The 72,089-nt window shown below is 33.8% G+C and overlaps 3 protein-coding genes and 1 pseudogene across 5 annotated transcripts; 3 read left to right on the top strand and 1 right to left on the bottom strand.

Annotated features, from left to right (window-relative positions):
- Nucleotides 1-32,959: 32,959 nt before the first annotated feature.
- On the top strand, nucleotides 32,960-40,489 carry LOC143596695 (phosphoenolpyruvate carboxylase 1-like; annotated as a pseudogene). The gene is made up of 10 exons (XR_013146756.1): nucleotides 32,960-33,197; nucleotides 34,109-34,500; nucleotides 34,570-34,654; nucleotides 34,727-34,949; nucleotides 35,807-35,910; nucleotides 36,017-36,104; nucleotides 36,184-36,338; nucleotides 36,859-37,857; nucleotides 38,246-38,632; nucleotides 40,019-40,489. The product of XR_013146756.1 is annotated as a phosphoenolpyruvate carboxylase 1-like (transcript).
- A 4,577-nt stretch (nucleotides 40,490-45,066) lies between these two features.
- On the top strand, nucleotides 45,067-48,188 carry LOC143596692 (14-3-3-like protein D). 2 transcript variants are annotated; one of them, XM_077075399.1, is made up of 7 exons: nucleotides 45,067-45,136; nucleotides 46,816-47,122; nucleotides 47,244-47,331; nucleotides 47,411-47,517; nucleotides 47,598-47,746; nucleotides 47,850-47,893; nucleotides 47,987-48,188. In XM_077075399.1, exons 1-7 carry the CDS (start codon nucleotides 45,073-45,075, stop codon nucleotides 47,987-47,989), a joined length of 762 nt encoding a protein of 253 aa, XP_076931514.1. In that variant the 5' UTR covers nucleotides 45,067-45,072; the 3' UTR covers nucleotides 47,990-48,188. The 2 variants fall into 2 exon arrangements, with proteins under 2 accessions (XP_076931514.1, XP_076931511.1); XM_077075396.1 differs by having other exon boundaries at nucleotides 45,073-45,136; nucleotides 47,853-47,893.
- A 3,897-nt stretch (nucleotides 48,189-52,085) lies between these two features.
- Nucleotides 52,086-57,675, top strand: LOC143596693 (ubiquitin-conjugating enzyme E2 35-like). The gene is made up of 8 exons (XM_077075400.1): nucleotides 52,086-52,177; nucleotides 52,295-52,322; nucleotides 53,716-53,802; nucleotides 54,952-55,010; nucleotides 57,045-57,086; nucleotides 57,178-57,251; nucleotides 57,332-57,429; nucleotides 57,511-57,675. Exons 1-8 carry the CDS (start codon nucleotides 52,142-52,144, stop codon nucleotides 57,546-57,548), a joined length of 462 nt encoding a protein of 153 aa, XP_076931515.1. The 5' UTR covers nucleotides 52,086-52,141; the 3' UTR covers nucleotides 57,549-57,675.
- Nucleotides 57,676-67,757: 10,082 nt separating this feature from the next.
- LOC143596694 (TPR repeat-containing thioredoxin TTL1-like) lies at nucleotides 67,758-71,545 on the bottom strand. The gene is made up of 7 exons (XM_077075401.1): nucleotides 70,722-71,545; nucleotides 70,001-70,196; nucleotides 69,713-69,903; nucleotides 69,290-69,623; nucleotides 69,007-69,211; nucleotides 68,807-68,913; nucleotides 67,758-68,171 (listed from the first exon to the last, which is right to left on the bottom strand). The coding sequence occupies exons 1-7, from the start codon at nucleotides 71,543-71,545 to the stop codon at nucleotides 68,019-68,021; spliced, it is 2,010 nt and encodes a 669-aa protein (XP_076931516.1). The 3' UTR covers nucleotides 67,758-68,018.
- Between the last annotated feature and the right edge of the window lie 544 nt (nucleotides 71,546-72,089).

The following is a 72,089-nucleotide window of genomic DNA, read 5'->3' on the forward strand; positions in this document are numbered from 1 at the left end:
CTATTGATTTCCGCTGTACCTGGAAGCTGAACCAACTTCCCCGGGCCTGAATCTTGTATATCGCAAGGAAGCGATCTACAGTAGGCTCCACCTCAAGAGCTCCACAACAGAACTCGAAATGACGAAGTCTCATAATCTCGAACGGGTGCAATTGGGAGATATGAATCCCGGTGGCATCCAAGAAGTCACCAAAAAACTTGGTAATGGGCAACCGGAAATTGCCTGTGGTGAAAGACTCACCATACAGAGCAATTTTCCCGGTCGGCCGTAGACCCCGGTGATGGAAGCCCCGGCTCCCATTCTGGTGCTACCCATAAAAGTTAACAATATCTTGAAAGTCCGGTGCCTTCCAGTTGATGCATATGCTCTCAACGAGGCCCTTCGAAGAATCCTTTTTGCCGTCTTTCTTGCTCTCCTGACCTCTCTTCGTGCATTTCTTACTACCAGCCATGGTTGATCAAAATGGTAAGAATGAAGAAAATGGAGAAGATTAAGAGAAATTTCTGAGTGGTTTCGGAAAGTGAAACGCCTACCTATATATACACACATCGCAATTAATGCGATGAAAGTGGGATCCAGCTCACATACCAAAACCATCCAATGACAAAGTGACACGTTAGGCGGAAACTAAACAAAATAATTTTGAATCAGTCGCCCAAACACTGGCGCATCAACCTCGAGCACCACTCCTGACAAGACTCAGACAGGAGACATCACGTCGCAGACAAACAGTACCCCAGCTCACACACAACAGGAATACTACATGACTAATAGTAGCAACCCGCGAAAAAAGATAAGTCCACAATTCCATCCGCGACATCGACTCACAGAAGCAACAATGGATTCGTGGGTAGCTACCCACGAATCCCTTATCCGACCCGCGGATCGTCAACGACATCCGCATCCAACGGATCCATCAACCAACCCGCGGATTGACAAAGACATCCGTACAAGGAAGGTGGACTGGTAAAACCATCCATAATCCAAGACACTTCATAGAGCTCCGCCATAACCCGCGGATGGTCACACAAGCATCCGCGGAAGGAATCCACGAAACAACCTAAGGGACTCATCACACTTATGATCCCCATGTGATATGGAAGAGCAGTTGTAACAAACTATTTCTAGAAGATTCCCTTAAAACCGCCTGACAGCGACATCGGCCAATAGAAAAAAGACACCTGGACATGTAATGGCCATCCCATGACGTGCAGGGATAATGGCTACACCATAAACGAGTCCAGGTTGTCACATCCAATAAGCGTTCGACACGTGTCCATTCAAGTAGAGAATGAATAACTTGATAGTGACAACTCCACCAATCACCTTCCCTCCACCTTCGGCTATAAATAGGAAGATCATCTCTTCAAGGTATTCATTCACACTCTCACGCCTTAAGCAATTACATATAGTGCTTTACTTTACTCCGATCAAAGTACGATACTTATTCTCATGCCGGAGGGTGATTACGAGAAGAACCCCCACTCTGTACTTCCCGTAACGAGACTCAACGGTGTTCTGTTTTGCAAACATCAGCTTGGATCTGTTCTCATCGTTTCAGTATATTCACATTTGGGGAAATACCCGATCGAACTGTCCAGTCCAGTCTAGTGTTTCTTCGCTATGAATTTTAGTCTTGATCGTTTATGTCATATGTGTTCGTGATTCTAATCTCATTGATCACTTTACTATTGTGATAGTTCTAGTTCTTGTGATGTTTCCTTGCCTCAATGGTTCTGGCGTTGTGCCTTTGAAACAACTGTCTGTCTTGTAAATCGTATCCCCAAAAGAGCATCAATTCAAACGCTTCCCGAATATTCTTTCCTTCGTATCTTTGGCTGCCAATGTTTTCCCCATCTTCGACCATAAAATCCTCACAAGATAGATTTTTGTTCCACGAACCATGCATTTTCCGTTGGTGCAATCCTTCACATCATGACTATCAATGATTTAATCCTGAAATATATCGTATCTATATTACTCGAGATATCTAATTCATTGAGGATAGCTTTGCATTTCCCAATCAACCTTCTATTGATCCAACTCCAAAATCCAACCACACTCTTCGTTTTCCAATTTCACAATGCCTTTTGTTGATCATCCTCGCCCGAATCTACTTCCACTTCCTCACAGCATCCTCTCGAACCACCTTCTTTTCAACGATCTCAAACTACACCACCCCCACCCCCACCTCCACCCCATCCTCTCCTTCCAACTTACATACATACCCAAAACCTTAATCATCCTCGCCTTTTGAAGATTCCCAAACCGATGCAATTGTTGTTGACCCGAGGGAAAGCCCATTGTTTCTATTCATGATATTCCCACCATTTCCTAACCATTATTATTAGTATCTTGTAACTGAAGCATATGAGACATTTTGTTGTGTTGAAATAATTAACCCATCTTATCCCAAAGAGTTTTCAAAGTACATTTATGATTCATAAAAGGTTAGGATCACAAGAATACCACATCATTGTCCTCTTTTGGATCACGTGTGCCTGTTGATGTGATCTACAAAGGTCCTAAAATGGTTCTTCATAGTTTATAACAATACCATCAATAGTTTGAAACAAAATTCTTGGTAGACGTTAGTAATGGAGTTAACAATGGTCGGGTTAAGGGGGCAATATTGGAGACGGTTCCAGAAATAGAGAGAATGAAAATTAGAAAACCAAAAAAATATATATGAACAAAGATAAGAGAACAAGCTAGAACACGTCTACCATGGACAGAAAGTTTTGCCAAAAACTAAAGTCGGAATGCCAAAGATGGGCAACGAAGAGATGGTCACTAGATGTATGATCGAGATGGAAGGATGAGATTCTTTTTGTTTGGGTAGCGAAAACATTGCGTTGTATTTTTTATTTTATGAACTTTTAATGTTCAAGAGAAGAGCTAAAAGAGATTATAGAGAAAAACTTATGAACATGAAATTTTTTATTTTATTTAAAATCATTCACAAATCACAAGTCACAACCTCTTGTTTTCAAACGTAAACTCGAGAATACACCCTTAAAAGGATCCACCAAAGAGACATGGGCTACTAAACCATAAGTCCATCACCTCACCAATTGGGCTTTGCTCTCTCTTTCTCCTTAATAATATTGCTTTGTTTTTGTTCGACTAATTTACTAAAATGCATGGATGATGGATGGAATGTATGAATATCTTCATACAAGTATACAACTTAAATCAAAATAAAGAACACAAATTTTAATCAAAGTTATCCAATATTCCGATAACAACATAAGATAAAATCAATCAATCAAGAGGTAGAGGTCGAGGTTGAGGTTGAGGTTAATTTAAAAAAAGGGACAGATGTGTACGCGTGAATATTTTGAAGTTTGAAAAAAATGCAAAATATGAAACATGATCAAAAGATACCTAAGAATACATGGACGTTTCAATCTTTTAAAGGAGGTTAAAAATTCACCATTCATCAACATTACAAACGAAGAGCCATTGGGTTTATGCTGAGTAGTCTGACTATTTTCTGACTAATGAGACTAGTTTTAGATATGTAAGCCCAAGTTTTGACATAGCGTGCAAAAGCTGTAGTGATGCACCGACGTTTAAGGGTGTCACATAGGAGGACAAACATCCGATTGCATATGCTCTATTGCTCTATGTCATTTGTGGTAGTGTGCGGCCATATTTAAGACGTCTAAAGTTTGTTATTATTCTTCTAACACTAATAACTAAAACAAAGAAAATCACAGTTAGAAAAGTAACATGTAATTGAAAAATAAAGAAGATATTCTTCTAATAGGTTTTATAACTTGTTTTGTGACTACGTGTTATTTATTTAAACAACAACTTTATCAATAATGCAACAAAAGAAAACAAAAATGATTCTGATTTCCAAGTCACAATCCATTAAAAAAACCTCTAAATCATGCAAAATCATCAATAATAAAGGGGATCCATTTTCTTCACGTAATAAGCCTTCTTGAACAATACGCAAGCTATTTACTCAAACAAACATGTCACATTTTTTAAATTCCTTTTTGGATTATCTTCTTGGATCATATGCACGTGTGATGTAAATATAACAAAAGCTTAACTTGTAAATTTATAAAAATACGTTGTATCTGTACAGGGCCGTCTCCAAGAATTTCTGAAAATCCGAGGGCTTGAGTCGAGTGGATAACGATCCCCTAAAATATATTTTCTTAAAGAATATATATATATATATATAAAGTATATATACAATAATAATAATAATAATAATAATAACTTCGTCCCCTAGGCATCCCTCCTTCGGGTAGGCCCTGTATTTGTATGTACCACAAAACTTCTAAATTTTCGTTATAAATTTAACAAAATAACATTCTATTCATAATACACACATTTAATGAAAGTTTTGTAACGAGCTAAAATGTGTTCTCTATATATGCTTTAAACTCCTTACATAATATGAGACACTTAAGAAACCATTAAAATCGTCACTTTTTCTTGGTTTCTTGATCAAGTCTCAAATTGAAACCTCACCTAATATCAAGTATACACGTTCAAATGCTTAAATTACTCAAAACATTACTCGGGTATCAACTTGTAACAACCCAAAATTAATAATGCAATTAATCATATGATTTTCAAACGTTTACAAACTGTGGGCCACGAATTGTGACATCTTCTAACAAAGTTTAGCTTATCCAAATATTTAGTGAAAAGCTTCATCAAATGATGATTAAAACCAAATGATGTTATATATGATGATTTCGACTTTGAACAAAATTATAAGTTATACCTTCCCAAGTACGAGACTTGCACATCCAATCATCCATCCAATGGCTACTTTCCTAAAAGTATATATAATAAATTGAGTTAGCTTTAATTTACTAAGTACACCATTTAAAGATGTTTTTTAGTATAAAGATGACCATCAAAATGTGGCCACTTCCCTAAGCCCATTTTGGGCACATCACCACGAGTTCATAATGTTTTCTAACCTAGAATTTAGGTATTAGAAGGGTTGGAAACTTATACTAAGAAATTATGTTCGATAAAATCAACAAAAAGAATGAATTAGATAGTGATGAGCTAATATTTGATCCTAATTTTGTGTATACCCCAAATCTCATAGTCTTCTGTGAAGATTGCAATATTCACCCGGATCGTTATTATGCTTCAAATCTATATAAAGGATTCATTTGATTTGTTTTGTTTTAGACACAAATTACGATTACTTTTTCACATAAATGAGCATACTCGTTCTTTGGGATAAAACTTGTCATATCCGATTACTGCTTTTATATGCACACAAATTTTGATATGACAATGAACAAAATACATGATTCAAAAATTATCAGAGATTTAAGGTGTTGAGTAATATAGTTGGTACTAAGACCATTTGTTAAATGGTCTCACGCCTAGAACGTTTATGGAAGCCAACTCAGCCTTTTAACACACTAGCACACACGTCATGCTAGTTAAAAGTGGCGTCAAAGATAGGGAGCACCATCTTCATAGAAAAAGTGGGTCCACCCCACTAACAACTCATCACATCTTTTTGGATTTTTTTATATCTGATTATTAATCTATAATGTGTCAGTTAAAAAGCAAGCAAGTTAATTTCCACTTGTATGACGGTGATGTGACATTTTAACTAGCCACTGCTAGTGAAACGTTTATGGATAGCTTAATATTATAGTGGTTTTCTTTGTATACAAAGTGACAACTTCAATGTACACACATGACACATACTTCCACTATAGCTTATGTAATTTTGTATTTCATAAAAGACATCAAAAACCAACACATGCACCTCTTACAAAACAAATTGGATCGTACTTTTGGAAAGAGAACCAATTACATGTTTCCAAATCAACAATTCCGGAAAAATGTTTGATGAGTCACCTGTTTGGATGTGTTTAATATTTCCATCGTGTACCAACAACTTTATTATAAGTGCACCTAATAATTGAGTCTCCGTTAAGGAAATGGTATCCTTGTTTCATTTATGGTAGTTTTGGGTGTGATTAAAAACAACACAAGAACCAAGTTGAAAGAGATAGAAGACTGGCCTAATAAACTTTCCCATTTATATGTTAAATTTCTTGATAATAAATAGATCATGGCTTGGTTAACCTTGGGTATTCATTAAAGTTAAAGTTAGTAGAGACGCGGTTGGAGGTATTTGAGCTTCTTGTTTTTGGAACTCTAGTATACGTGGAAGAAACAGTCAGGCCTTTTTATGAGATTTCGGATGTCCAAAGTTGAACGAAGTTATTTATAAAGTGTTAATAATTGTGATAGCAATGAACAAAGTTATTGTAGCAATAAACAAAAGCAAAACAAAGTTAAATTGAATTTCGGGCCTACATGAGATCAGGCCCTAAGCTGGCCGCCTAGGCTCGCCACGCGTCACAGTTGGCTATTCAAACAGTGTTTATAAATTGAAGCTATTGTTTCTTTCCTTTTTCTAAGGTTCTTAGACTCATAGCTATTGGTTAGGAGGTTTCCGCTTTGGCTTTGACATATTCGGTCTTTAAAAAAAAAAGTTAAACCGAAACTATCAGGTCAAGTCTACTTCATAGTCTATTTAATATTACTCTTTCAATAACAATTAATTTCATATGTACTTATTTCATTAAACAAAATTTACAGTATAATATCATTATATTATGCATTTTTTGTTTTTTTTTTTAACTATCTTTGCCAAAATACTTATGAAGATGAATGGTATGACTTTTGTAGATATAAAAATATGTATATATCTTTTTAAGGTTTTTGTTGAATGATTTTAGAGAGAGACAAATATTTGATCAGAGAGAAATTATAATTTATTTATTTATTTATTTATTTATTGTCATACAAAAAATCACAATGAGATTAGATCTAGGTACTTAGGTAGGAATGGTCCATGGGTAATAACGGCCCAAATAAATCCAAGGTTGCATGCTTCATCACAGGCAGCACGCCGTGTCACAAATCTATAGTGTGATTGGTGAAGGCTCTAATGTTGTCTAAAACGAATAATAAGATTATTTTATTTGAGGAACCCACCCAGCCGTATTTTTTGCTTCTAATATGAAAATAAAGAAATATTACTTTTGTGGTATGGGAAAAAAAAGATTTGTAAAAATGATTTAGAAAAAAACCCGAAAAACCAAACCAAATCAACACAAAATAGGACGTTTTGGTTTTATATTTTTGTCGTAAGTTCGATTTTGGTTTAAGGATGCGGCGGGAATCGGTGGGTTTGGTTCGTTATGACGTCGGTTCATTTCATTGCGAGACGGTTTCTTTTTGCACATGAAAACATAACAACAAAAAAAGGTTAGTTGTAATTTAAACTAATCGTAATATAAAACTGTGTAAAATGTTTCTAATTATATTTTAGGTTTTCTAGAAATAAAAAAAAACATAATAATCATTTATATTTGAGAAATGATCAATCGATAATCCGTCGATGAAGGTGGGTCCCTTTAGTTATACTCCATTAGAAATCAGGGAGCAGGTAATGCAACTTCTAACGAGACTATCAATAATTATCGGCAGCCCGACAGGTCATGATAAATGCAATGGTGACAGTTTCATCAAAGAATTAAAGACTAAATTGACACCGTAATGGAATTGTATTACCAACAAAGACCTTTTTTAGGGTTATGGTATCTGTCGTTAACCAACGACGGTTACCAACACTTTTTTTTCCTTTAGCTATTGCAGATTTTTATGGAATTATGTTATTGATTTGTTGGTAACATGTAGATACTCATTTTTCTTGTATTGTTCACACGTCGGAAGCTTATTTTTTCACATCTCTATCGAATTTATTTTGTGCCACGTATTAGGTTTCATTTATGAGTGCAAAGGAACTAAGTTGCTGGCGAGCTATTTGAGCATGAATCAATAAAGATACTCGAAATGAGACAAGCTTTTCGGGTTTGAGCTGAGCCCAAGCCTAAAATAAAGTTCGTTTAGTTATCGAGTTCGACCTCAAGTCTTGCACGGGAAGCTAGTTTCCATAAGAGCCTTGTGTATTTTTAAGTTTAGGCTCGTTTAAGGTACTATACGAGCTTAGGCTAGTTTAAGCTGTTTATCAAATTATGTGAAAATAATTAGAGTCGTATATAAATTAATTAACAAATAATAAACGAGCCAAAACCGAGCTTGAAAAAACAACTCACGATCCGAGATTGGGGTTGAGAAAAAGAGCTTGAAACTAGCCAAACTCGAGCTAGATCTCTCGTAAGTTAAGATGAGTCGAGTTCCGTTAGAATTTTAATGTCAAATAGTAAAGGGTAGAAGAAAATTGTCCATTATAAATAAAATATAAATTAAACATATAGACCTTTATTTTGCAATTTGCACTGTAAATTTATATTTCATACAGTACTATGTCACATAAAAAGCATGTTAAACATACTATTGTCGAATATGACTAATTTAATAATGCCCTAAGTCTCAATTATTTTCAAAATTTTAAAGTTTGTTTACTGGAAAAGATTATTATAGTCCTAATCTAATAACTCTTTATATTAATAAAATATATAAGTTTTCACTTTTCTTTTTATGAAAAGGTAAGATGATTTTATTTTATTAATAAGATAAGTTAATTATTGATGGGAACATGTAACCGACCTTGACGTTAAGTGATAAGGCATTTGAGTTTCGATAATTGAGTTGAAGTTTGCATCCAATTTATTATAGCGTATCACGTTTGCCCTCACCTTTCTTATTACCTAGTCAACTATGACAGGTGAACCAAAACCAGTCAATTTCACATTATAATAATCAAATATATTGGCTCTCACCTTTATTTATTTTCTTTTCAAAAAAAGGAGTCTTAACCTTTAAAACACTGCCAACAAAGGTTCCAAACAAGTGGATCTGCTTGCGATCTATTCGAGTGCCTTAAATAAAACGTGTTAGTTACAGAGTTTGAGTTTAAGCCATGTATGCAAAGCTCATTTAGGCTTGTTGAGCCTTGACGAGCATTGTGTGTTATTAAGTTTTATCTCTTTTGGACTTTTATGTATTAAGATTGCACTTCACAACCGAACTTGAGCCGAGATTAGGCTCGTTTAAAGTTTTTCTTAAAATAAACAAAAATAAAAAAATGCATATAAATTAATTAATAAATAATAACGAGTTTATATTGCAACTTATATACTAGAGACATTTATATTGCAAAGAAAAATAAATAAATAAACGAGTCGAGACCAAACTTAAGAAAACAACTCACGAGCCGAGCTCAAGCTTTAGAAAATGAGCGTGAAACAAGACGAGCTAGAGCTTAGTTAAACTCGGGTTCATCTCGGCTCGCTTACAACGAGTCATTGATTTTAGTAAATTTTATCAACAACTAATATCTTTACAGAATTGTTTACTTATAAAAAAGAATTTTAGGAAGGGCTAACATTTTTCCAGCTGTCATTGTTATTTCAAAACATATCGAATAGGAATAACTCATTAACATAATAACATAACTTTAGCATTTTCCATGTCTAAAGTTAAAGAAATATGCTCCTCAACAAGTACAAATAAAGAAGGTTAAAAAAAATCCACTATAAAAGAATGTCTCTTTTTTATCTAAATTTATTTTATGTGTATTCTTTTTATATTGAGAGAGATGTGAAATAGATACGTGAATACAGTGACTAATGTTTTAGAACAAGACCGACAACTTTGATTATTTATTGGTTTAACAGGTCAACCAAGTTTACAAAATGAATGGCTAGCAAAAGAAGAATCGAATGCATAAGGTTGTCCAAAGTTTTCCACACGCTGCTATGGTTTCATTACATTTTTTTTTTTCTGTTCGTTCTAAATAAGGGATTTGCTTTTTTCTAATATCTAGTTTGTTTTCTTTGATTCGGTTCGGTTTTCAAAACACATATTGACTCGATTGAAAAATATAATAATAATAATAATAAATTACCCCAAGTTTTATGGAGAATAGAAAATGATACTATTGAGACCAAGAAAATTGCAAATTGACTTGACATATGATAATCAAATGAGCATCAAAGTATCAAACTACCACAACTGGAAAAGAATATCCCTTTGGAATCTACCTATATGATATTCGGAAGTTGTCACCCATCGTCTTTCAATAATACATATTTCTTATTATCTAAAGTTTTAATGTTTACAATATAACCCTTTAAACTATGTTAGTTTTACAAAACACTCCCTTTGGATTTCAATTACATGTCATTATAAACAAGACATTTGAAACAGGATTGCAGGCTAAAATTTATGGGGCCTGAGGCGAGTAAAAATCATGGGTCCTAGTAATAAATTCAGTAACTCATATATAATTTAAAGAATTATGATAACAATAAATAAAACAATAGTATTGTAAAAATAGTGATGTAATTTAAATACTTAAATAAACAGGAAAGTGAATCTCCCAATCAACTCTTTGTAATCTATATTTATTCTCTAATGTATCGTTTTCAATAGAAATAATTGTCAGTCAGCTAAGTTTATTGAAGCATTGTAAATCGTAATGGGCTAATGATAACGGGTATACTTGGGTGATTGAAAAGTGAGTTTAAATGGAACTATACTAAATCAAATGTTAATTAGTTATTGGGTGTAAAAAACAAATTTGGTTTTTAAATTTAGTTAAACTCTTTTATGTATACCATGTGGGTTGGTTTGTTGTCCACCTTGCCCCTAGAGGTGCACAAATCGGTTTTTTTTTAAAAACCGGTTCGGTTATTAACCGGACCGGTTTTTTTCGTCCAGGAAAAAAACCGGTTCGGTTAATAACCGGACCGGTTAATAACCGGTTTTTTTGTAAGAAAACCATAACCGGTCAAACCGGTTTGGACCGGTTTAGGAACCGGTTAGAACCGGTTAATAAACCGGTTTTTTTATTAACCGGTTTTTTAATAACCGGTCTAACCGGTTAACCGGTTTTTTTTTTTTTTTTTTTTTTTTTAAATAACCATTATTTTTTCACAGTATAAACAAACCGGTAACTACAAGCATTAAATCGTTATCGCATATTCGTAACTCAAAAATACATAACTTTCATTTATAGCCTTTACATTAAAAATACAAACATTAAATCGTTATCGCATATTCGTAACTTAAAAATACAAACATTAAAGAATGCTTAGACACGATTACATTAACAACTTGCTGTTTCTTACTCATTATTTTCATCGCTACCCGATCCCGAGCTATTCCTTAGGTAATCGTCGTACGCGGCTTCTTCATCGGTCATTGGTTGAGTGTGTCCTTGATTGACCTCGTCTTCATACAAGCCCGCCTCATAGTCCATTTCCCCCTCGAGTGAGCGTTGATGTTGTGCCCTATCTAAAGAGTCCAAGTAATCCTTGTAGCAAATAGACATCTCTACAGCTGGTGGAGTGAGTCGAGTCCTCCTAATCGATATAACCCTGCCAGAAACAGAAAAAGCAGACTCCGAAGCTACCGTGGAAGCTTGGACCGTTAGTAAATCTTTGGCCATGGCGGCGAGGATCGGAAACTCATCCTCCTTACCTCTCCACCAAGCCAGCAAATCAAGACTTCTAAATTCATCTGGAGTCATGTGTTTCACAAAGTTGGTACCACCATACCTTCCAAGTTCACTGCTTGGGGTGTTTACCTTTTGACGTTTACCGGCGTCTTCCCAAATCATGTAGTACATCCCCATTTCAAGGTCGGTTTGGGATTGGGATTGGGCAACAGCTCTTAACGAGTCATGAATTTGGGAAGACGACCCGTATTTTGTAAGGTAAACATCATACATGTTTGCCAAGGTGGTGTTGAAAGCATTCTTTAAAGTTTGGTTATAATAGGGGTTTTGATCGTCGTTTAACTCTAGCTCGTCACAAATTTTTTCTATTAAAGCTTCAACACCACCAACATTTATGCATGGGTTTAACGCAGCAGCACATGTCAAAACAGCGGGTAGTTGTTGAAAATATTTTCTAAATTTTTCTTTCATTTTTACACCCATATCAAAATAAGGTGCACCCCTGCAATGAAGTTCACCCAACTTTGTGCACATGACAGCAATTTTTGGTAAAGCAATGGGGCTTGTTGGATAGTAAACCCCGGATAAACTAGTTGTGCAAGATTTAAAAATTTGAAGGACCTCCGTAACGATCTCAATCAACAACCAGTTTCTAGGATCGTACGGTGCACATTTACCCCTATTTGACATTATTTGATGAAACGCAATTAGTGATTCTTTTTGTTGGATGGCTTTCTCAAACATATCACAAGTCGAGTTCCATCTTGTTGGACAATCCCAATTGGGCCCCAACCATTGACAATTAGCTTCATCACAAAATTTTTTGTATCTTGAAAATGTTTTATTGTTGCTAAAAACATCTCGTAACATTCTTTTAAAATTGTTTCTTTGCGTTTCGATCACGTTTAACCCATCTTGCACGGCCAAGTTGATAATATGTGCAATGCATCGGCTATGAAAAAACGCTCCATCACAAATAGGTTTATACTTTAATTTTAAATGGCCAACCGCGGCCGTATTGTTGGACGCGTTATCAAACGAAATTGAAAAGATTTTATCTTCAATCTTGTATTGTCGAATGACTTTATCCAAGAGTTTAAAAATATTTCTACCCGTGTGCGGGTAATCAAACAATTGAAACGCAACGGTTCGTTTCATCATTTGCCACGACCCGGGGTCAACCCAATGAGCCGTCACACAAATGTATGAGTCGGGCGAACCATTAGGTACCGACCACACATCCGTTGTTAAGTTTACACCAGTTTGTAAGTTCGAAAAGTATGAAATTAGTTCGGATTTAGCGTTTTTCCAAGCTTTAAGACAATCTCTTCTAAGGGTCGAACGACTTACGTGTTGGTAGCGTGGTTGAACATACTTTTGCATCATCTCCGTGAATTGAGGGTTGTCGAAGTGGTTGAAAGGAAGTGTATTTTGAATCACAAAGTTTGAAAACTTTTGACGTACCGCTTCAAGGTCGTACGTAAACACCGTTCCTTGATTCGTCATCTCCGGCTGCGAACTACTTCCCGATTCGTCCTTCAAGGCCTTGCAAAAGGGCCTTTGTACATGCGCTCTTAAAGTGGAGTTTGCATCTTTGCCATAAAACTTCAAACAATGTTTGCATCGAGCTTTTTGGCTACCGGTAGACATTTCGTATAGGTCGAAATGTTGCCAAACATCTTGGTTTCGTTTCGTGGGGATGACCCGAACGACCGTTTCTCCCGTGTTCGAGGCACCCATGTTGACCGATGAAGCAGCACTTTGGGAGGCCATGATAATCGACTACGAATTAAGAGTGGTATACTGGAGTATGAAATAAACGACTACGAAATAAGAGCGTATGGAGTGGTAATGTGGTATAATTGAGCGTGAGATAACAAAATAATCGCGTATGAAATAAACGTTTAGAGCGTTTGGAGTTGTATAATCAAGTGTGATCTAACCAATACCCAACCTAAACTATATATAGATGTTTGTGGGGGTAAAATGGTAAAAAAAAGAAAAAAAAACGGTCAAAAATGAAAAAAAAACGGCTATAAAGCCGTTTGCCAACGTTCAAAAACCGGTTTTAACCGGTTAACCGGTTATAAAAAAACCGGTTAACCGGTTTTTTTATAACGGTAATAAACCGGTTTATAAAAAAACCGGTTAACCGGTTTTTTTGTAACCGGTTAGAAAAAAAAACCGGTTTTTTTTATAACCGGTTTCAAAACCGGTTTTGCCTCTAAAACTTAAAACCGATATACAAACCGGCGGTTTGTAAACCGGTCAAACCGGTTTTTAAAAAACCGGTTTTTTTAAAAACCGGTTTCCGGTTTAAACCGCCAAACCGGTTCGGGAACCGGTTTTTTTTGAACATGTCTACTTGCCCCTCCCATGTTTTCGCTATTAGAATAATAATAACAAAGAAATCAACAATAGATACAACTTAAGGGGTTTAAGTTTATACTTTATAGTTGAGGGCCCTTGGTGCAGTTTTCTCATAATTTGAAATGAGGGAGCTTGCATGACCTTCAATTATTCACTTTCTTATGTTCTTTTAATTAATTTTTTAAGAGAATAATTGATAAAACAATTTGGTTAGCAAGCGTGATTGATCACCTCATGCCACTTCATTTATCACATGCTTGGACTTGATGCAATTAGGAGTGATGAATTAACTCATAAGTCATAAGTCACATCTACATGTTTTCTTAAGTGCTGTTTGTTTTTCCTTAGAAGCACTTCTCCACCTCTTTTGTCTGCACTGAGAAGAGGGCGCGCAGACGTTGGGCTCTGCAGTGTGTTTGTTTTTTCGAAGACGTTTCATTAAAAAACGTCTGCGCGCCCTCTTCTCCCAGAAGTGTTGGGATTATTACTTCTAACCTCTTCTACCATTTTATTTCATCGATCATCATCTCCTCCTAACCCTAAACTCCTCTCCACTGCCCCATCCGGGAGCTCCACACGCCACGCCGGCTTCCTCCACACCGCCGGCTTCCTCCACACGCCACGCCGGCTTCATCCACGCCCCATCCGGCTTCCTCCACACCGCCGCTCCATTCACCACGCTGCCGCCGCTGCTCCGGGATCTGTTAATATGTTAATCACACATTCACATTCGAATCTAGGGTTCATAATCATGATTGTGAGAACACCTTTACCGAAGAAACGACGGCCTGAAGCCACCGACAGCCCTAACTCCGATGGCCGTCTGCTCATCTTCGAGGACCTGCCGGAGCCTGAACCTTCTCATCAACACTCCGATCAGATGCTTTGCACTTACCAATGCCGTCAGCTGGTAATTAATTATTAATTACTAATTACACCGTTCGATTCGTATTTATGGCGCTTTTATTATGTCATACTCATGTTTCCGAATTAAGATAGAGATTTTAGAAATTAAACATAATAGTTTATAAATTTATACAAGATATGGAGTAGTTGTTTTTGTTTTGGTGTTTATTAGTAACCTAGGGCTTAATTTGTTCTCTTCCGCAGGGATTTGGATCGTTTTGCTAAGTACATCCATAGTAGAATTAGGTGAATGCTTGTTATAAGCTTTTTATATTGGTTGTCAGTTGTTAATTGCAAAGCTGAAATGGAATTTGTTTTTAGAATCCTAAACTGAAACTAATTTACTGATGGATAACTACTGTTTTTTGTGTTTACCTATTTTTTATTTATATTTCAGTTTATTTAAATTTCAGCTTATTTTAGCAGTCTGCAGATGTTAAAAAACAAACAGTCTTCTTGTTGCAGACTGCAGAGTTTTGGTCCACCTCTTCTGCTACAGATGTTGGCAGATGTGGTTTCGCAGTCTTTTGACATTTTACCTCTGAAAAACAAACAGCACCTTAATCAAATTCAATTAGTTATGATTTGTCTCGTAAGTCAAGTTCGAGCTTAACGTAGCTCGCTCAAATAAACATTACGTCATTATATAAATTAATATATTGATATTTTTGTATCATATTACGTTACTATAGTTTTTATCTTGTTTTAACTTACGATTTAAGATTTGCATAAAAAGAATACAAAACCTCAAAATTTAAAAAAACAAGTCAATTCATTAAGTCATGAACTGACACACGTGAATATGAATTATATGAGAGCTAAGCTTTTTAGTTTATCTTGAGATTAGAGTTGAGTCAAATCGGTTCGTAATGTTGTAAACTTAAGATGGTCTCAACTCGCTTCATATACAATTACAAACACAATATTTTACAATTTATTAAATACTAAATAGGTATCACTAAAAGGGTAAGAAAAATTGGTTACATAATCAAAATTTCTAGGAAAAACATATATGGATCTAATCATGTTTATTTAATAATAAAAAACTTATTTTTAAATACTTGTGAAATATGCCTATATTTTCTCTAGATCTAGAAACCTAAAGTAGAAAAATAGAAATCTAATCATGTTTATTTAATAATAAAAAACTTATTTTTAAACACTTGTGAAATCTATCTATAATATATATAAACGAAACCCCTAAAATCCTACGTGTCGCGATGTGGTCGCTCCCCCGTTTATGGAAGCCACCATATTGCTTGATTTTTAAATGGAGGCCACTCATTGATTTAACCTAAATTCATGGGTATGGGTCTTACCAAAACCAGATAGCTCTTAAATGGGTTATAACATCTCATTAAATTAAAAATTAATCTTACCAATTATTTGATATGAAAATCCTATAAAATAGGGATATACTAAAATTTAATATCCAATTTAAAAAGAAAAAGATATTATTTATAATTAATAAACAATTTTATAGTAAAAAACACAAGCGGGCCATGGGTCACCAAATCCAGATAGCTTTTAAACGGGTTATAACATATCATTTATTTTTGAAACTCTTTCATCATCAAACCCTAAGTATATTATTAACTTTTTTACAATAAAGAAAAAAAATTCAAAAATTAAATATTAAAAAACAAAGAATGTAAAACAACCATTCTCTCAAGCCATCAGATTGTTTTATTTGTAAATGAAGGTTTCTCACGCATTTGACCCGAATTCACGGGTAAAGGTCTCACCAAATCCAGATAGCTCTTAAACGAGTTATAACGTCTCATTATATTAAAAATTAATCTCGTAAAATATTTGATATAAAAATTTTATAAAATAGGGATATACTAAAAATTAATATCCTATTTTATTAAAAAAAGATATTATTTAAAATTAAGAAATAATTTTATAATAAAGAAAATAAACGGGTAATGGGTATCACCAAACCCAGATAGCTATTAAATCGGATTATAACATATCATTTATTTGTGAAACCATTTTATCATCAAACCTCACGTATATTAATTATTAATTTTCTTAAAATAAATAAAATTAAAATCCAAATATACATATATAAATATTAAAAACGAATAATGTAAAACAACCCACGTAATACGAGAGATAAAATCTAGTATATATATATATTATCTGAAAACCTAAATTAGGAAAATAGAAAATAAGCACTCAGTTATTGAGTAATGCGTTGAAATCTAGAAGTCAAACATTTTAGAGCTCTTCATTTGTCTTTCAGACAGCAAAGTCAAGTTTTGCTTCTTTGACAAAATGTTCCTGTTTGACAAACATAGAGGAATATTTTATTTTAGGAAAATTCTTAAAATAAGCATTTATAAAAATAAATTTGGCCCAATTACAAATTTTGTTCTTTAAAAAAAGCCAAATTACGGTTCGTGTCCTTTTTTAGTTTCCTTGCAGGCGGTGTCCTTTAACATTTTTTTCCTACACGTTATGTCCTTTACGCTAACTGGGTTAGAAAAACTCAGTTAAATACCCTCACATGAGACGCATGTGAGGGCATATTGGTCTTTTCGTCTACACCTGCAAAAATTTTGTATAAGACTATCTTTCTTCCAGAAGCCATCCACCACCACCAAACCCACCATCAACACCCACCTTCACATCACCGTTCAACCTCCAGTAACCACCATCATTCCGGCCACCAAAGCCCAACTCTACAACCACTCTCGTCCCGTCTACCGTCCTCAACCCCGCCGCAATCGTTCCATCTGCTGCTCATGCTGTCTCTGGATCACCTTCACCGTCATTATCCTACTACTCATCGCCGCCGCAACGTCCTCAACCACATCTACCGTCCTCAACCACGTATTGTCACTCCACGTGTCACAATTTAGCTTATCTCCATCCAAAAAACTCAACACCAAATTCAATTTCACTATCACCGCTCGAAACCCTAACAAGAAGACCCGTTCTCCTACGATCCGGTCACCGTATCGTTCGATTCCAACGGCGTGGACGTCGCGACGGGACGGTTTTGGCGTTCAAGAGTAAGAAGGTCCCGATTAGGGTTACTTGTACCGGCATAAAGGCGGCGCCGCCGGAGTGTAATGTGGATCCCGGAGTGTAATTTCAACCTTCAATCCCGGGGAAGACGATGAGGACGGCGGATGGGGAGTGTAATGTGGATCCCGTTGAAACCCAGATCGACCGTTACGATTCCTACGAGTTTGAACCAAATCTCGCCGGAGAAAATAACGCCGACGAGTTCGATAGTTTGGCCGAGGTGTACGGCCAGGTTTTGGTTTGATTTGAATTTGGATTGAGGAATGGGGAGATGGTTGGGTTTTGGTTTGATTTGAATTTGGGATGATAATGGATTTGCATGTTTTGGGGTAGGTGGTAGGTTTTGAGATTTTGTAAGTTATAAATTTGCAGTAAAGACGAAAAGACAAAAATGCTCTCATGCGCCTCATGTGAGGGTATTTAACTGAGTTTTTCTAACCCAGTTAGCGTAAAGGACATAACGTGTAGGAAAAAATGTTTAAAGGACATCGCCTGCAAGGAAACTAAAAAAAGGACACGAACCGTAATTTGGCTTTTTTTAAAGGACAAAATTTGTAATTCTGTCAATAAATTTTTAGTTTTAGGTACCAATTGTAAGAAATTCTAGAAATCTTATCTTACTACTCTAATAATAGGCTACTTCATTGTGCCACTTGTCAAGCTTTCATCACTCCTCACTTTTTTTAACCCATATTCAATAAATGGTTTTTATTTTGGGTCAACCCGTCCGAATAATAGTTTCCGGATCCTTTTATTATTATGTCAATTTCTTTTCATAGCGCACACCCAAGCCAAATAACAAACCCTAATTCCCATCGTCGTTCATCCCCACCGCCGTCTCTAATAAAAGATTACATATTCTTGTCACTTGACAATCTCATAGCCATCCTCAAATATTTTTCAACCCATTTCAATATATAGTCATTATTCTTTAAGTCATGTCAATATATGAATTCAATATTTTTATTAATTATGTAAATCATAACCGATTCATTCATTAGCAGATGATCTCAAATGACATCATATTAATTAATTAAAAGGTATGATATTTTATGTGCATGGATATTTTTTTGTTTGTTTCATGGATACAACATCATTTATTAGGGTTGGAATGCATTTGAAGAACCTTATTTGTCATACAGAAGAGTTATAAGCAGGCCTATTTGTTACCTTATCAAGAGTTACAAGCACACATGGACTAAAGATTTTGATTTTTGATAAATAGTGTATACCGACCAATACAATCACAAATGTAGTATACAACGAAGGTTTTACTTATTTGCAACATATTTGTGTAATCTTAGTTATGTAATTTCTGTTATTTTAATGAAAATTGTAATTTTATTAACATTATATGATCATTTTTGTTGATTGTATTTCACTTAATGGTTAAAGTTTAAAATTTTCATCAATTAACCGTGTAATACACGGGCCTCAAACTAGTATGTGTTATAAACTAGTCATGACGAGTAGTTTGTAGAACTAATTAGAAACTGTCATGGGTCCTTAAATAACCGTAACGAGCATGTTCACTTATCATTTACTCGTCACGACTAAATAAGTTTCATGTCTCGTAATCAACGCCCACGAGTAATTCATAAGTCCTTTAGTCACGACGAGTAGTTATAAGGTTAAACTAGTCGCGGCGAGTTAACTACTAATAAACTACTCGTGTAGGGAATGTAAACTAGGTAAACTAGTCGTCGCGACTAAAGGACTTATGAATTACTCGTGGGCGTTGATTACGATGCATGAAACCTATTTAGTCGTGACGAGGAAATGATTAGTGAACGTGCTCGTTACGATTAGTTTAAGGACACACGGCAAGTTTTAATTGGTTCTACAAACTACTCGTCGCGACTAATTTATAATACCTATTTCTGGAATTTTTTGCAAATGGTACCTAAAACTTGAAATTTGTTTTCATAAATGTTTATTTTGAAAAATTTCCCATTTATTTTTCTTAACTATGTATGAACTACTCTTAATACCAAGTGAGTTATTTTAAGATGAGATGTCAACCGTCTATACTGATTTTGACACTATAGGTCTGACTCACTTAAAAACATCATCAAAAAGAAAAACACCACAGTGGGAACCCCCCCCCCCCCCTCGAGCCAAGTTTCGAATCTAATACCTTAAGATTTTAAGCTTTAACCATCGCTTCATGCCAATGAATCATAAGACCAACTGCAACATAGAGGAATAAAAATCATCTGCGGCTATACAACTGGTGTTATTTAAACTTTGATTTTTTAAAAGTTTCAACTTTGAGAGTATATTTGATTTTGGTTAATTCAAGTAAATAGAAAAAATATGCATCTATTTATAAAATATATATATCATACAAACTCAAGTTTAACCTGTTCGAGGAATAATTACATATTCAAATTTTTCAGAAGCAGAATAAAATTTTATTTATTTCTACTGATGAAACATAGATATTACATCAATATAGCAGGTAGGCGGGCAACAAGCTGCGCCGCCACCCCTTTCTGAATTGCAAACCCTAACCTGCTAAAGACATACCCCTGCCCCTTTGGAGTCGACACATTGCTATGCACAACCTGTTGGACCCTGGTTAGAAAACGGATAGCTTCCGGTGCCAAGGAGCCAAATGTATCAAAAGCCAGAGGGACAAAAACATGTTGGTTCTCTTCGCAGGCTTTAGCATGTTTCTCCACCTTCTTCGTTTCAGCCCTTTTTATTGCTTGCCCAGCTACAAACCCATTATCCCTCAAACCAGCTAAGGGAGATACCCCTGTGAGGTCAACACAAGCGTGTTTTCCCCCGGCCCAACCAAAGACGAGCAAATCTGCCGGTCGTAGAGTGGATCTCCCTTCCGTGGGGTCTGTAAGGAAGTTTACGGGGGCTTCCTTTTTAGCTGATATCCCAGCTCGCCTTAAGATGTCCCAAAGAACGTCCCGCACCCAATCATGTCGGTATTTGAACCCAGGCATCTCCTTGCAATGAACCGCATGCTCTCCGAATTTATCCAGGCAGGCCTTACGGCAGATCGGACATGTTTCGTCTTCGGGGTACATTGGGACCATCAAACGGTACTTAAGAATGGCCCTATATTCAAATTTATTTGAAAGTTGCTTTCAGAATTCAGCTAGGATGTTAGCCCCACTTGAAAAGCTAACATGGAATTTGACATTTATGCTAATCCGATCGAATTCAAATATGGAGAACAACGAACACCCAAAATAATACCCACCCATAAAAGACGATCTCTTTTCAAATTCGCATTGAAACCCTGAATCATACCCGATCAAAACAAAACCTCTTCCTTCTACTCATTGTCTTCGAAAAAGAAATACGCTTGGGTGTGAGAACATAGAGTATTGATTTATTTATAATTATGTTTTTACTAGAATAATCCTAATACATTGTTAGAAATGAAATGAAGAATAACCTATTTAGTTAATAACAATTACCTTGATTAACTGATTTTAAATAACAAAACATACATGTTATAGTTACCTTATTTGTTCAAATTTGGTATTGTATGTTAGTATGTTACCAAAGTTGAAAAAAATAATAAGATTTTCCATTGTTTGCATGATAGTTTACTCCTTTACTCTGCTTTACAGTTTTGCCAGTTTATTTATTTTTTTTTTTTTTCAAGTGTTAAATACCTGTTGTGTTTAAATTTTATGTTTGAGGGAAACTTATTTGTATTTTCTGTTTACATAAAATTAGTTATGACATGCATTTTACTATGTGTGTAACCCATCATGACTCATAAGCATAAAAACAACCGGTATGTGTCAAATAACTAGTATATACACACACGATTTCATGACATTTTGAATTGCAATACCAAAAAATCTCACGAATAAAATGTCCCTTTGCTATATAAATAAATTAGAAATATATAGCAATGGTTAAAAATCTTAAATATTTAGAATTCATCAGAGAAAGAAAAGGCTTGGTCGAGACACTGATATCAAATAAAATGATAAAGTTTTTCATGACTTTGATATATGCAACATGTTAGTTCATGTTGGAAACAAGAAATGCATTGGTTTTCAACAAGATTAAGATCTCGCAATCTAAGGTGATGGAGTATATTGAATCCTAGCTAGTTATTTTTAAAGATTATCAATGGAGTTGTTGCTTGTTGACAAAAACAAAGCTTTAAAAATACCAAAATTAGGAGTTCAGTTCTCACAAATAACATAAATTCGTCGTTAATAAAGAAAAGTTATTTTTAAAGATTAATTGTATATCAATGATAAATAAAGACAAAGAGTTGGTGATTCCCCTCTACATGTTTGTAGACTAGCGGTGGCTAGTTTTGGTCGGTGTGAGTTATGGTTGTATTTTGATTCATGTATTTGTAGTATCTTTGGGTTCAGTTATTTAAAATAGAATGGCCGTTAAATAAAAACTAATATATTTGACCACTCCCATTAGCAAAATATACATGGTTTGTTTCATTGTTTGAAATTAAAAATAAATAAAAAATCAAAGAGATGGGCCAAACGGTTCACCATACCAACCTAGTTTGCAAACCCACTCACTACCACATGTCCCTATTGTATTGGACTTTTATTTAATTTGTTTTTTCTTTTCTTTATACACTAATTAGTTTTAACTATAATATTGATTTTTTATAATAACTTTTGTTAATTAAGTTTTTAAAAAAATCTAAAAACATAGTCTTGTTTAGTTTATTTTTATGAACACATCGGTATAAATTTTATTAAAAACAGAGTTTATAAAAAAATATACTTTTTAATATAAATTAAATATTGACCGACGGCAAGAAGCTAAAGCGAAGATGATGAAAAAACTTTTCAATATTCTACGCAACGAGTTGGAAGCTTATTTGGTTATATGATCAATAGAGAAGCTCACATTGCTTTCAAAAACGATTTGGTTGAGCCTATATGACAAAAAGTTGGTAATGGGTGATTGCGTAGTTTGTAGCATTCGTTAGTTTAATTCATATTTCATACGACGATTGTTATTTTGTTTATTTACTGTGTATTGAGTGTGTTTGATAAATATATATATATATATATTTTTATTTTTTATAAATATTTTAAATTCAATATATTGTTTATTTATTAAAAAAATATGTTTATATTTCTAGTCACTTTCAATAAAAAAAACAACAATTATAAATTATATTTATTTAATAAAAAAATAATGAAGGTTGGGTTGCTAATGAGTGTGAAAAATTGGGTTTGGTTTGGTAGGTTGAAAAAAGAGAAATTAATTTTATAATAAAGATTGGGTTGAGTTCGTTTGTGAACGGGGACAGTGTAACTTTGTAAGTCACTGTAAGAAGAAAGCAACAAAGTAACATTAAAGACCATGTTAGGTGCATTGAGATCTGTATCACATATATCAAATTTGTACGACGTCTTGGAATTAAGCGAAATGTTAACCACCTTATCACCTTATCTAAAAAGCTAAAAAAAATAAGAAAAATAAATCTATTTTTTTAATGACCAACAAATAAAGCATGACAATCCGGGTAATCTAATGGCAAAAAACAACCTCATAAGCCCGCGATCGCAGACAATGATAGATAGCTCAAACCCACAATCACTAATATCTGGAAAAACCTATAGCCCGAAGGACTATTGTGATAAAACACGGTAGGGACCTATTTAAAATTAAGACCATGCGGTCACCAGTCCAATTCTTCACTTCCCTTCCAAATTCCAATACCAATTAAACTAAAACTCATTGGCAATAAAAAAAATAAAAATAATTATTCTTTCTAATTAATTGGTGAATATATTCCTACTATTATTTTAAAAATAAAATGTACATGTCAGTTTCATATCTTAAAAAAAAGGTAGTGTTTGCATCAAAATGAAATGATAAGAAATAAATCACATAGATACCATCTATAATATATATCTACGAAACTCCTAAAATCATATGTGTCGCGATGTGGTCGCTCTCCCTTTTATGGAAGCCTCTTAAATGGGTTATAACATCTTATTAAATTAAAAATTAATCTTATCAATTATTTGATATGAAAATCCTATAAAATAGGGATATACTAAAATATAATATCCAATTTAAAAAGGAAAAGATGTTAGTATTTATAATTAATAAACAATTTTATGGTAAAAAACATAAGCGGGTCAAGGGTCACCAAATCCATATAGTTTTTAAACGGTTTATAACAAATTATTTATTTATGAAACCCTTTCATCGCCAAACCCTAAGTATATTATTAACTTTTTTACAATAAAGAAAATTAAAATCCAAAAAATAAGTATTAAAAATCGAAAAATGTAAAACAACCATTCTCTCAAGCCCGTACTTCAAAATTAGAATCCAAAAAAAAATAAGTATTACTTTTATTTGCAAATGAAGGTTTCTCACGCATTTGACCCAAATTCACGGGTAAATGTCTCACCAAACCCAGATATCTCTTAAACAGGTTATAGCATCTCGTTATATTAAAAAATAATATCATCAAATATTTGATATGAAAATCTTATAAAATAGAATATACTAAAAATTAATATCCTATTTTATTTAAAAAAAGATATTTTTCATAATTAAAAAACATTTTATAATAAAGAAAATAAACGGGTAATGGGTATCACCAAACCCAGATAGCTTTTAAACCGGATTATAACATATCATTTATTTGTGAAACCATTTCATCATTAAACCTCAAGTATATTAATTATTAAGTTTTTACAATAAATAAAATTAAAATCCAAATATACACATATAAATATTAAAAACGAATACTGTAAAACAATCCCCATACTATGGGGGATAAAATCTAGTAAAATATAAACTATGTGCAAACCGTAGGCATTTATGCCCTTTTACTTTTATATCTATTGATGATATTTTCTTTTCATATAGTATGTTGGTTGTAATTTTTTTTTTTTTTTGAAATTTTGAAGTACGGTCTTTCACATAAGTATTACCGATTTTTTCTACTTGCTCGCACTCACATGCATATTAAACCTCCTAAATCCATATATTTTTTTTAATACATAAGGGTTCATTCACCTCCGGATGAACACCTTTATCCTGCAAGTCAGAAGCCTTTTGATTTTAAAACTCATGACTTATTCAGTTTTAGCATTAAAGTAAATTGACTCTGTAACCCGGGTTCTTGATCCTCGATACACTACATGCAATTTCTACAACCCCTAATCTATTATCTTTCGTTAATAAGCAAATGTAAGACTATGGTTGTTATTCCCTGACTCTCATTCTTCATTCACGTCAAGCGCAACTCAAAATCTTATCTGGTCCTTGATTATTCCATCAAAACCATTCCTTATCACCCATTTCTTTTTTTCTTTTTCATTCCATTCCTCATTCTCCTGCTTTATCGACAACACCAACTGAGAACCAAAACCTAAACACCACCACACCCACCACAACCGCCGTGACCACCATCTTCGCCACCGCCCCTCACCACCGGCACCAAACTGGAACACGGACCACATGTGGCCAAAGAAGTGGAGCCACCATCTTTCTCACATGCATATTATATATGCAATTATAATAATAATTTTTAATGATGCTTTTATGAAAGTTTGGTGTTGTTTTTTTATAAAAGTTTGAAATCTAATGTGACGCTGGTATGCTGATTTGTGAAGGTCCAGTGATGTGTGTTATGGATGCTCTTATTGATATTTATTTTAGGCTAGCTATTATTGATAACTCAAAGCTATTATTGATAACTCAAAAGTTTAAATAAAGTTTACATCGACTTTTACCAAACAAGTATAAACTATGTGAATATATCGATTGTTATTAGTAATCTATTTTTAAGTGTGCCATCCATGGAAGCCTCCTAAAATCCGTTAAAACTGTCAATAACCGACAAATGTCTTACTAAAACAAATCAATTTGTATGTAAGAGAGGATACATTTGCTCATGACTAGGGATGAGCAAATTAGATACCGGTACCGGTACAAAATTGGTACCGATTTGGTACCATCGGTATCAAATCGGTGCCAAAGTTTTGAGTTTCAATATCGGGACCGGTACCGCATTTTCTGAATTTTTTACCTTTGGTACCGGTACCGGTACCAAAAATTTACGATTTTCGGGACTGAGATTTACAGTACCGTACTGATCTCATCCCTAGTCATGACCAATGTCAAATGACTTCAAAAAATAAGACTATATGTTCTTTATATAAAAAAAAATTTCGTTTGAATACTTGTGGTTTGATCGTTTCATCTAGTTGTGTACAATTTCGAAACCTTTAACGATTTGTGTACAAATATATTTCAATTATATCGATTTTTATACAACTTCCAAACGGAGTTAACAGATCTGTAAAACCCCAAATACGTCAGGGGTATTTTCATCATTTTCAATTAAAAATTAACCCCTACAAGGCTGCAATGATTTGGTAAATGTTCCATTTGAAGTTGATCAATTGCAATGATATAATGCAGATTAATCCATTGGATATGAATATGTATCCTGGACTATTTATGCAGATTAATCAAAATGCCAATTTGCAATGATATAATGCAGATTAATCCTTTAATGGCCCGTTCAAAAAAATAATAATCCGTTAATGACACCAGAAGATCAAAAATAAACATTCATAATACTTGTTCATATCCATAAAGCCAAAAATAACCCAATCGAACATATCATAAACAAAACTAAATGCAAACTTTCATTTCATAACTTGTAAAATCATCCCCATACATTTAATAAATCTACAAATTGACCTTTACAAACGATTACCCAATTTTTTCAGGTTAATTGACAAGATAATAGATTACAAAGAAAACCAGAATACAATATAGAACATGTTTCAATATCTTGTTCTCCATATCCTGTTTCCAGACCATTTCTTCGTGATTCTTAATCGAATTCAGAAGCCCCGAGACAATTTCTGCTACTAGAGAACACAATTGCAGATTACCATCGTTGAATTTGGGGAAGACAGTATGAACGAAGAGGGGAGTTAGGGTTATAATGAAGTATTTGGGGGAGACGCATGAACAAAGAGGGGTGTTAGGGTTTAAAAGAGGGCAGGGGCTAATTTTTAATTGAAATTGTCGAAAGTAACAAATCTGTTTAACTTCGTTTGGACGTTGTATACAAATCAATATAGTTAAAATATATTTGTAATCAAAGCGTTAAAGATTTCGAAATCGTATACAAATAGATGGAACGATCAAACCACAGGTATTCAAATGAAATTTTTTCCTTTATATATATTTAAAAGTTTAGTCTCATTGAATATTTATATACGATGGCGTCCATAAAAAAACTAAATATCATAGATCAACATATCTTGCATTAGTGGTGGTTGTATATATTTTTTTCAAGAAAATGGTGTCTATTAGATGTGACCGGGAATATTGTCACTGGTAATCTTGTAATATGTTATTTTCTATTAAAATTAAAAGTTGTGACGATACCATACTCAAATTAAAGAGAATAAACTGCTCTGGTATAATTTTTTTTAAATATCAATGTATGAAAAAGTTATGGTCTTTTAAAAACCGTGAAGGTAGTTAGTTTATAATAATAGGCAACAATGTAATTGTTGTTTAAATAATCAAAAGTTGAGTAAAGCTGAGGGACAAAGATGACGTATAAAGACGCAAAAAATGGGCATTTCCATAGTTTAGGGATGAAGTGAAAAGTGTTGATATGATGATGTACAAAGAGAGCGTTAAGGACGGTGGCGGAGCCAGGAATTTTTTCCTATGGGTTCGGGATTTTTCGGTATTTGACTTTTTTCTGGCGTCAATTTTTTGGGCCCGGATGGGTCTGGTCGGTCATTAGGCTAAATAAGTAAAACGCAATATCACTATCATAACAAAATACACCGTCAGGATTAAATAAAATACAAAGTCATATTAAAATTGATTACATATTGTAATTGTTCCTTACACGTTTTCATGTTTTGAAAACGACTCATAATATCTTCGATCGCGACTTTCAAAAAGAACTCATTTTTAGTATAACAAATGCAAGCATCATTCATATAGCCACTATCCATCTTGTTAGCTTGAATACTTTTCTTATGGGTAAAAAATAGGGGGCGGCAAGATGAACTCGATTGTTCAAGTTAGTGTAGTTTTACATTTTAAAAAAATTGAAGTTTGGTGTTGTATGTTCATCCGTTTCAAGCTTCTTGCTAGGTATTGGATTTTTCTTAATAATATTTTAGCTATTCAAAAAGAATAATAATAATAAATATGGATGAATGATGACGATCAATTAACAAAATACCATGCCGCGTATGTTATTATAATAAAAAACAATATTTTTCTGGGCATATATTCTATGAGTACTAAGAAAGTGACAGGAATCCTTCTCCTCAAACCATCTTCTTCTTCTTCTTCTCCATGGGTGCTCTAAATTTTAATGACGAATTCTCAAATATGATAAAAAAACGACAACAGGCTAGCTAAAGAAAACGACATCGTTGTCTCTCTTTAAAATTTAAGTTTTTGTTTTTTCACTGGCGAACTGTGAAATGTTTCTAGAGATTTTGTGATAATAGGTTCGCCTCACAGAAAGAGAATGGCTCGTTAAATCGCACCTATACGTAATATATAAATCGAAAATTGACCGGGTTCGGCCGAACCCGGTTACTTATATGTGGCTCCGCCACTAGTTAAGGATGCGAGGGCTGTAAATTTATCAGACCTACATATTATGTGAGTTTCAATGTCACATCGATGCCACAGAAGCTTTCACTTCCCATCACTTGATGGGGAAATGATTTTCACTCCTCGTGTGGGTTTTGTCGCCAAATCATTTTTATTTTGAAACGTCAATGAAACTAGTAGGCTAGAATTTATGATTTAAAAAAAATAAATAAATAAAAAATTTTGATTAAATAATTAAACAACAATAAGATACAAAAAAGTAAAAAATAAATGCCTACTCACCATCGTCGTGTAGTTGTAGCACGTAAATATGTTTCATCAAAAGTTACCTATCCAACCACATGTAAAATCTACTCACGAGACCAAACATTACTTTGAAAAATAAAACAATGTTGTATACTTAGATTAAAAAAAAAGTTAATGAGTATAGGCTATTATAGAAAAAAATTAAATGATAAATAAAAATTTATTTTAAAAAAACTCACTTGCTTCAATCATGAGTAGGTTTACACATACAACTTAAGTGTTAGCGACCTAGGATTACATGAAGCTTTACATGAGTGGGAAGCTATGTTCACGGCGACATTAGCATGCACGCGAGCCTTGTTAGACCACGAGTCCACGACATCAACATGCATGTGAACCCTATGAGGCCCACGCCATCTAAGGGGTGACCCCCCAACCTTTAATGCATTAGTCCTTCGGCCATGTAAAAATTAAAATTGTAAAAGGTAATCATTAGATTTATTTCATTAACCAGAGCTCATGCTCCACACAAGTAAAAATATAATAAAATAAAAAAAATATTATATGTAATACATAAATTCAATTGTTTCATATAATAATTTTTATGTGTGACTTTTTTTATTAAGTTTTTAATATAATATGCACTATAATTTTAAGTTGAAAACTAAATCTTGATGTTTTAATTATTTCAAATAAAACATTCATACCAATATTGTTATATTAAATATTGTGTGTATAAAAATGACGTTTTTAACAAAATGTTGCCACATATTTAAAAACTAAATTTAAAAAGACTAAGGTTTTGTTGTAAAAGAAAATAAATAAAAAAATATTATATTTTAAAATAAAGAGAGAAACGATGAACAGTCTTAAATGGTTGTGTTAAAGAGATATTAGAAGACAATGTAATATTGTGAATTATGAAAATGTTAACAATTAAAAATAATTTTGGTTTTATACCTGAAGAGAAATTACATTTATATATGTTAAGTTAAAAAATCAAACACAATTACTATTTTAGTGGAGTTGGTAAGCACATGAGGTCTTGGTTCGAAACCCGCATCACACAACAATATATTTTTCAAGATTTATAAAACCTTATGGGTCATGGGTTATAATAGGAAAAAGAGTCATGGGTCATAATATAATAGGAAATAGTGATATGACATCTACTTGACATTCTATGCGGAGTGCTTAGTTAAATGCCACGTAGAGAACTTGTGTTGCTTTAATGGTATAGTTAGATTAGATAGATGTAAATATTACACGTTTAACTCTGAAATAATTCTTAAAATAAGTAGATTATTGTTTCTAGAAATCTTAAAGGATGGTGTAAGCGTCAAATCCCTCTAACACGGGTTATAGATTAATTATCTACTTCCACTACCTTATGGTATTTAACTTCTTTAAAGACCGTCTATCTCGCAAAAGTAAGTTGAAGCGACATCACACAAACATCACATAAACGACATGAAAAGGACACATTATTTCTTGTACCCGAATCTTTATTCAACCAAAATAACCTTTTTTTTCGGGAAATGGAAAATAATTCAGAAAAATGAAAGTGTGAAAAACACATTAGAATTTGAGTTGCAAAGTGGAAATGGAAAAGGAAATTTGGATCTTTCATACCACCAAAAGGCATGCGCTATTGCCACTTGACCGAGGAGTGTTTTGTAGAGCCGTACTTACACACCAATACGAACAAAGTGATCAATAAAAGTTATAAAGGTGAATCAAACATTATTTTCCTTTTTTGTAGTTGTATTCATTTTTTTTATAATAATGTATTCTTATACACACTTTATTACATGACCAAATTTTAAAAACATTGTTAAAGGTTTGGGTAAATATTTATACTGAACACTTCATTATATAGTAACAAAGAAAGAGGACTACTCATACAATAGACATAAATGTTATATGATATCACATATAACTATTAACCCGAGCCAAGCCGAATTTATAAAAGTTTTAGCATTTAAATTAAGATGAAATGTTAACTAGTTTGGCATTTTAAACTAAAATCAATGAAAACTTGAGCTCGTGATAGGTTTTGTTACAAACCGAGCAAGCTTCTAAAACGATTGGCTCTACTCAATTTTCCTCAGATTGAGCCTTGGTTTTGTTGTAAAGGCTGAGACCTTTGCCTTTTGAGTGAAGACCAATTATCAAATTCTGGCGTGGGAGTAGGAGCATATGAGTTTGTACGTGACTACCGGTTAAAAAATGAGGGAGAACTTAGAAGACTTATATTGACTTGATGCGAATTAAACCAAATACTGATGAAATATTGAACTAATGGATTGAATGTGTTTTGCCTTTACTTGAGCTATAAAATATTAAAAGTTATGGTTAATATAAGCAAGTCAATCTTAGCTCAAATTCACATCGTTTATAAACTCAGCCAGCTCAAATTAACTAGTTGATTGATCGAATTCTAACAAAAGAGGCGCTTTCATTAAGGGATATAATTTTTGGTGATTTACAGTGTGTATTTTGTCAGACCAAGCGTAGTGGGCGACGAGGGGCGAGAACCCCACCCCGATGGGCTACATATCGCCCCATGACCACGTGTCAACCCCCTATTTTATAGCCCTTCACTACACATAGCATCAATGTGGAATAAGATCTTCACATCATTTATTTATGGCTTGTAAGGTCACTAAAGAGATTTGGTGGATTATTCATGATTGGGTAAAATTACCTAGATGCTCCAATTTCGAATCGGTGAAGGAGTTACTTAATTATCCGAGTGAAATTACAAAGAATAAGGAGTTATGCCAAGTGGTTCAAGCAATATCGGTAGTAACGCATTGGATGATTTGGCTTGCGAGAAATGATTTCACTTTCAATAGTATCCCATTTGTAGTATCCAAGACAGTGAATTGACATCAAATCAGCTCCATTTCTATGGATTAAGCAACAAAGTAAGAGGCTGAGCCTAGAGTGGGAGACGTGATTTTGTTTCAATTTTGTGAATTTTCCAATTTGATTTTTACTATATTTTCTTTTTCTTTGATGTCGGACATATAATATCGTTTCGTTTCATTTTGTACTTGGTCCACTTGTGTCTTGTAAGTGGTTCCTTTTATTAGTTTTATAATATTTGCCCTTTTCAGAAAAAAAAACAGTTTAGAGCATTCATGGTCCGTTCTCTATCCGTATCTATTATACAATTACATAAAAAATCATTGCATTTTCTTTTTCCTGTTCAATTAAATAATATTTTTTTTTACTTTTATAATTATCTTTTCACTCTCTACTACTCACGATAACTTTCATAAAATAACAAAAAATAAAACGGTATGAACAATATAACCATAAATTTAACTTTCTTATATAACATTTTTTCTATTATCTACTTACATCCACCCATAACCATACTATATAACTAGGTTAGGACCCGTGTTACACACAGGTGAAAAATATAATAATACAAAAAATATTATATGTAATACGTAAATTCAATCGTTTCATATAATAATTTTTATTTGTGATTTTTTTATTAAGTTTTTGATATATTATGCACTATAAATTTTAAGTTGAAAACCAAATCTTGATGTTTGATTTATTTCCAATAAAACATTCATGCCGATATTGTTCTATTAAATATTGTGTGTATAAAAATTATATTTATAACAAAATGTTGTCACAAATTTAAAAACTAAATTTACAAAAGTTAAGGTTTTGTTGTAAAATAAAATAAATAAAAATATATTAGATTTTAAAATAAAGAGAGAAACAATGAACAATCTTAAATGGTTGTGTTAAAGAGATATGAAAATACAATGTCATATTGTGAATTATGAAAATGTTAACAAAATATAATTTTGATTTTATACTGGAAGAGAAATCACATTTATATAAGTTAAGTTAAGAAATCAAACACAATTACTATTTTAGTGGAGTTTGTAGCATATTTGGTTTGAAACATGAGGTCTTTGGTTCAAAACCCGTATCACACAATAATACTTTTTTAAAAATTTTATAAAACCTTATAAGTCATGGGCAATAATAGGAAAAACTTGTTTTGCTTGGACTCCGAATACATTTACATGGCAACCCAAAGTTAATCCAACAATTTTCAAGTTTTTTTAAACACTTGAAATAATCATATTTATTTAATAAAAAAACAAAATAATAAAAACTTTTAATTCCTGATAAATCACTTAATCATGGCTTTAATATACCAATTAATACCATTAAATAATAATAATAACAATTTCCCTCACAATATCCGGCGTGTAGTTTGCCCATTTGTGGATGACTTCTATATAATAAATAATAATAATATTATTATTATTTGATACACTCTCACTTCTTCTTCCTTCTTGTTCTATAAATACCCAACTCCGATCACCTTCAATTTAGATCTAAACCCCACACTGATCAAAACCCATCACCAGATTATTATTACTGTGTGATGGCTAACCGGAATTTGGAGAAATTGGCGTCAATTGACGCCCAACTGAGGCTCTTGGTTCCGGGTAAAGTTTCGGAAGATGATAAGCTGATTGAGTATGATGCCTTGCTGTTGGATAAGTTTCTTGATATTTTGCAAGATTTGCATGGGGAGGATCTTAAGGAAACGGTATGATTATTATTATTATTATTATTTGTTATGGATTGAGGGTTTTGTGGAGTTGAGCACCAGGTGTTTGATGAAATGCCTCAATGAAAAAAAAAATATTTTTTTTAGTTTTTTTTTATAGTTAGATTGATTTATTTGTTTTGTGGAACTTGGGTTTTTTTTATTTTGTGATTTTTAAGTGATCATCAAGTTTTTTTTGTTTTTTTTAATTTTATAGTTTGCTATTTGTGGGTTTTTTGGAATGAGCATCAAGTGTTTGATGTAATGCCTCAATGAAAAAAAAATTATTTTTTTTAGTTTGTTTATAGTTAGATTGATTTTAATTGTTTTATAGAATTTGTTTTTTTTCTATATATATATTTGTGTGATTTTTAAATGATCAAGTTTTTATTTTTTTGTTTGTTTTTTGGAATGAATGAGCATCAAGTATTTGATCAAATGTCTCAAAGAAACTGTTTATTTTTTTTAGTTTGCTCATACTTAGATCGGTTAACTTACTCATCTGTAGTCTGATTATGATGCTTGATTTTTTAAATATATATTATGATACTATGATTTAACTGTTTTATGGAGTTTGTACTTGTTAGTGATTTTTAGAATGAGCATCAAGTGTTTGATAAAATGCAAGCATTCACCTTTATTTAGTTTAGACTTTGTTCATACTTGGATCGCTTACCTTACTCATCGATTGCACAATTACGATGTTTAATTTATTGTTCATATTATGATTTAACTGTTTTATAGAATTTGAGTTTGTAATTTGTGTGGTTGACAAAATGCTTTAAAGAATATTCACACTTTTTATACTTTGTTGACGAGCTTTACTCTCTCGTAAACTCTAGTGATTAATGGGTTACTTAGATCGGTTCGCTTTCTCATCGATAAGCTGATCGCCATGTTTGATTGTGTAGGTTCAAGAATGCTATGAGCTTTCTGCTGAATACGAAGGAAAGCGGGACCCGAAGAAGCTTGAAGAGCTAGGAAATGTGTTGACTAGTTTGGATCCCGGGGATTCGATTGTCATTGCAAAAGCTTTCTCTCACATGCTTAATTTAGCCAATCTGGCTGAAGAGGTTCAGATTGCTTACCGCAGAAGAATCAAACTGAAAAAGGGTGATTTTGGTGATGAGGCCAATGCAACAACTGAGTCGGATATTGAAGAGACTCTTAAGAAGCTTGTGTATAAGCTTAACAAGTCCCCTGAAGAGGTTTTTGATGCACTCAAGAATCAAACAGTTGACTTGGTGTTGACTGCTCATCCGACTCAATCGGTCCGCAGATCTCTACTTCAGAAGCATGGAAGGTATAACCTTATACCCATCTAGTTTGACCAATTAGTCAACTTCAAAATTAACCCTTTAATATTCTTCAGGATCCGGAACTGTCTGGCTCAGTTATATGCTAAAGACATCACTCCCGATGACAAACAGGAGCTCGATGAGGCCTTACACCGAGAAGTAATTATTACTGATTCAAGATATACTGTGTGTAGCATAATGATTCTGAATTTTATGTATGTTGTTTTGTAGATTCAAGCTGCTTTCCGTACTGATGAGATCCGAAGGACTCAACCGACCCCACAAGATGAAATGAGAGCTGGAATGAGTTACTTTCATGAAACAATATGGAAGGGTGTTCCTAAATTCTTAAGGCGTGTTGACACTGCTTTGAAGAATATTGGGATTAACGAGCGTGTTCCTTATAATGCGCCTCTTATTCAGTTTTCTTCATGGATGGGTGGTGATCGTGATGGTATGTTTCTCAAATAACACGTTTAAGCAATATTTAATGAAAAAAAGTACTAAGATTTTCATTGTTAATGCAAGTTTTTTTTTTCCAATTTACATTAATCTTGATTTCTCCGTACATCAAGTAAATGGGGTCCACAATCTCATCTTGTTTTTGCCGTTTTTTCCTCAAGGACCTGGAATTGATAATTGGCCAAAACTAAGAGGTTGCAGTTTTAACCCATTTATTGACAAAGCGGTTGATAAATAAATGGGTCGATTAGGTCGGGTCAAGTGAAAAGGATAGGTAAATAATGTCAAACGGGTTGAAAGTTGCCAAAAGTCTAATTTTAAAGCATCATCATCGTACTCGGTATATCCCACCAATAGCAAAGCTATGACATGGTCTGAGGAGGGTAAGATGTAGACAGCCTTACCTCTACCCCGTAGGAATAGAGAGGCTGCTTTCGGTGAGACCCCCGGCTCGATAGTAGTTTTGCATCAAGCCTTGGACATAAGGTACATAACACTCAACCATCAGCACACCGGCCGATTGGTGCATGTACCCTTGTCTTTCGGCTATCAACGCCACCACATGATGCTTGATTAACCTTCCGCAACTTTTAACAATATTTTCACGAGATTAGTAAAATAACGTCAAAATTAGTGCAATTTCACTTTTGCCCACCTGAGGGTTCACACATATATAATTTATATGCTTTAAAGTCTAATTTTAAAGCATACCTCTTAAATGGTTTTGTTTAAATATTTATATTGTTTTTGTAATAATAATGTTTCTGTAATCCTATCTAATATGTTAATTATTTATTAAAAAATTAAAAAACGTGATGGACTAATAACATTTGCTTGTCATAAATACAGGAAATCCAAGGGTAACTCCTGAGGTAACAAGGGACGTTTGCTTATTAGCAAGAATGATGGCTGCGAACATGTACTTTTCTCAGATTGAGGATCTCATGTTTGAGGTATTTGAATACTTGTCTTTCTCATTCTTAGATACATTTATATTCTCATTGTGGTTATTAATTATTGGTTATTGTTTTTTAAACCAACACTGTGTTTGTTTGTTAGATGTCCATGTGGCGTTGTACTGACGAACTTCGTGTTCGAGCAGAAGAACTTTTTAGATCAGCTAGAAGAGATGTGAAACACTACATAGGTATTAAATTTGTTAATTAAATGTTAAAATATATGAAGATTTCAGAACACAAAATAACCTTTATGGTTTTTTCTTTCAGAGTTCTGGAAACAGGTTCCTCCAACGGAACCTTATCGTGTAATTCTTGGTGATGTAAGGGATAAGTTATATAACACACGTGAACGTGCCCGCCATTTATTAGCCCATGATATATCTGACATTCCAGAAGAGGCGGTTTACACCAATGTTGAACAGGTACCGCCAATTACTTTGTGCATGGGTTGGGTTGGTTTTGGGCTCAAACCGGACATTCGGATTTTGAGAACTGATCGGTTTTGGCGTTTTTGATTCAACCATTTGAGCTTGAAAATTTTGGGCTGAAAACGGTGGCTCAAGATAATGAATATAAACCTTAAACTTTGGGCCTAACTTTTTTGTTAACTAATAGTTAATTGATTACTAAATATGTGGACCTATAATTTTTTAGCCACACCAATTATTCATATTTTATAAATTACTGGAAATTGTTTTTTCAGTTAGGTTTGGTTCCAACCAGTTCGGTTTTTTTTATCAATAGTAAAACCGAGACTGATAAAAAATACAGTATTTTAGGAAACATAAAACCAAACCATCGGTTTTTATTGAGTTTGGTTGTTTATCTCAGTTATTCCGGTTACGGTTCGGTTATTTTGGTTTTGTGCACAAGATATGAATAATATTATGACAAATTTGACCTGTTTACTTAAGATTATGTTTTTTTAATGAAATTATACAGTTCTTGGAACCTCTGGAGCTATGCTACAGATCACTATGCGCGTGTGGTGACCGTGTTATAGCTGATGGAAGCCTTCTAGATTTTCTTAGACAGGTGTCAACATTCGGGCTGTCACTAGTCAAACTTGATATAAGACAAGAGTCTGATCGCCACACTGACGTCCTCGATGCCATCACTCAACATCTGGAAATCGGGTCTTATCGTGAATGGTCCGAAGAAAAACGCCAAGAATGGCTTCTAGCTGAACTCAGTGGAAAGCGTCCACTTTTTGGTTCTGATCTTCCAAAAACTGAGGAAATTAAGGATGTTTTGGACACGTTTAGTGTGTTGGCTGAACTCCCGGCTGACTGTTTCGGTGCTTACATCATTTCAATGGCCACATCACCATCCGATGTCCTCGCTGTCGAGCTTCTTCAACGCGAATGCCACGTAAAACAACCATTACGCGTGGTCCCACTTTTTGAAAAGCTTGCTGACCTGGAGGCCGCCCCGGCCGCCATGGCCCGCCTGTTCTCAGTTGACTGGTACAAAAACAGGATTAACGGGAAACAAGAAGTCATGATCGGGTACTCGGATTCAGGAAAAGATGCGGGTCGGTTTTCAGCTGCGTGGCAGCTTTACAAAGCTCAAGAAGAGCTTAAAAACGTTGCTAAGGAGTTTGGTGTTAAACTTGTGATGTTTCATGGGCGTGGTGGGACTGTTGGTAGAGGTGGTGGGCCCACCCATTTGGCTATCTTATCTCAACCGGCTGAGACCATTCAAGGTTCGTTAAGAGTCACGGTTCAGGGTGAGGTTATAGAGCAGTCTTTTGGTGAAGAACATTTGTGTTTCAGAACACTTCAAAGGTTCTGTGCAGCTACACTTGAGCACGGGATGAACCCGCCAATCTCACCGAGGCCCGAGTGGCGTGAACTTATGGACCAGATGGCAGTTGTTGCAACCGAACAGTATCGGTCTATTGTGTTCAAGGAACCACGTTTTGTCGAGTATTTCCGCCTTGTGAGTATTCTTATTTTTCGTTTTACTAATGATGATTTATAGTATGCAGAGGTTGTAAAATGAGCAGGTCAAACGGTTTTGCTAACATCTCAAAATGGGTTTGGGTTAAAATTGTAATTTGTGATGCGGGTCAGGTTTAGTCAACCCCAAAACATATTTTTAGTTAAAAAATTACCTTTTTAAATAATTGTTTTGTTACATATGAATATATGATGACTATGTGACAAAATGGGCTAGGCAAGCGCTTTTGATAACATCTCAAACAGGTCGGGTCAAAATTGTAATTTGTGATGTGGGTCAGGTCGAATTATCCCCAAAACATATTTTTAGCCCTAATCCATCTTTTAAAATTATTAGTTTTGTGAAGTCTTTTTGTATAATACTGCAGGCCACACCGGAACTTGAATACGGGCGTATGAACATTGGAAGCCGACCGTCAAAACGAAAACCGAATGGCGGGATAGAATCTCTTCGGGCCATTCCATGGATCTTTGCATGGACCCAAACCCGGTTCCATCTCCCAGTTTGGCTCGGGTTCGGGGCTGCATTCAAACATGCGATTCAAAAAGACAGCAAGAATCTTCAAATGCTTCAAGAAATGTACAGAACGTGGCCGTTTTTCCGGGTCACAATTGATTTAGTTGAAATGGTGTTTGCTAAAGGTGACCCTGGTATTGCGGCCCTGAATGACAAGTTACTTGTTTCTCAAGATTTATGGCCTTTTGGGAAATCTTTAAGAGCAAACTATGAAGAAACCAAAGACTATCTCCTCAAGGTACAATTTTTTGCATAAAATATTATTCTACATTTTCACTAAAAGATGATTTTGTGTATGGTTCGGGCCATTATCCATAAATTTACTACATTCATATAAAAGTTTAATATTTTTATGTAAAAATGCTTTAGGATATAACGCGACTCAAAAGGAACACAAAATCATCCTCCGGGTCACAATGGCCTTGGTTGAAATGGGTCCTTTTTAGTTTGAGTTAGGGCATATCGGGTTCGGGTCAACACTGGACTTACACTTTGTTAATTTTTTTTTATACTTTTTTTTCATTAAATATCATTCTACCTTTTCATTAAAAGATAATTTTGTGAACGGTTTGGGTCATTATTTGTAAGTTTATGACTTTTTTATATATAAGTTTGATATTTTTGTGTATACAAAATGACCTAAACAAAACACAAAATGATATATTTTATAATAAAAAATATAAATTTATAATTAAGAAACAATTTTATAATAATTATATATTTTGAAACAATTTTATAATTAAGAAACAATTTTATAATAAAAATATAAGCGGGTTTTGGGTCTCACCAAACCCAGATAAACTTTTAAACCGGTTTATAACATCTCATTTATTTGTGAAACCCTTTTATCATCAAACTCTAAGTATATTATTAACTTCTTTACAACAAATAAAATTAGAATTCAAAAAATATATAAATATTAGAATTCATTAAAAATATTTATTCTTAATTATAAATATATAAATATATATTTATCAAAATTAAAATCTTTTAATGAATCCAATTTATAATTAATGCTTTAATTATGATTCCATAAACAATTCATTACAGTTGTAATCTAAATCTTAAAACACCTTTTAATGAATCCGATTTATAATTAATGCTTTAATAATTATGATTCCATAAACAATTTCATTACAAAACAAAATGGTTTAGAAGGCTGTATGAATTAAAAATTAGACTATAATATACATTCCTCGAGTTTCAACTTTGAACCCATCTGAAGTGTTTTCCAATTAATTAACCTCTTCGGTTTGAGATAAAAATGGACCCGTGTTAGCCCATTTAATAAGTAAATGGGCCGAATCCATATTAGCCCTTTTAATATTTATAAGCGGCCGAACCTGTACGAGCCCATTAAATAAGCAAACACACCGAACCCTTATTAGCCCTTAGTAAACTGGCTGAACCTATTTTTGCCCCATTCAATAGGCAAATGGGCCGAACCCGTATGAGCCCATTTAACAACTAAACACGCCGAAACCATATTAGCCTATTTATAAAGTAAACGGGCTGGATTGTTTTATCCCATTTAATAGTAAACAAGCTGTACCGATATTTGTCCTTTATAAAGTAAACGGCCGAAGTCGCCACCACTAATCTGATTCTTTTACTGTGTTTGTAGATTGCTGGGCACAAAGACCTACTCGAGGGCGATCCCTACTTGAAACAAGACTCAAGTTGCGTGATTCGTACATCACAACCTTAAACGTTTGCCAAGCATACACCCTTAAACGAACCCGTGACCCGAACTATCACGTGACCTTAAGGCCTCATATCTCCAAAGAATATGCCGAGCCGAGCAAACCGGCTGATGAACTCATCCACCTGAACCCGACCAGTGAGTACGCGCCTGGTTTGGAGGACACACTCATTTTGACCATGAAGGGTATTGCTGCAGGAATGCAGAACACCGGTTAAGTCAATGGTCAACGGTTAACCGTTATGCAAACATATCGTTTTTTTCATGCTTTTTGAACATTGTGACGGCCTTTGTTTTCTTGAGTTTGTAGTCGATGTATGCATTGATGAGGTTGTACTATCTGCATCGTTGATGGTGGTTTATCGATGGAAATAATAATAAGTTATTGTACCCTTTGATACAAGTGATATTTAAGCTTCTTTCCTTTCTACTTTGTCTTTTTAATATATTTTCTTTTAAATAGTTTGTCTTATATATGCTTGAATAATTAAAAAGAATATGGTTTTGGTGGCTTTAGCCTATAGAAAAATTTTTAATACAGGTACTTATTGTTTTAAACAATCATGTTAGTTTTGCACCTAGTGTGAACTATATATATTTTGAGGGTTAGGTTAAAATGCGAAGGCTAACAAAAATGAGAAAAGGAAAGAAAGATTTGTGGCCTAAAATACAATGATAAATACAAAAATACATAATAGATCATAAAATGGCATAATGTCGAGCAAAATATAACATATTGTTAATTAATATAACACAATATCAAGAAAAAAAGACACAATAACGAAAATATATCAAAATAATAATAATAATAATAATAAATAAAACAATGATCTTTTTTCGTCATTTTTTTAACCAGGACGACGGGTGAAACATTTTAATTTTTTACTTTTTCCATTTTTTGTTTATATTTTGAGTTGTGATTTTTTTAATTATTTATTGATGGTTTTTTTTTTTTGAAACCACAAATCCTTCTCATTTTTATCTTTTTTCTGAACGGTCAACGAATCCTTCAAATGGGCTACCGGCTAAATTGGGAAAACCCTTAGTTAAGGTCAACGCCCGTCTCGCCCGAAGGCACGACAATGCGGTGAGATAAAAACCGTTTAGTTCAAGGATCCAACTAGAGAATCTACTCGCTTAGTCTCTTATCGTCACTCGGTGCCGCTGGAACTAAATGATGAGCACAGGAATCGAACCTGTGTCACATGAAACACCAATTCTCTCCCTTACGACTCCATCACCAGTTGATTGGCTCCTATTTTTATGCTCATTTGTAAAATAACTCAACCCTATAAATTTATAGTTTACTGTTTTTACAAAACATAAAGTTATACAATGTTGGAAATATTAATATGATTCTTATTAATTAGTACACTTTTGGCATGCTTGTGATTCTAATTTGTTCGACACGCTTATTTGATTACTTCATATAAATTGAAATGAGAAATGGTTATTATTAAAATAAATAAATGATTACTCGATATTAAAGTTGATATAAATTATTTTATAAAACCGGTTATTGTTTACTTGTGAATGTTTTATCGGCCAATGATCTTTAGCTCAATTGGCATTCTAGCGGAAGTGAATATTTGGGATGTTCGACGCAAAGTATCAAGTTCGAATCCGATTCCTACCGTGTATTACCGTAGTGGGCCTTCGCCCTTCAGATGGACGGTTTTCCTCAGAACCTGAGATGGTGGGCTTGAGTTACCTAGCATTGTTTGCGATCACGGGCGCATGATGTCTTCTTTTACCATTGGGTTATCCCGGGTAGTCGGGCTTTATTAATTGGTCGTTAAAAAAAATAGTTCATACATATAAATATGTCAAAAGTACAAAGAATTTATTTTGTTTTTAAGATAAAACAAAAACATGTTTATAGCAAACCCACCTGTGTACTTGTGCAGTTGTGCTAGCATTGATGTGGTCCACTAAACATGTAATTGTACATGTAATCTTTATATGGTTTGAGGTACTTTGGTGTCAGAAATCCTGCAACAATAATAGTGACATAGGGTACTTGAAAAACAGATAAAAGAAAAAGATAATTCAAATTAGTTTGAATAAAGATATAGCAATATTATATGACTCAAATTTATATAAGATAAGAAGAAAACCATAAATATAAATAAACTTTATATGTATTTTGCAACTATTGGTATATGTTAACATGGGTGTTATTCAGGTTGTACTTTTGGGTTTCGGGTTTCTTGGATCGGGTTCCTCAGGTTCGAAAATTTTATTTCGAGTACTCATAGACGACCCTAATCTCTCTTAGGTTATTCGGGTTTGGGTTTTATGAGCGGATTAATCAGGTTTCGTATTTGACCTAAAAAACTACACACACACACACACACATACATACATACATACGGGTTAAGTTATTCTACAAAGTGAGACAAAAATGAGAAGGATGGAAATAATTTATAGCCACACAAAAAAAAACCTTTAAAAATAAAAAAAACAAATAAAAAATCATAACTTAAAATTTAATAAAAAAACAAAAAAAGTAAAAACACAAAAATGTTTCCACCGTCTTCCTAGATCTTAAAAAAAAACCTCGAAAATGACACGATGTTGAGTGAAAAATACCATTATGTCTTTTTGTTTATAGTTGTGTTTTGTGTTTATTTTCGTCATTAATTGTGTCTTTTTTATTTGACATTGTGTCTTTTTTCCTGATATTGTATTAAATTACTTAACATCGTATTATATTTTGTCGGCATTGTGCTATATTTTGCGATTTATTGTGTCTTTTTTTAGATCTAATTATGTCTTTTGTTTATTTTCATCATTTTGTCTTTTGTCTCTGCATTGTGTTTTTCGAAGTTTTTTTTTGAACGAGAATGACGATGGAAATATTTTTGTTTTTTTTTTATTTTTTTGTTTTTTATTTAGATTTTGAGTTATAATTTTTTTATTAATATTTTGAATTTTTTTAAGGGGTTCTTGTGTGGCTACAAATCCTTCTTACGCTTCTTATTTTTGTCACCCTTTGTATTTTAACTTTTCTCATGTGTGTGTGTATATATATATATGCTAAAATTCAAGCAAATTTATTATCTTCAAATTCTAACTTAATAATCTAATCGAAAGAGTCTGAAGAACGGTTCGATTGATGAAATAAATAACCAGTCGACTGATTAACTGAGCTAGAAAAACGATCGATTGATTGAATAAATAGTCATATCTAAACTCTGAAATTAAGTGAATGTTGGAATAGTAACCGATAAATAGGGTTGGAATCAAAACTGAATTTAATAATGGAATTGAAAAGGTAGTGATATTCGTTGAACAGGCTAAGCCAAGAGATATAATTATTGAATAGAATACTTAGTCAATCGGGTTATTCGGGTTTTTTAGCTTTACCCAAAATCCATTAAAAAGTACTCATTACTCAAATCGTATTAGTTCGGGTTATACACGGGTTCTCTAAACATAATTAGTATACTAATTATTTCTGCTATTTACAAAATTAATAAAAAAAAAATACAGAAAAGACTGAACAAGTTTAAAACGACAGTGACCAAGTTGCTACAATACAGAAAAGCACGTGCCAGCCTGTCTTACGTGGCGCACTATGAGTGGCTGTCATGCCTTAATGTCTACCCATTGTGGGCCCCTTTTGTCGCTTTCCTTCCACTTGCAGTGAATCATTAATCCCCTCAAGTTTCACTGAGCCCCTTTTACTTTTCATCTTTTTTTATTTAAGTCTTTTGTGTTCGTTCGTTTATTCATAAAAAATTTGACGGGAACGAACATAAGCAATTAAAAGAAACATATTTTCTTATTTGTGTCTGTTTGTTAGAAATTAAACGTGTCGTTCATGTTTATGTTCATTCGTCAATTTTCTAAACAAATGATTCACGAACACAAACAACACAAACAGAATAGATGGAATATGAGCAAACATAACTCACACGAGTTAAAACTAAACATAAATGTACAAACTAAAATCTAAAATGGCATCATAGTTACATCAAACATATCCAAAACAAAAGGTTTAAAAGTATGAAAACCAAACTGATTCCAAATTACAATTAGTTATAGATAAACTTAAATGAATATTTAAATGAACACAAGCGATTGAACAAATATACACAAACGTAAAGGAATGTTCGCAAACATATATATACCAACCAGACATTTGTTCATGTGATCATGTCTGTTTAGTTAACAAAGCAAAAAAATTTGTTCATGTTCATACATATACTAAACAGGGCCGGCCCTAAGGGGGGGCTGGGTTGCCGTTCGCCTCCGGCCCGACACCCTGCTAAACCTGATTTTTTTAAAAATTATTTTTATATATTTTTTATGTAAATAAATATGTAATTTAAATGTTTCATTCACACAACTACTAGCTTGGTGTAGTGCCAAATGTGTATTACCCTTAACCAAAAGGTTGTGGGTTCTAGTATCCCTTATTACGCGAATTCTTTTTTTGCATAACTCAAATCATAAACAAGTAATCCCATTTAAAAATTTAAATGTTTAAACAAAAATTAAAAAAACCTATTACTTAAGACCAAAAATTCTTTTAACACATCCCAGAGACAGCCCACCATAGATAAACATATACAAACTTCTTTTCGAACAATTCACGAATGATTCACTTACCCTCTGGTACATTTACATAAGGGTTTGGTGTGTTTTTTTAACCGTACTCGAATACAATTTTTGAATAACCTGAACCCCAAAACCCCGAACCCGACCAACCCGAATTTAAATGGGCCATTTATCGCGTCACTTTTTCTCGGAAGAATCCGAAAACCGAAAAATTAACACCAGTTGAAACCTATGTCTGGTGGAAGAAATGTAAAAACACTTAACTTTGGTGACAAAAAAGTAACATTACACCGAGCGAGAGCATATAAACAACAAAAACATAACCACTACACGAACTCATCTTTCCGCGTTTATTATTATTATTATTACAAAACCAGCAGCAGTTGAGTTGAATTAAGCTCTGAGCATCCATGGCGGAACGTGATAACTTCATCTATCTCGCCAAACTTGCCGAACAAGCCGAACGATATGACGGTTACTTACTATATTATCTCATTTATTTTATTTTATTGATTTATTCTGAAATATATTGGTTTAATTGGATGTTATTAGAGTTTACATACATACAGAGTAGTTATGTATGCCTAGAGATATTAATTAGGGTTACAAAACTGTTAGTAATTTGGTCAAAATAGGTGCATAGAGGATGTATTGAGGCTAGATTTAGGTTTTTATATATTTTTTTATTTTTATTTTTTGGATTTTATGAGCTGTAAATTGTATATTACTGAATTGATATTATATTTGTAGTGAATTTAGTGTCTAAAGGCATATAGATTAAGATTTTTCTTTTTTTTTAATTCTGATATGATTACTTATAACAACAAATAGAAGGATCCAATTACAATAGAAAGGCAGGTAAGCGGGCAACAAGCTGCGCCGCTACCCCCTTTTGAATAGCAAAACGATCCTACTGAAAACAAATTTATCGTTCTACGGCGTCATTGAGTTACTGTTTATGACCCGCTAAACTCTTTTCAGAAACGTAGAAGCATCAGGGGCAAGGGAACCAAATGTATCGAAAGCAAAAGAATGAAGGCGTGTTGATTCTCAACACACGCCTTCTCATGCTTAGCAATTTTTCCTGTTTCTGCCTTTAACACGGCCTGCCTAGCAACAAACCCGGCCTGCTTAGCAATTTTGATGCGCGAACTGATATCAACTACTTAGCAATTGTTTCTGTTTCTGCCTTTCCTGTTTCTGTGTTAATCTTTAGCACGACCTGCCTAGCAAAAGGAATGAAGGCGTGTTGATTCTCAACACACGCCTTCTTGTGCTTTTAACACGGCCTGCCAAGCAATTTTTCCTGATTGAGATTAATATTTTGAAAGTGTGTAAAACGATATTATATTATTATCAGTTCAGTAAGCTAAGTTAATGTTGTTAAATTAGTTTCTAGAATTTAACACTAGCGTGTATCGAACGATGACCGGTTTTTAAGCTGAGTTTTGGTGGATGGACTCATGGACATGCTCATACGCACTAATCTTGCCAGTGTTGTAGAACTCAGTAGGCGCTAGTTGGGGACTAGCGATTAATAAGGATGAATCGGGATTAATAGGAAATTTTATATGTATTTTTCTGAAGTTATACTTATTAATCCAATAATATTAATAAATTTGAAAAGCTATATATAAAATTTAGAATTTTTTTTGTATATATACAAGATTGTTTATAATTATCCAAACTTATTAATCGGATTGGATTAATAATTATAGTTTTTCAATACTTCAAATATTTTGACCCAACTTTGACATATTTCGACCAATTTTGAACAATTTGGACTAGCTTTGACCATTTTTGACAGATTTTTTACCGAAATCTGACAGATTTTGAACAATTTGGGCCGATTTGGACTAGCTTTGACCGATTTTGACAGACTGCCGATTTGTTGGTCCGATTAGGTGAAAGCAAATCAGTAGCGTAGCGATTAATCGCCTAGTAGTAGGTGACTAATCGCGATTTTTACGACACTGAATCTGGCTAGATATATGCTATGTAGTTGATATCAGTTAGCGCATCAAAAGTTTAATACATAGGACTGAATACTAATGTTGCAATATGTTTACTTATAAGGCTACATATGTTGATTTGATTATTTAGCTTTACTGTTAAATTATGATCTAAACATCTTATGGTGTCTTTTTGTTCAGAGATGGTGGAAGCTATGAAGAAAGTAGCAACACTGGACATCGAATTAACTGTTGAGGAGAGAAATTTGCTCTCGGTTGGCTACAAGAACGTGGTGGGCTCACGCAGGGCATCGTGGAGGATATTATCTTCCATTCAGCAAAAAGAAGAGTCACGCGGCAATGAAGTTAACGTAAAGCGGATCAAAGAATACCGACAGAAGGTGGAAACCGAGCTGTCAAACATTTGCAATGATATTATGACTGTGATTGATGAGCATCTGATTCCATCTTCGTCTGCTGGAGAATCCACTGTTTTCTACTACAAGATGTGAGTATTTTAGCAATTTGTTCAAAGAATATAATCTTTACATAATATAAATATATAAAGCGATACCCTTTTCGGTTTTTTGGGTTCTAACTGTTTTGTAACGGGTTATGATTGGATGTAGGAAAGGCGACTACTACAGGTATCTTGCGGAGTTCAAGTCTGGTAATGAGAAGAAAGAAGCAGCTGATCAGTCACTGAAGGCTTATGAAGTAACTTGCCTTTTATTTATATTTATTTATAATAAAGGCTTAAATTTATATTTTTATTTTTATTTAAATTTTCTTGCAGTTGGCATCTACTTCTGCACAGGAATTATCTCCTACTCACCCCATCCGATTGGGTTTGGCTTTGAACTTCTCGGTTTTCTATTATGAGATCATGAACTCTCCCGAAAGGTAAAAACATTTGTAACAATCTTTTTTATATGAAAATTTGATTCTAAATTGTGTTTTGTTAATATATTCGTTTATATCAGAGCCTGTCACCTGGCAAAACAAGCTTTTGATGAAGCGATATCGGAACTCGACTCTTTGAGTGAGGAGTCATACAAAGATAGCACTTTAATTATGCAGCTTCTGAGGGACAACCTCACTTTGTGGACTTCTGACATTCCTGAAGATGGAGGTAAATCATTTATTAACTTTTTTTAAACCTTTTTAATACCAAAATTTTTATATTAAATCTGTTTTTTTTTAATTAATTTATTAACATGGTCTTTCATTTGCAGAAGACCAAAAGATGGAGATAATCAAATCTGGTGAAGACGCAGAGGTTAGTCCCGTCAACTGCAATTTTAAATTTTTTAAAGAATATGTTTTTATTTTTATAATTTGTGCTTATATTATGTTTAAAATTTTATTGCAGTAAAAATTGAAGGGTAACTCCGCAATGTACGCGGGATTTGGTATTGTATTTGTAAGGTTAAATTTAAAAAGGGTTTATATGAGAATGACAGTAGTTGTGGTTGCTTTCGTGTGTTGTTGTAAGTTGTGCGCACGCCCGTGAAATGGGACGATTATGTCATGCCCAGTAGATTTTATGATCCAAGCTTGTTTCTCCGAACAAATCCGGTTTTGGTTGATTTAGGATTTTTTTTTTTTATTTCTGTGTTCGGTGAGAATGCAATTATGAACAAGTTATACGCCATGTTTAACTCCCGGTATGCTTGGTTCAGCATATTCTTTGGAAATATGAGGCCTTAAGGCCACGTGATAGTTCAGGTCACGGGCTCGCTTAAAGGTGTATGCTTGACAACGTTTAAGGTTGTGGGGCTCGCCCACTTTGTAGATACCTGTGGCCTCTTAAAGGGGAGCTCAAACATGGACACATGAGTAATTTAGAATTATCGGTGTAAGGTAGAGTAGAAGTTATATTTGCCGTTCAAAAAAAGTTTGATTAACCAGCAATTGTTGCCTTATTTGAATTATTGAAGATTGCATAAGTTTCTAACTAGAAAATTTATTAGAGGGTACGTTAAGCTTCTTTAGTTGTACATCATACATGGCTTGATGAATGACGATATCGCGCCAGAACACTAGCAACGGACACGATTTAAAAAACTAACACTCATCCATTCAAAAAATCACCTATTACGCTTTAAAAATAAATGGAAAGCATACATGTAATTTTTAAAAACTAGGGAACATACATGCAATATGGGTATACCATAGGAAACGTTTGAGTAATTAACTCCTTTTATTTTAAAAACATTAAACGATGCAATTTTTGACATCATTTTTAATTCCTTTTCAAAATACTATGATTTATCTTAAGAAGTGTTTGTTTATTATACCTCTGACCGATTTAAAGGCGCATGAAATCATTAGCATGCTACCAAACAACCCCTAAATTTTAGAAACATGTTGAACGATTCAGATAATGGTTTAACACAAGATTACCAACCTTACTGATCAATTGAGAGGTAACATCTGAATCATTCAACATGTTTCTAAACTTACCCATTAAGATGTGTCTTTTGAATGAACTAAACACACTTCGTCTCTGATTGATTCAGTGGTAACCTCTTGATATAATCATTATAAGGCTACCAAACAACTCATAAATCTAAAACGAGAACTAACTAGACAAGTTTGTATATGCTTTTACCCTTCAACAATGAAGTATAAGGTCTAATACGTCAATTCACTAATTTAAAAGGTCAAAATCATCAACTTCATAAATTCCAAAAACCCCATAATAAAAAGAGTTCCCAAAATGAGCCTCAATTCCATCTTCACGTAAAAGGACCCTTTCAAAATCCATCATAAAAAATGAGATTCAAAGACCAACAGAAAACTGACACGTAGGATCCAAATTCAACGTGAAGATGAATTTGAGCTCAACATGTCAACCTTGAGCTCAAATTCATTGTTACGGCGAGTTTGGATATCTACGTATGGATTTTTTATTGGCTTTTGAATCTCATCGTGAATATAGAATTATAACTGACCATTTTGAGAATTTTTCAAATTGGAGGTCCATTTTGGAGTCACTCCCCTCATTATTATATATATTAAAAGGGGGATTTTTTCCCCTCACATATTTACTATTCAAGTTTTTTGTTATTTTTTTTACTATTCAATTTTAAGTCCACTATTGTGTTATATTTAAGTTTTACTTTAGAGTAAAGTGTCATTTTCGTCCTTATGGTTTGGTAAATAATGCGAATTTGGTCCAAAAAGTTTATTTTTTGCATATAGACCCTCCACGTTTTCCAATTCTTGCCAATTACATCCAAATTATTTTTTGTTAACTTGGTCTAAATCCAAATTCAACGTGAAGATGAATTTGAGCTCAACATGTCAACCTTGAGCTCAAATTCATTGTTACGGCGAGTTTGGATATCTACGTATGGATTTTTTATTGGCTTTTGAATCTCATCGTGAATATAGAATTATAACTGACCATTTTGAGAATTTTTCAAATTGGAGGTCCATTTTGGAGTCATTCCCCTCATTATTATATATATTAAAAGGGGGATTTTTTCCCCTCACATATTTACTATTCAAGTTTTTTGTTATTTTTTTTTACTATTCAATTTTAAGTCCACTATTGTGTTATATTTAAGTTTTACTTTAGAGTAAAGTGTCATTTTCGTCCTTATGGTTTGGTAAATAATGCGAATTTGGTCCAAAAGTTTATTTTTTGCATATAGACCCTCCACGTTTTCCAATTCTTGCCAATTACATCCAAATCACTAACTCCGTTAAATTGAATCGTTAACTCAGGGGTAGACATGTCTTTTCACTCTTTCTTTATTACATGAGTACAGTGCCAAAATCGTCCCTAAAGTTTGGTCACATTTGCGAATTTCGTCCAAATATATTTTTTTCGCAAATAGATTCTCGATGTTTCCCAACTGTTGCCAATTTCGTCCAATTTGTTAACTTGGTCTAAATTCAACGTTAACTCAGGGGCGTTATCGTCCTTTTACATATTTGTTTACACTGTTATTACTATTACGCATACTATATTGGATTCAAACATAAGAATCGTGAAGTGTTATATATGTCATCGAACAAACACATAATAATAATAATAATAATAATAATAATAATAATAAAGGACAGTAACACCCATAAGTTAACGTTGAATTTAGACCGAGTTAACAATTTGGACGAAATTGGCAACGGTTGGAAAACTCGAGGGTCTACTTGTGAAAAAAATATTTTTGGATGAAATTCGCAAATATGACCAAACCTCAGTGACGATTTTGGCACTTTACTCATATAATAAAGAAATAGTGAAAAGACATGTCTACCCCTGACTTAATGATTAAATTTAACGAGGTTAGTGATTTGGATGTAATTGGCAAGAATTGAGAAACGTGGAGGGTCCATATGCAAAAAATAAAATTTTTGGACTAAATTCGCATTATTTGCCAAACCACAAGAACGAAAATGACACTTTACTCTTTACTTTATTATTTGTAATTTATATATGTTTTAACTTTGAAAAACAGTATAGATCGGTACACCATTAGATGGTTTTCATTCCCTTTATTTTACTTTTTGTTTCAACTAATTATAATATTTAACAAATTATATTTTTAAACCTTAAACTTGCGCAAGTGTCAGGTTTACATGTTTTATTTGTCGGTTAAAATTTTCTTAAACTTTGTTTTCATATTGTTACGGTTGGTCTTTAAAATGACCGAAACGTTTTTCATGATTTAAAATTATCTCATCGTCACATGTTTTTATATCATCGTTTCGACGTCTGATACCATGCCTTTAACATATGACTTTTGGCTTACTAATTCATGTTTACCAATTTGTGCTGGTAGTGCCTACACTAACCGAATTTGCGTTGATTCGCAATTGTAACGTGCTGCTTTTTTGTTCCACTTATGATAATAATTTGTTGTTTTTGATATTGACAGGTTTATTTCTTTTGTTTACTTTCGATGTCGTAACCCGATATAGAGGTGCACAAACCGGTTTAAAACTCAAAACCGGTTTGGGTTGAAAACCGGTTTGGTTTGGTCAACAAAAGTTAAAACCGGTTTATAATCGGTTTCGGTTCGGGTTGAAACTGGTTTCTTACCATGTTATGATTGGTTTTAGTTCGGGTTTTGATCGGTTTCGGTTTGGATTTTGATCGGTTTTTGTCCGGTTTTGGTTCGGTTAACCGGTTTGAAACCGGTTTTGGTGGAGAAAATTGAAAACCGGTTCCGAACCTACAGTTTCAATCCGGTTTTTACATAATCAGTTTCAAACCGATTCGGTTTCAGTTCAATTTTTTGGTCTGTTCGGTTAACCGGTTTATTTGCCCACCTCTAACCCAATACAGGCTGATTTCGCATCAACTCACAGCGCGTTCATGGTTTAGCATTTTTATGTATGGTTCAGTTTAATGGTCCGGCCGTCGTGAACCGCAGGCTCCTAATAAATATATAGAAATCATTTCCATCGTATAATCATTTCATCTCATTTCCCCCATACTCTCTCTCTCTAGAAAACTTTAGCCTTTCTTTCTCTCTCTAAAAGCCCTAGCGTGAATCCTCAGCTAATTCAATCCATGGCGAACAGCAATCTGCCTCGAAGAATCATCAAGGTCCGTACAATCCTTCATTCATTTCTTCCTCAATTAATATTAATATGAATATCCTAATTTTGTGTGTTTTTATCCGAAAACCCTAATTTTGGGTTTTGGCTTATCTGTTTGATTCAGGAAACGCAGCGGTTGCTTAGCGAACCAGGTGAAATTGAACTTTAATTTTATTCATATTATTATGAAATTGATTTGGTTATGCTAATGTTTTGTTAATGGTTTATGCCAATTTACTGTTTACAATCAACAAAATTGGTTCTTTTGTCTAGAAACAGGATCAAATACATTTTGTTCTTAGCTCATGAAAACACTGACAACCAATTTGCTTTTGTTATTAAGTTTATTTTTATAGGTGTTTGCTGTTATTTTTTGTTCATATTTGCTAATTTTCGATTACAAGACCGTTATCGTTATAAGTATTTGCTTGTTTATATTTTGTTATTATTATATTTTTTCATTTGCTGTTATAAGTATTTGTTGGTATTTGCTGTTATTATTTTGTTCTTGATTTTGATTCTTTTGTTGTAATTTTTAGGTTGTTTTCTTTGTTATTATAAATGATTGTTTATGTAGATTGGTATTGTTTCTTATGTTCTCATTTTTTTATAAATTGGTATTATTTTTTACGTTCTCATGTTAAGATTAAAATGTACATGAACCTTCCCCCTTTTATCTATACTGTATTATTATATTCTACATACAAGTGAGGATAGAAAGGTAATTTTTTACATCATTTTAGGAGTTTTAAGTAATTACAAATTTTAAAACCCTTTTTTTTAAATTACATTATAAACTATTTTATTATTATTATTATTTTTAATTATTTAATGAGTTTGCTATTGCTGTATAAAATTATTAAAAAAATTATGGATTAACTGTGTTTTTGGTTATTTGGCTAATGTTTTTTATTTTTAAATTTCGAATGCAATATTATATATAATCACCAATCTGAGTGTTGTGTTCCCTGTCGTGTCGTCTGGGTAGCTCTTTAGTGTTTGTATATAGGATTTTGTGAAATTGAACTCTAGTTTTATTGTTATTATGGAATTGATTTGGTTTTATGAATGATTTATGTTAATTTTGTGTTTGTGTGAATGTCAAGAACTCAAGATCAACAAAGTTGGTTCTTTTATCTATATATTATACTATTATATACGTATGGACCGAGGACAAAAACGTAACTTTACATGATTATAAGAGTTTAAGCAATTACAATTTTAAAAGCATTGGTCTTTTTTTTTTAATAAAAGTTACATCATTAGAACTAGTGTTATTTTATATTTAATATGATATTGCTGTGCAATTTTTTTAAAGGAAGTATGTATTAACTATTAACTGTGTTTTTTGTTAATTGAAGGAAATATGTAATAACTGTGTTAGTGCTTTTAAAGGAAAAACTTTTTTTTTTGTAAAAGGAAATATGTGTTAACTGTGTTTTCTTCAAATACAATGTTATAAGTTACCTATCTGAGTGCTGTGTTCACCGTCGCATCGCGTGGGTAGCTTTTTAGTGTTTATATATATACGGCTTTGTGATGTAGCGCCGGGAATAAGTGCATCGCCGTCGGAAGATAATATGCGGTATTTCAATGTGATGATTCTTGGCCCAACACAGTCTCCTTATGAAGGTAATCTGAGTTGTTAGTTTGTCGTTAGTTAATTTAATAGTTTAATGTCATGTTGATTGCTTGTTTAAAATTTGAATCAGCTTATGATTATACGCAGTAGAAGTAGACAATCAGATTATTTTTACAATTAGGGTAAACTTGTAATTTTTAACGGAGCAGAATTAATTGGTTTGAAATAACTAATCTTGACAGCAGGTTAAGGAGATAGCATAAATAGTATACTTAGTCCAAAGTCCAAACTTTTGTAAGTGTTTATCTGCTTTTTAAAAACTTAATAATGAGTAGTTCAAGTGTTTATAGGCAATTATTAACACGCCCTTTATTGGATACTCTCGACCTAGAGTAAAAAGGAGTTATATTTTGATATTGTAAGCATGTTATGGTAGTGATTCTAGAATAACAATGGTAATAATAGCAAACTTTTATCTCATATTAGATCGGTGGCTTAATAATCATACCAGGCAAAATTATGAAATTGTGAATTATGAAAGCAAGTATTAAGAGGTTGTGTCGTAGCTAGTTCTTACCAACACAGTTACATGTTTTGGCTGTATTACTGCTTCCATCTCAAAATAATTGAAACAAATTTTTTATCGGAATGTATAATACAATTTCTTCTTGTTGGTAAACGTTCAATCCCAGCTTAAGGGCATGTTTGGGATTGAGTTTGAAAACTGCTTATTGGCTTATTGGCTTTTTCAAAAAGCCATTTGAAAAAGCCAGGCCAGGATTTGGGGCTTTTGGAAAACTGCTTTTTAACCCTTTCAAAAAACTAAAATAAGAAAGATTTTTGTGATTGCCAAACACATTTTCACTTATTGGCTTTTTGAAAACACCAATAAGCATTTTTCAAACTCAATCCCAAACATGCTCTAAGTCTATTGATTTTGATCATCAAGATTCATCTATATACATTATTGGCTAGTGTTTTAATTATTTGATTTGAAGTAACAATCACATTAAAGTACTAAACTATGTGTACTAGTTTAAAAGCTGGATTTGTTTCTGGATGGAGTACTTGTTATGAAGTTCCATCTTGTCTTTATATAAGTTTTAACATGTTTTGAATTTAGTTCTTGTTTAATCTCTTGGATTATTGTACGTTATTCTGATCTTTTTAAATATTGTATTTTTAATTGTTTTTAACAGGAGGAGTTTTTAAGCTGGAGCTATTTCTGCCTGAGGAATATCCAATGTCTGCTCCCAAGGTACAAGAACATCTTATACATGTTAATAAAGATATCATTTGATGACTTATTCTTTTATTTTTCTTATATCAGTTTTAATGCTCTTATATACATGTTAATAAAGAATTCGCTCCCCTATGATTGTTTTTTCTTGGATCATGAAAACTGTTAATTCTGTTAGTCTACAATTCAGTCTCTTTACTTGTATGAACGTCTGCTTCCATATCTTACAATTCCTTTTTATCGGGTTAAGTGCTAACTATTTACCTGATATGGTCTAGTTTTTATTTTACATACTTTTTGGCCAAAAAAGGAGTTTTCTGTTAATTTTTAACGTAGAAAAATCGAGATATAGAATGTGGTGGTTAGATCTATGCGTCAGCTAAACTGTACATGTTCTGAATACTGATCTAACTGAAAAGCATGACTCAAGAATGTTAGGTAACATACCAAATAGGCAGATACATGATACCCCGTGGCGGCAGCGGTTGGTGGGGAAGGTGTCAGTGGTTGGTGTGGGGGTGCCGACAGAGGTGGAGTAGAGGTGGTGATAATTGGGTAGCGGCGGGGGGCGGCAACAGGTTGGTGAAGATAAATAATGGTTATTAGTGGTGCTAACCTATTTGGACTTTTTTTTAAGTTAAAGAATTTTTATATTAGTTACCCGTTCTGAGCTGTTGACTTATTTAAGTTGACTTATTTAAGGTAGCCTAATTGGACCTGTTGACTAATATAAGGTGACCTGAATGAACCCATATACAGTTTTGTTTTGCCCAAGTTAACCCATTATTTAACAATTGGTCATGATTGCTACCTATAGTACTTTGTCATTTTAAAAAGTACTTATTTGCACTACAGTTAGTAAGCTATTTATTTTACTAGCGCGCTGTTTGGTAGGAAACCTCTAAATCGGTCAGAGGTAGAGTTTGTTTGGTTACACCTCTTAATGGCTCATGGAGCCTCTTAATGGTTAAGTTTCAGAGACACGCTGAATGATTCAGAGGCTGCCTCTTAATCAGTCAGAGACTCAGACCTCTTATTATTTCCGCACTAGATTGTCAAACAGCCCCTCAGTACATTAGATAATGCAACCCTAGACGTTATTTCCCTTCAAAAAAAAAAACCTTTGTTCCAAAGTTTGGAAGTCCAAATTATTTTTCTTCACAATCACTATTGAATATTTGGGCCACTCTATTGCCAAAGAGGCCCAAAATGAGGTCAATCTCAATATTAAGCCCAAGTATTAGTGCTTGACCTAACAATATCATTCTACCATAATATATAACAGTCTGATACCCTTTTGATATGACCCTAATGCTTTTATTTATAAACATTAGAAAAATAAAATTGTGTTTGATCACTTATGAAACGGGTTGGTGAAACAAAAAACTTGACTTGCAGGCTTGGGAGTTGGGTAAGAGTCGTTGAGTCGGTTTAGTTTAATTAATTAAGTTGGTTTATCTTGCTAGGAGCTTCTTTAATCTGTTTTATTTGGTTTGAATGTTGAATATAGTTAGTTAAGCATGGGCTGAGTTTCTTATTATTTTAATTCGTGTTTTGAGTCTAATAAGGAGTGGGTCAAGTATTAGTATAAATAACGGGTCAAGGAGTTTTTATTTTGTGTATGTAATTTTTTGGTTCATGTATAAAAACTTCTGATCATGTTTGGTCAAATATAGTGTTTATTTTTCTTGTTTTTAGAAACCTGATCTGCTCGAGCAAAGGGATCCGTGCCATCAATATCGGTTTGCTTTCAAACAAACTATTTTAAATAAAATCATTCAACATCATAGGATTCATCGTCCATAAATCTCTCTAAACGCATCCATGTGCCTTGCTTTCCGTCATGTTTATTTGTATATGATTATCCAAGTAAAATAGTAATAACAATGTATTAATTACAAACCAAACCAAATCTATATCAAGACTGTACTATAGTCTATATATGAGATGCACGAAATTTGTCATGTCTATTTCTTCTAATCAATTGATCCCTTATCAATCGCATGTAATGCGCTAACTAACTAATTCATCATTTAATTCATGTTGTTACAGGTCCGATTCCTTACAAAAATATACCACCCGAATATCGATAAGGTATAATATGTGGTACCCACCTCATTGTTTCAGTCCACAACTCTAAATTCACTTTATTTCTTATATTTATGTTTTAGTTTTATTCATGTAGCTTGGAAGAATATGTCTTGACATTCTAAAAGATAAGTGGAGCCCTGCTCTTCAGATTCGCACAGTTCTCTTGAGGTAAAATTGTTTATATATTTACTGCTAAATTTTTATGTCATTTATGTATATGATGTGGATTTTTTTAAAATATTTTGTAGCATTCAAGCACTTCTAAGTGCTCCAAATCCAGATGATCCACTGTCTGAAAACATAGCAAAGCACTGGAAATCGAATGAAGCAGAAGCTGTTGAAACAGGTGATTATGTCAATAATAAAGACTTGCTTTGTTATGGTTTCGGGCTTCATTTATTTATTTATATATTTTTTGGGAGTGCAGCGAAGGAATGGACTCGTTTGTATGCAAGTGGCGCGTAATGGATATATGCTACAAATCCGAAAATAACAGATGTATTACTATGACAACATATTTCATGTCTTGATTATCATACTACCTTTCACCATCTTTTTGGTCCCCAATATATGATGTGTTCTTTTATTTTTATGGATTTAGTTATGCAAGAGCCAGCCAATGAAGCACTTTTCAAGGTCTTGTCAAATAAGTTTTTATTTTTATTTTTATTTTTATTTATGGAGACCAGTTGATAATTGCATTTATATGTGAAATGTACGATACACCAACACGTATTTGATTCCTCTAGGGTTCGCTCGTGTTGATTTTGAAATGGGGTTGTCTGTGCACCATATTATGTGTAGCATGTCTAACCGATTTAGGCGCATTATATGGCAATCTTAATGAGCCTTATGATGTTAGCTGTCCAGACAGCTGATATGTTAAAAAACATTCGCCTTTTAAAAAGTATCAGTTTCTTCTCTGTAGTTAAGGTTGAAAAGGCCTAAAATCATTGTCGTTGTAAGCCTCTTGTCATTCACGTTTCACGGCATTAAGAAGTTTATTGAATGATTTGCATTTTTGGTTGAGATAAAGAAAAGGACTGAACCGTATGTGGGACGAGTTTCTGATTCGTATAGCTCGGGTTGCGACAAAAGAACCTCCTTCCTTCTTACTTGACTTCAAATTCGACTCTTTTTTCTTGAATTTGAATCATTTTCTTTTTCTCGCCATTCTTCAATTTAAGAACTGGACTTAGGCTGGAAAGAGGGGCTAGCCTCCTTCCATCTTACTTGACTTTCAATTTGACTCTTTTTTTTTCTTGAATTTGAATCATTTCCTCTTTCTCACCATTTTTCTCCCCTCGCCTTTAGTGGCTATTGGACTAAGGCTGGAAAGAGGTGCTTGTTTTATGATACTTCAATCTTCCTATTATCAACTCTAGCATTTATTATTATTAACCAGACTATTTGTTTTGTAAAATATATTTTTCTTCTATTTTTTATTGTTCATTATAGATTATAAGATAATAAATTTATAAAAATTTGTTAAAAAAGTACTAAAAACATGTACTAACTTTATCAAAAGCGAAACCATTTATGTACTAAAAGCCAACCCGGAAACAAACTCCCCTAAGGATCAACTTAAGAGCTACAAAACGATCAATAACGTTATATCACCCTTTAGAAACGATCTAAAAAGCATTGCTCGCCCTGGTCGTTTTAGCCATAATGGAATAACCGGGTTCCGTCATATTGAACTTTTTGCATGGAGAGTTGCTCAAAATAGAATACCATTCAAAATGGAATTGATAGTGGGATGAACCATGGCTCTATGGATTGCGAAGAATGTGGCTTTGCACAAGAAAACCCGCACCATATATTATCAACGTGCCTAATAGCAATGGAAATTTGGACTCAGGTGAACTCGTGGTGGAAAACACAATTTAATGCATATTCGGTCAAGAACAAAACTCAAAATGTGCAGAAGTTGATTGAGGTGATTTTTCTTATAACACTTTGGATATTATGGAACGCAAGAGATTGTCTTGTATGCAAGATATAATGGAGGAAATCAAGTCGCATGCCTCTATATATAAAGAATGGCTGAAGTGCAATACGCTTGATTGGAATATCATGGCGCACGCTCAATTTTGGCTAAGCCGAATTCGGTTTTGTATCCATGAACCGTTTGGTTTTATTTTTCTTTTTTTTTTGCTAGTGTATTTTGTTAATAAAATCCTCTTTGGTGTTAAAAAAAAGATATTGAAGAAGTATGGCAATAAAATACATATTTAAGAAGTAATATTTTTTCATTTATTATGACTGAAATTTAGCATAAATATAGTAGACATTTTCCAAAGTCCTTAAGGTTTTTAATTTATGATAGAAATTGAAAGTTGATCGGAAAAACATAGCAAAGTATTCATTCTTTCCGTGTAAATGCATATATTTCAATAAAACCCGGTTAAGGTTTTTCTCTAAATGGCCAATGAATAAAACCCGGTTACCGTGCTAATGGAAAATGGTGAATCCATATGTCGCAGACAGTGCTGCGTAGCTCAAACCTACCATCTCCTGTTTCGGGAAACCGTTGTCCAAAGGCCCGCTGTGGTAAAAACCGAACCGAAGGCCCACTGCTGTAAAACCCGGTTGGAATCTTATTCGAATTTGAAACCTTATGATATGCAGCCCAAATATTTAATTTTCTCCAATATCAGTTGAATTAAAACTCACTGTCTCATCATCTGTTTTTCTTTTCTTTTCTTTTTTTTACACGACCAACGAATCTTTTAAATGGGCTACTGATTAAATTCACTACATCCGAATACACTCGTCTTTCAATTCGGGGAACACCTTCACATAAGGCCAACGCCCGTGAACCTCTCCTGAAACACGATAGTGCGATGAGATAAAACTCGTTCAATTCAAGGATCCAACTAGTGAAAGTCACATACTTTCCTAGTCTCCCATCATTACCTTGGTGCCTTTGAAACTAAATACTGGTATAGAAATCGAACCTGGGTCACATGAAACACTAAGTCTCTCTCTCACCACTCCTCCACTAGCTCATTGGCTTCTAATCATTTGCTAAAGACAAAGAACATTTTTTTATTAACAACTAAGAGCATTCTCATCCTACCTCTTATTTTATGTGAGAGGTGTTTTTATAATTTAGAGAGTGATTTATGGTATTGTGAGTTAAGAGTTTTTATATTTTAGAAAACACAGTGATTTTTCAGTATATTTGAAAAGCTACTGTTTACCCCTATAATTTTTTAATATTTTTTTAAAGTAATTGTGAGTGAGGAAAAAAGAAAAGTTAGTGATAAAGGTATAAAAATGTATTAGTTAATTAAAATGAAAAGAAAAAATATAGTTAATTTTAGTGTAATTTTTTATTTAGAGATAGGGGTGGGATGAGAATGCCAATTCGTTATGGTATTGTTTGATTTTCTCTCTCTTGAACTTATTGTATTATATTACTTAGAGTATTCTCATCTCACTTGCTATCTTTAAACAAAAATTACATTAAAACTCATTATTTTCTTTCTCTATTATAATTAAATAATACTTTTTATATATTTTATCATTACCTTTTCTTTTTCCTTCATTCACAACTACTTTCAAAATATATTAAAAAATTATAGGGGGTGAACAGTAACTTTTCAAATATACAGAAAAATCACTACTTTTTCTAAATTATAAAAACTATTCACTCACAACACCCTGAATCACTTTCTAAATTATAAAAACACCCTTCACATTAAATGAGGGGTTGGATGAGAATGCTCTTTTGTCACTTTTTATTTTACTTTATTATTTTGGTTTTTAGTAGTTGATTTTGATGGCGTACTGGTTTTTTTTCTTTTACAACTTTTTAGCTATCCTATAATTGTTTCTTATATTTATTCTTGTTGAGTCATAAAAGTCATATAAATTGGTCAGCATGACTAAATGCTACAAACATTTTCAGGTTACCATTTAACTTTTTAACTCAATTAAAAAACTAGACCACCTATTTATGTGTCAACCTACTCTCGACTGAACACCAATTTTTAACCATAATGTTGTAATCACCAAATCAAAGAAAACTAAAGTTATACCTAGAGTTACGAATTAAAAACTTAAGTATTGTGTTGTTATTTATGTCCCAAATGCGTGAAGAAAAAGAATAATACATTTATACATAAGTTATTCACGTGTGTATTGAGTTTTGTTAGCTAATTACCACCGAATAAAGTTTGCTGATGATACACAATCAATACTCTAATACGTTATTGTGGCTCACCAAAGACATGATTTTCTATGTGCTTTAACAGGATTGCAGTATGGTACGTGAGCAAAAGTAGATATTTGAGTGCGGAAGTGTACATGCTCAATCATTTTAAAGTTGTAAATAAATACATGTACTATACATACACACAGTAAATTGAAATATTATATAAAAATATAAGAGTAACTGTGGTTTTCGTCCTTGTACTTTGTTCAAATATGTGATTTTAGTTCAATAGTTTCAAATTTGCGATTTTCGTCTATGTGGTTTCATTTCACTTGCAATTAAACCTGAATTCACTAATCCTGTTATGTCTGGTCGTTAAATCCATTAGCGTGCCCTTCATGTGAGGGGCAGTTTTGTCATTTTTATCCCCAAATAAATCACAGTTCTAATTCGCAAACCCACTTATGTGAGGGCCTGAGGTGTAAGGCCGGCTTATGTTTTTTCGATTTTTAGCCCCGATCAGTCGCTTTTTACAAGAAAAAGAATCCGTATTACATGTACTTTATAAAATTAAAATATGTCACTATAAACAAAGTAAAATAGATACACAATATCAATATCACATGTCTCATGACTCTCATCATATTAATTTCACAATCTAAATTACTTTGTGACAACATAACAAATATTATTTATAATTATTTTATAAAAAGTAAAGTGTATGTCAACCTGTTTAGGACCTTTCATGTTTAAGGGTGTAGCCCACCAAAGATGAGCAGACAACTCATAGGTGATAGTTTACTAAATATGCAATTTTACCCCCTTAAAGTATGGCCAACTATTATTACAAACCCTTTTTATTTTGTGCAACAGTAGTTATGGACCCCAACTAAATCATGTTTCTATGATTTATCTGACATGTGACAACAATTGAGTCCTTCATAAAACATGTGACTTGACTTTTATTGTTAAAAAACCATTCAATATTGTTTTACTCAACATAATATTGTTGTAACCCTTCATATGATGATTTAAAAAAATATAATTCTTCATGTTTATAAATTAGGTAAATTAGAAATAAATAATCTAATCTATTGTGTATTGGCTGATAATAATTCTAACTTTAAAAATCACTATCAACGATCCAACCTTTCAGCTATTTTTGTCTTAACAGTCCTCCGTTAAAAAACACTTAACGTCGTTAAGTTTTGTCCTAGTTTTAAACCGATGTTTTAGGGCTTTTGATCGGTAGAAGGATACGAGTCGATTGATGTAAAACTTATCTCGAAACAGTGATCCAAACGAAGAAACATTGTTTCAATTCGGGTGTTTGAATTTATAATTAACAAAAATCAAGCCATTGAATAATTGTTTATAGATAAGATTTATATTAATTGAATCGTATCATTCTTCCGATCAAAAGCCCTAAAACATCGGTTTGAAACTCGGAAAAAACTTGACGACGTTAAGTGTTTTTTAACGGAGGACAACTGAGACAAAAATAGCTGAAAGGTTGGACCGTTGGTAGTGATTCTTAAACCTGGGATTATTGTCGGCCAATACACAAAAAGGTGAGATTGATTATTTCCAAATTGCCTATAAAGTATAACTACAATTTCCAAATCACCCGCCTTGCGTGTGGTAATAGCCAAACTATCTGAGTCTTAAATTCTCTATGAAAACACCAAAACTGGATCATGGTAGTTTGATTCAAGTCGGACACACACAAATACACATGACGGATGTCACATGAGGGACACCACGGAAGGAAAAAAGAGAGGGAGTTGTGATTGTGATGGACTGACGGTGAGTCGAAAACGGCGATTAATTATTGTTTTCTAGCTAGTAATGAATTTTCAGTGATAAATATAAATTATTTATAAATTATAATTAGCTATAAAACATATCTTTCTGTGGGGATAGCCGGTGGTATTTGTAATCTTTTTGTCAAAGTAATGAGAGTTTGATTCAAAATAATGAGCGTTCGAACCCTGCATAGTTAATAGGGTAGATTAGGTGTCGGTAAAATAATCTAAAAACATCACCTTTAGTTTGTTATTATAATAAAAACTTGGGTTGATGATTCTAGCCGTTATTGCAATTTTAAGTAACAGGAAATTTCATTTTACATCTATATTAATTATATACAATTAAAACGTCTTAGTTTAATGTTTGGATTAGATTGAAACAGAAGGCAAGTAGGCCACACTATATTGATATTCAACATGGACTTGCCATTCATAAATATAAATTTGTTTTCAACTTATGTTTGTGTGTGGTAGATAAATTTATTCAAAAATTAGAAAAGTAAATGGTTATAATAATAATAATAATGATAAAAATAACAAATATTTAATAATGATAAAAATGACAAATGTCTAAATTACAACAATCAAATATTTCCCTTTTTTTTTACACAAATTATATTTTATAAGTCATTATCCCGGTAAAATGCATAAAAATGACAATGTCAAACCCATGCTTGTAAAATAATAATATATTGAATATTGATTTAAGACTAGGTTTGTCAATTCAACACATCATCAAATGTATATGTCAATTTAAAGTATTTAAACCACCAACCACAAAACTACATTATCATTGATGTGTGATTAAGTGCATTTAAAAAATATTAAGGCTGAGGGGTGTGGGGGGCTTTAATGGGGGCTTTAATGGGGGCTCCAACCAATAATATTATGACGTGTGGCAGAGAGAGAAACTGGATAAGGGGGGTGTTGGAGCCCCCGTTGGAGTCTCTGGCCCTGGTGTGGAGGGGCTCCAGCAGGGGCTCCAACGAATTTTTTTTTTATTTTTTTATAAATATATTCAAACAACGTATTATTAAAAAAACTCATAAATTATTAAAAAAAACATACATTAATAAAAAAACACATTAATATCTAAAAATAAAATAAAAATTAAAGTACTAAAAAAAGCATTCTTCTTATTCTTCGGCTTGGTCTTCTTCGATCAACCTCTTTCGGATACGTTCCTTTTGCTTTTCCATTAGCATTTGATCGACCGGATTTAGGTTACTGAAGTCTCTAGTAAGAAAGTCCAAATCTTTCATTCGACTTTTTTCCTTTTTGTCATAAGAGACCACCTCCATGGTTTTGTTAAATTTATTGAGGGATTCAACAAGATTGGCGATGTTTACGGCTTCTCCCTCAGCCGGTTTTTTCCCCTTGGCGTCCCTTCCCAATGGCCACCTCCTCGGCGGTGAAGACGTTTCCTCCTCCGCAATGTTTAGGTCGAATCCAACGCGGCAATCCGACCCGGTTGAAGTGCTATACGCTCCAGACGAACTAGTTTTAGTCCGTTTCGGCCTTACTTCCGCATCAAAGTCCGGCGCCACCAGCTCAACCCACTTGGAACACATTTTCAACCTCTCCCACAACTTTAAATCGTCCCACGTCTTCACCATCCCATACCTCCGCAAACACTCCTGCTTCCACTCTTCGACCGTGAAATTGTAAACCGCCAAATCATCACTGCCACTTGGTCTCATACGACCGCTGTTCCTGTTGAAAAGATTAGTAAACAAGCCGACAAATTTTCTGATTTCGGACCACCGACCCGAAATCATATCGGCGTTCCGCTCTGTACTCCCAACGAGCATGTAGAACGTCTCCCTAACCTTTGTCCAAAAAATCTTGCTCTTTTGGTAGTCGGCTGCAAAATGACTAAATAAATTAGATTTCCATTTAACTTTTTTATTTAACTTTTTTATTAAAAATCATTTTTAAAAACGTTAAAACAATTACCGCAACGCCGATCCTCAGAAATGACTATCCAAGCCCGACACAAGGCTTTCTTCTCATCCGATGACCACAGAGTGGCTTTCCGTTTCGTCCTCGGAGTCGAAGCCGGTCCCGACCCGTCCGTTGCAACTTGTTTTTTCCGGTTGACGCGTCTTTTTGGTCCCGTAGCTTCACCGTGTGATTCTTGTGTCTTCGGAACAACAAAGTTAGGAGACGGTTGTGTGTTGGATGGTTGAAAGCTGGATGATTCTTGCGGCTCCGAATAAAACATCGGTTGGTGCGGTGACGACCATAAATCATCGTCAAGATAATCTGAATCAAGGTTTGGGAACCAATTTCCAGCCATTTTTTTTAAAAAAAGTTGAGAAGATGAATTGATTTTGGGTGAAGGTTTGAAGTTTTGGTATAAAAATGGGTGAAATGGGGTATAATTATATAGGAAAAATATTTTTTTTTTTGGTTTGTTCGGCTCCCAACGGTCAAAAAACCATCAAAAGTTGTGCAGCCCTCTCTCTTCTCCCGCTAACCGGCTCACGCCTGCATTGTTTTTCGCGTTAGCGCCCCCGCTAGCGCCCTGGTGGTGTGGTGTTAGCGCCTGGGGGCGCGAGCGGAGGGGCTCTAGGGCCCCCGTTGAAGCCCCACACCCCTCAGCCTAATTATATGAATGAGAACTCTAGAAATTATTAAAAAAAATGAAGTGGGGACCAGCACCCATGAAGAATCTTAAATTAAAAGGTCAGTATTTAATGGAAGGTGTAAATGGTGGAGGCCATGGTTTTCTTTAAAGTGGTTTTCCCCATTCATTGCTTTCGCATGTATTTTACACCCTTATTCTTTAGTGCCCTTCACATGTCTTGTTTTTCAAGATAAATAAAAATGGTCAACATACCTATTTCTTTGACTTTTTACCCAACCCCCCCAAATTCCCCTCAACTTTACCAATTTCTTTTTACCTTTTTACCCTTTGACCAATACCATAAACAGAAACTTCAAAGGTAATTAGGTGGAAACTTTTTTTTAACGGCTAACAAACACATAATTAAGTAGGTGCTTCGAACGAGGTAAATGGCGTCAGCTGGTCCAACGCCATTTACCCTTTATCTCAGATCTATTTAGCCAAACGCGTTTATAAATTCATTCAAAACTGAATCAAACCTGCCTGCAAATTTTGTGATAGGTTCCGTCATGTTAGAAATTCATGCAAAATTTTCCTTCGACCAATGCCGTAGACTAGTTTTACTAATTACACTTTTATCCATTATCTCTACCGAACCATAAATTAGACATGTTTACAACTCAAAGGTGCACAAATCGGGTATTAAAAAAACCCAGGTACGGGTATGAAATCGGGTTAGGGTATCATCGGGTATTGAAAAATCGGGTATTAGTAATACCCGGGTAGGCTTCGGGTCCAGGTATTGACTTGAAAAACCATACTCTATATACCAGGTCCGGGTCGGGTATTGAACCGGGTCTTCAATACCCGAGTATTTGAATACCCTATTTCCAGGTATTGAAAAAACCCGTTTTCTAGGTATTTGAATACCCTATTTCCGGATATCAAAAAAACAAGCAGCGTTTTTCTGTTAACGGGCCTACTTCGTTTTTTTATTCTAACTCTATTTTTTTGCATACAAACTTCAAAGCTCATTCAAACATGTGTAAACAACAAAACAATGATATAAAAGACATATATTTTATGTGTATTTGGTATATCAAAATACGTTGCTGTAAGTAAGTATTTATATCAAATATGTGCTTCAAAAAAGATTTGTTGAAGACTGACTATAGATCTATAGGTAGCCACACAACTATTGTCAAGTGTCACACAGACACATGTGCACAAACACTATTATCCGGGCATGCAAAAAAAATCAAGTTCGGGTATGCAAAAAACCCGGGTTTCGGGTATAACTAGAACCGGTTTCGGGTTTTGGTTATAACTAGAACCGGGTTTCGGGTATTATCTAGTTTATATCGGGTAAGGGTTCGGGTTTCAACATTGAAAATCATACCCTATCCGTACCCTACGGGTAGGGTCGGGTTCGGGTATTAAAAACCCGGGTTTAAAAAATACCGGTTCCGGGTTTTTTTTTCCGGGTCTGGTTCCGGATTCGGGTTTTTTTGCACCTCTACCTAACTTTATAATTGGGTGGAAACTAGATTTTGCCAATTACCCTTTTACCCTTTTTTCCCAAACAACCCATATAGGTAGACACGTTTAAATATTCACTCAAACCTGCTTGTAAATTTTGGGATAGGTTCGTGTTGTCATAAATTCACACTGTCGTATAATACCAATATACCATAAACAAATAAACCATTGCATAATAATAGTGAATGAAATAATAAAGATAAAAACTTTATTGATGAAATGTTTAACAAAATGAAAACCCCCCAAAGTATAACTGCTAAGCCAGTACACCTAAGGCCTACACATCCAATTTTTCCTCCAAAGTTTCTCTTTTTTTCCTTCTATTTTTTTACTTTTTTGTTTGTATCTTCATCTTCACATATATACACAAAAGGGCATATATCCATATCCAAGCAAGCCATAAAAGCCCACTTGTAATTTACAATGGTACATATCATGATATCTGAAATGGAAGATGACACAACAGAATAGAGGATGACAGGCTTATGATCAAGGGGGGCAAAATGTGAATTCTAAAAAAAGCTAACATTTTGATAAGAAAAGAATGAAGGGTATCTATTGAAATTGGTTTTCTAAAAATCCTTAAGAGCCATGGTGGATGAGGTGAATAAATGGAATATTTAGGTTTTAACAAACTGCAAAGGAAAATATGAAATTACTAAACTAACCCTCTCTGGCTCCTACTGGGACTGGCTTTGAAATTTGGCTCTTGGTAATAAATTATTGTGTTCTTATGTAGTACTGGTACAGAAGGTCAATGATTGGAAGGGGGAAATTACCATTTCGCCCTCCATCGATGATTGGAGGGTGGGAAATTACGATACTGCCCTTCATCGACCGAAAACCGTTAGACTGATTTAGAAGCTGTAATGGCGGACAGACGATTCCAACACTTCTCTGCTCGGGCATACCAGTTCCTTCATTCGGTTACCTTTTTTGTAAATCTTGATTGTTGGTACAATTCTTACATTCTCTACATTTGCAATTGTTGGGCTCTCTTCTATATCAACCTTCACATTAGAAAAAAAAGAAGCAATTAATAATAATAAACAAATGGTATAAAGAATCACATTTCTACATGTGTGTGTGCTTTGCATGGTTCTTCATTATAAAAATCAAAACTTTATAAAAAAATAGTACACTATATACAAAAAATACCTTAAGAAAGTTTATAGATGGATATCGCGTGCATAAGGTACAAAGAATCGCAAATAATCACATTTGTACATGTGCTGCATATAATTCCATCATGTGTGTGCGCTTCGCATGTTTCTTGATCATAAAAATCAAAACTTCACAAAAATTGGTACACTAAATATAAAAATCCCTTAAGCATGTTTATAGATGATTATCACGTCTCACGTGCATTAGTTATCAAGAATCGCAATTATTAAACAAATAGTATAAGAATCACATTTCTACATGTGCTTTGTATGGTTCCTCAGTATAAAAAGCAATACTTTACTAGAAATGGTATGCTAAACATATAAATTACCTTGAGAATGGATATCGAGCGCATATGGTATCAAGAATCGCAACTACTAAACAAATGATATAAGAATCACATTTCTACATGTGCTTTACAAGATTCTTGATTATAAAAATCGAAACTTTATAAATAATTACGCAATAAATATAAAAATACCTTGAGAAAATTTATAGACGGATATCGCGTGCATAGGGTATCAAGAAACAGGGATATATGCTTGCATTGAAGGTCAGAACTGGTTTTGAAAAGAACAACAGAAGCTCCTGCATTACAAGTATTATAAGTTAACAAAAAGATCGAAACTTTAGCAAGAATCGCGCATAACATTATTATTTGAAGAATAAAGTAGTACTAACCAGTTGAAAGAATTGCAGCTTTAAGCTGCTCAAGATCATTTATCAATTCAACTTCACCACCAAATTTCAAATTATACACTTCTTCGCCTCGTGATTTCGTTAATGCAACTTGAGCATGAAATAAAGATTCGGCTATATCATTATCGTTTGGAAGCGCTCGCCTCAAAACCTCATAATCTCTAACCGATTCGGCCCACCTTTCAAGCTGTTACATAGAAAACCTTAATTTATTACCAAAAATTAATCTTTTAAGTACATATTTACTTCAGTGAAATATATATACCTTGCTACATGTAGCGGCACGTCGAAGAAGTGCTTTTGTGTAGCTTGGATGAATAAGAAGTGCTTGATTACAATCATCAAGAGATCTTTCAAACTGCCCGAGCTTAAACCAACAAGCTGCCCGATTGCAGTACAGAATTGGATTTGAGGGGTCATATTTAAGTCCATCACCATAAGCCGAACAAGCTTCTGTAAATCTTTCTGCTTTAAACAAATCATTCCCACGAGCCCGAGATCTACACAAGGATCTTATCTTTTGAAGCAAAACTGCCACCTCAACGCTCTTAGGATCAATATTGTCAGCTTTCTCGATTGAAGTAAACGCGATGTCAAATCTTTAACAACCAAACAAAACGAAAATTGTCATTTGAATTGTTATATACATGATAAAAGTTTTAAAGATCAAATTTTTAAAAGAAATCACCTTCCGAATGACAAATCAATCTGCACGCGAACAAACAAAACGTAAGCCTCAGATTGCATTCCGAAAAACTTAACTTGTGAACCGGACAGGCTACTATTGCATGCCTCAAACTTAGGCAAATTTGAAATAACCAGATTTGCATCGTCTAATTGGTGGAGCTTCAATAGCGCCTCAGCTTTGCAAGCAAATAGCTAAAACGTTTCATATAAACAAACACATATCAGTTTCACAAATCATTACAATAATGCTTATGATTCAATAAACTATTTCAAAAACAATGTGATTTACCTGAGCACAAGCATCGGCTCCAGATGATATTGCAGCATCGGCTTCTTTTAACGCATTGACCCAGTCTTGAACCCGTCTAGCATCAGTACACTTAATCAAGTGTTTTTCGACTAGCTGCAACTTTTGCGCCTCGTTCAGGTCAGGTTTGAAGTCTTTAAAGTAAAGGTGTTTCCTTGCATTCTCAACCTGCCCTAAACTGCCATTATAATCAATCTTCCAATCATATTCAAGATTCAAAAATAACACAATAATAATAACACCCACAAATAATTACACTAATAGAGCAAAAACATATAATAAAAAAAAGCATATAATGAAAATCAAAACTTAATTCAAGAATTGGTTTCTTGACATTATAATCAATCTTTCAATCATATTCAAGATTCAAGAACAAAACAATAACAATAATAATAACACTAGTCATGCAAATGGGTATGACTCAATTTTCATTTCAAGATTTCTTGAAAAACAAATAATAAAAAAAAGACACTAAAAATCAAAACTTTATTCAAAAATTGGTTTCTTGAACATTATAATCAATCTTTCAGTTTCAATCATAATCAAGATTCAATAGCATCACAATAATAATAACATAAACTAATTATGCAAATTGGTATGACTCAATTTTCATTTTCAAGATTTCTAACAAAAATATAACAAAAAACAATAATAAAAATCTAAACTTTATTCAATTTCAAGATTTCTTTATCATATCACATACCTAATAAGAAGAGATCCTAACCGCTGATGCGCTCTCACATACCCGCAATCCAATTTTATTGCCTCATCACATCCTTTAACCGCTTCATTCAACCTTTTCAACCCCATCAATGCTGCGGCCCGGTTGCAATGGTACGCCGCGTTCGCAGGCGACAACGCAATCGCCCGATCATACAAACTCAACGCCTCCGAAAACCGACCTTTTTTATACTCCTCATTCCCTAATCTCTTCAAATCCTCCGAATTCGAACTCGACAGAGCTCCGAATGGTTCTCGGGTTTCTGTTTTATTGCCCGGGCTTCGGCGCATAATGCTGCCGTGCCCGTAATTACCAGACCCTAAACTCAACACCTCGGGTTTGTTGCTCCGGTTCGCCATCATACCCGTTTTCAAAACCCGACCCGACGGGCATATATTACCCGCCGGAAGCACATTCACCGCCGGAGAACTGGCGGACCCGGAAAACACCGACGACCCGGATTCCGACCGGGTATGACCCGGACCCGGTTTGACCCGATTTGACCCGCCGACCGAGAATGTCGGCGAGCTGTCCACCGACAACTCGCCGGAATCCGACTTCCGGTTGCCGGATCCAATCCGACCCGAAACCGACCCGGACGAGCTGGAGCTGCTACTAACCGTGGGCCCCACGCGCAACGGCGAAATGGGTGAACCCAGATACACACCCGGACCCAAATCAAGCTCACGGAAGTCGGGTTTATTGGAATCATCGCCGCCGCCGTCGTCACATGTGACGAATGTACGGAACCGGTTATTGAGTCTTTGAAACCCTAATTTTGAAATTGGGTCAATTGGGTGTGACATTTGGGTTGATAATGATCACAATAGATTGAGTAATGGTGATTGAAGCTTAAAGTCTGAATCTTTTTGAAAACCCCCAATTTTTTTTTGGTGAGAAATTAGCGACGAGAGTGGTTTTGGTCGCTAATTGGATTTAGAAGAATAATAAAGGGTTGAATGGTAATGGGGATCTTGTGATTTAAAGGAAGAAGCAAAGAATGAATGTGAAGTGGTTCAAGAGAGAGAAAGAAAGAAAGTAAGAAGAAGAAGAAGAAGATGATTGTTATTATTATTATTATTATTATTATTATTATTATTATTATTATTATTATTTTTATATATTTTTGTTTTGTTTGTTTTTAGTTTTGGTATTTTATTTATTTCTCTCTATATTTATAGTGTGGGAGTGGGACTAAATGACTAATGGACTTTTCTAATTAACGTTGTTCAATATGTAATCAATCTGTTTTATATTTTTTTAAAAGTGGGATGAAATTAATTATTAATTAGGTAATAGATATTAATGAAAATTAAGTGTTTTAAGTGTAAGTGTGAATGTAAGAATTAA

Source organism: Bidens hawaiensis, unplaced genomic scaffold, assembly GCF_021521415.1.
Source record: "Bidens hawaiensis isolate Kalapana, Puna unplaced genomic scaffold, B.hawaiensis_p1.1 tig00046852_1, whole genome shotgun sequence".
NCBI classification, from domain to species: Eukaryota; Viridiplantae; Streptophyta; class Magnoliopsida; order Asterales; family Asteraceae; genus Bidens; species Bidens hawaiensis.

Bases quoted from the DNA above. Each gene is read 5' to 3' on its own strand.
- LOC143596694 (XM_077075401.1), bottom strand. From the start codon at position 71,545: ATGTCACACCCAATTGACCCAATTTCAAAATTAGGGTTTCAAAGACTC. The intron at 69,624-69,712 runs GTGATTTCTTTT...TGGTTGTTAAAG, and splicing joins ATTGATTTGTCATTCGGAAG to ATTTGACATCGCGTTTACTT. The intron at 68,172-68,806 runs GTATTTTTATAT...TCTAATGTGAAG, and splicing joins CGTCTATAAATTTTCTCAAG to GTTGATATAGAAGAGAGCCC.
- LOC143596692 (XM_077075399.1), top strand. From the start codon at position 45,073: ATGGCGGAACGTGATAACTTCATCTATCTCGCCAAACTTGCCGAACAA. The intron at 45,137-46,815 runs GTTACTTACTAT...CTTTTTGTTCAG, and splicing joins ACAAGCCGAACGATATGACG to AGATGGTGGAAGCTATGAAG. The intron at 47,518-47,597 runs GTAAAAACATTT...CGTTTATATCAG, and splicing joins ATCATGAACTCTCCCGAAAG to AGCCTGTCACCTGGCAAAAC.
- LOC143596693 (XM_077075400.1), top strand. From the start codon at position 52,142: ATGGCGAACAGCAATCTGCCTCGAAGAATCATCAAG. The intron at 52,323-53,715 runs GTGAAATTGAAC...TTTGTGATGTAG, and splicing joins GCGGTTGCTTAGCGAACCAG to CGCCGGGAATAAGTGCATCG. The intron at 55,011-57,044 runs GTACAAGAACAT...ATGTTGTTACAG, and splicing joins ATCCAATGTCTGCTCCCAAG to GTCCGATTCCTTACAAAAAT.